The sequence below is a fragment of the Carassius auratus genome, linkage group LG30F (assembly GCF_003368295.1).
Source record: "Carassius auratus strain Wakin linkage group LG30F, ASM336829v1, whole genome shotgun sequence".
Classification (NCBI taxonomy): Eukaryota; Metazoa; Chordata; class Actinopteri; order Cypriniformes; family Cyprinidae; genus Carassius; species Carassius auratus.
Window position 1 is genome coordinate 4,119,718 of NC_039294.1, and position 72,089 is coordinate 4,191,806.

General features: G+C 38.7%; 2 protein-coding genes across 2 annotated transcripts; both read left to right on the top strand.

Moving 5' to 3' along the window:
* The first annotated feature begins 2,951 nt into the window (after positions 1-2,951).
* On the top strand, positions 2,952-5,713 carry LOC113068068 (transmembrane protein 250-like). Its single transcript, XM_026240645.1, has 2 exons — positions 2,952-3,026; positions 4,188-5,713. The coding sequence occupies exon 2, from the start codon at positions 4,376-4,378 to the stop codon at positions 4,793-4,795; it is 420 nt and encodes a 139-aa protein (XP_026096430.1). The 5' UTR covers positions 2,952-3,026; positions 4,188-4,375; the 3' UTR covers positions 4,796-5,713.
* Positions 5,714-15,388: 9,675 nt separating this feature from the next.
* Positions 15,389-57,858, top strand: LOC113068069 (nucleus accumbens-associated protein 2-like). The gene is made up of 6 exons (XM_026240647.1): positions 15,389-15,567; positions 43,060-43,861; positions 46,709-46,885; positions 47,993-48,098; positions 51,705-51,802; positions 53,404-57,858. The coding sequence occupies exons 2-6, from the start codon at positions 43,093-43,095 to the stop codon at positions 53,919-53,921; spliced, it is 1,668 nt and encodes a 555-aa protein (XP_026096432.1). The 5' UTR covers positions 15,389-15,567; positions 43,060-43,092; the 3' UTR covers positions 53,922-57,858.
* The last annotated feature ends 14,231 nt before the right edge of the window (positions 57,859-72,089 follow it).

Here is a 72,089-nt window from a genome sequence, read left to right on the forward strand (position 1 = left end):
CTAAAAATGCCTGTTAAAAAAGATATTATCTTAATAAAGATTATACATGGAATAATGTACAATTTCAGCAGGACTTTTCCATGAGGAGTTTTGAATGGAAGAGTTTGAAACAGCTCAGCTCATAAAATGCAATAGTGTGTCTGTGAGTCAGAACTGAAGAGCAGGAGAAACAGATGAGCTGATTTTGAGATGTTTGATGAGCTGACCTTGGATTTGATGTGAAGCCACACTGTGGTAGGAATAGAGCTCCCTCTAGTGGACATAAGCTATACTCAACACAAGAAGAAAGCGCTGCTGTCTAATACAGTGGTTAGTCATCTGTAACCTTAACAGCCCAATTGTTTGGTGTTTTAAGAACAACAGTCTTCGCGATTATGCAGAAACAAAGTGTGTTAAACTTCATCACTGAAGATAGTGGATGAAATCTGAAAGTATACGCAATAGGTGCCATCAAAGACTAAGAAGGATTGTATCCAAACAACACACAACTACTGCAACAAATTGACAGCAATAATCGCCACAAAACCCCTGAAAAGGCTGCTAAACCTTTAATCGTAGAGTGCTAAATGTGACATTGTGAAATACTAAAATGTAGACATTTTCCTCCTCCATCATCTCTAGAAAAACTGTCAAATGTGCTGATAGACAACATCGAACTGGAGACGGTTTAAAAGGTGCACAAATTTATTTGCACATATTTTCCATGTGATCACATTAACCCCTGTATCTTAATTTAAAACAAATGTATCTAAAACTAAACCTATATAAGACCCAGGAAAACAAAACCAGTCAAAATAACTAAACAACAGAGAAACAACTATTTGAAAATCTGGAATCAAAATCTGGGTGCAAAATCACCTTTAAAGTTGTCCAAATGAAGTTCTTAGTAATGCATATTACTAACCAAAATTAAGTTTTGATATAATTACAGTAGAAAGTTAACAAAATATCTTCATGGAACATGATCTTTACTTAATATCCTAATGATTTTTGGCCTAAAAGAAAAATCTATAATTTTGGCCCACACATTGTTGGCTATTGCTACAAATAAAGCAGTGCTACTTGACTGGTTTTGTGGTCCAGGGTCACATATGTAAAACTATATCAGGTGCTTTAGTGAAGATATATTTAAGCCAACCTAAGTTCACGCCACTCTGGTTCCTTTACATTTGCTCTTGGATCATTGCTCAAATCAGCTGTGTGACAAAGAAAGTTTATGAATCCTATAGGCCTACTTGGTTCTATTTTTTATTTTGCGCTGTTTTTTGTTTCCTTTTTTTTTTTTTTTTTTTTTTTTTTTTTTGAAGTAAAAAGCTAAATGGTGTCTAAATGAACTACACAATTGATAATACTGAAAAAAACACTGATTTAAGGATGATCATTGAACTGTAACTACTAAAATGTGAACTTCGTTTTGGCCTGCGAAAATATGCCATCCCTGCAGCACGCTGTTTGCAACACTTTGACATGTGTCTGAATGCATTCGTTGACCTAATATTCATAATATTGTGCAATCAGAAGCAAAAGCAAAACATGAAAACTTCAACTGACTCTCAATGTGGTCAAGTATGTTGTTAAAGATAGCATCTCATCACAAATTCCCTCCGTATCCACAGAAAGCTCATCATCAAGCCTGACTGCTGCTGAAATTATTACACTGTTGATTAAATTAGTAAAAGCAATCACAATCTCTTAATGCAAGTTAATTGCGAGAATTTATTTAGCCCTACTGATGGCTTTATGCATGTTTGATTAAGTATTATAAGGTTTGTTTTGCAGATTTTGCATAATATGTCTTTAAATCTTGCACAAAGTGATCAGGCGCCCCATTAACGATCATAATAAACTCTTTTTAAAAGCGCCTCCCCTTATGATTTATCTGCGGCGAGATGTGCTGCTCCGCTCACTATCTGGCCATCTGACAAATAGGCAAGATGCAATCGTACAGTCATGCCATAAATCTGCAGATGGGCAGAGCTGTGCTGTGCACTGGAAAAGTTAGGCAGAGGTCAAATCAACTTTATGAGAGAGATCTCTCTCTCACACACACACACACACACACAGGTTTATTTCTCTATCTTAGTAAGGACATTGCATAGACTTCCATTGATATTCTATCAGGTTAATGATGTTTTCTATCAGCTAACCCAACCACCCCTTAAGTTAGCCATATCATGTGAAGAACACTACATCAGCATCTTTTGGCTAATTGTCCTCACTATTGCGTTGTATTTCACAATATAAGTGAGGAGTACGTTTGGTATTCACAAGTAAGCCTAAGGTCAAAAGAAGCAACATACATAGGCACATAAACAGTTAAACAGAACATCTTGAGTCTGAAGGCATTAGAGATGGGAATGATATATGCAGATATTCAACATTATGGCATTCCTGTTACTAGCTGTTTGATGAAAACTGTTGCAAGAGCAGAGCAGAGCAAAATGCATGGAAGCTATTTTAAACCTACAGTTGGGAGACATAGTTTGATTTCTGGCATATATCTAAAATTACCAAATGGCATTGTGAGGATTAAATTGGACCCACTAGTAAAAATAAATGAATAAATAATTATGATTATTATTATAATTCAAGACATAAGTGTTAGTTTTCTGCAGACTTGTTGATGAATCTATTAATATTATTTAGGATACTTATATTTATATTACAATATATTTATTTTTATAGAAAAAGTCACCAAAGTAGACCGAGTATCAAAATTTAATTCACAGAAGCCACTTTTGACTCAAAACGAGGGACCACAGTTAATTTAACCAGCACGAACTATTCTGATAATAATATCCTAAATCCTTGAGAAGAAAAATTAAATAGAAACGCAGAATTTTTGTTGCGACGCTCACTGTCGTCAGAGATAATAAATAAATAAATAGATAGATAAATAAGAGCCTGCGCCTTTAAATTGTCCGGCTGTTGTCATAGTAACCAGCGGACCAGTGTGTTTTGCGACAGACCGTGTTCCGCGCCGCAGCACACATCTTCTCCAGCGGATGAATGCAGCATAAACCCATGTGAGTTTCATTCACTTATTCTGTATATAATCACATTTGATGTATATATTATATGCAATATGTGAATCTCATGACGAGAAGTGAGTGATAATGTGATCTGCCCTTAGTACAGCTTTATACGAGGCCTTGCATTTATAGAATAACCATTACATGAAATATAGGCAGATTTCGGCATGTTTGCGTGAAAACGAAAATTCTCCTTATGTTCTTTAAACACTTAAACCTTCACAAAACCCATTACAATGGATTTTTGACATAGTACCATTAAAAATATTTTGAGTACTGTGTAAATACAGTGTTATGAAATACAGGATATTGTAATCGTAAGGTATAAAATAGTATTGCTAAAATAGTATAGAATACTCGAGAAATACGGTTTATGAGTAGGGTATTCATTCTGTATCATGGTATTACTATGTGATACCATCACTGTACCATGGTACTCCCCTTTTTCAAGGGGAATGCATTCTGTGAGAGTGCTACTGATGTAATCTAAATTAAACATTGTGTTTATAGCACATTTACATCACATTTATTATTATTTTTGAGACTGACCAATTTTATATATATATATATATATATATATATATATATATATATATATATATATATATATATATATATATAAAAGAGAAACTGCCTTTGATTTCCAGGGAATACATTAACTGATAAAATGTACAACCCGAATGCGAAGTAAGTCACTTTTAATAAAAGCTTCTGCCAAATGCATTAAGGTAAATATCAATAGCATTAGTTGAGCTAATGCATCTATTAATTCTAAATTACAATTTATTTACACATTGTCATCAGTCTACATGCTTTAAATAGAATAATTTTAAGCTATGCATGTAAAAAGTATGCATGTATTTTCAAAACACATGGTAGAAGAACTGACTGTGAAAATGTAAGTAAACATAACTGTCTTCTTATATAATCAAAGAACATCAGTGTTTCCAGTGGAGGTAAATAGGTTTAACAAGGTATTTAGAAAGTCTTTTATCAAAGCGTGTGTTATCGTATCTTGTGCATTTTGTTTTTATATACTTATATACAATCATAATTACTCATATTAGCCAAAAATTGTCTGATCAATCTGCCTAAATGATAATGTTGTCATATCACGAAATAATTTTGATTATTATTATTTATTTATTTCTCCAGAGTTTCAGTGTGATGGAGATGCCCAGTGGATGAGCGCCAGTGCACTTAGTCATGGGAACATCACATTTACATCCATCTGCATTTTAGTTAGCTGCCGGTGGTCCTGTTATGCAACATGCAGCCCTGGAGTTACTGGAAGAGTCCTGTGAGTGGGCCTTCCTGAAACCAGGGAGTTTCCAAACCCACCCATGCCTGTCATTCCCATTCCACGGAGGGTCCGCTCCTTCCATGGCCCTCACACTACCTGCATGCACTCCGCCTGTGGCCCGGCGCGCACCGCCCAGCTCGTACGCAGCAAATACAACAACTTTGACCTGTACCTGAAGTCTCGGTGGATGTATAGTTTCATCCGGTTCCTTCTCTATTTTGGCTGCAGTCTTTTAACCTCCCTCCTCTGGGTGGCACTATCTGCACTCTTCTGCCTGCAGTACGTCAGCGTGCGAATTTTCCTTCGCCTTCAATACAAGCTGTCCGTCATCCTACTGCTGCTGGGTCACCGCCGGCTGGACTTTGGCATCCTCAATGATCTGTTTATATACAGCATGCATGTTACCATGTTTCTGATCGGAGGCCTGGGATGGTGTTTCATGGTTTTTGTTGATATGTGAAGTTCGGACTGGTTGAATGATCACTGTGTTGAATGACACTCCGTTTGATTTGCTTTCTGAGCATGCAACATTTACACATCTTGACAAAACTGAGAACATGTGTGCAACACTATTAAAAAGAGCTGAAATCCTTTTCCACAGCTTGCTTCTCAATCCAGTGTAAGAAAAATGTTATGAGCGTGTATGTTTTTTTTTTGTTGTTGTTGTTGTTTTTTTTTATATTAATTAAATGTGTTGTGTGTTGTATTCTAACACTGTGCTAGGGAAATACGATTTACGTTTTGTTTTTAATGTCAGTAAACCAATGTTTCATATATTTTTATATCTGCATGTGCCTCTTATGTTTTCTTTTGAGAAGGTGCTATTTAATCTTGGTTTTTCTTCCTTCCATTCTCATGCAGAAATATCCTTCGCTAATGGCCACTTTCAGCTTACTTGCAGTGTGCAGACCATATTATTAGTATGGTGCCAATCAGAGCATGAGTCTAATGCCCCATGTTGCATTAGTGTGGTGTTATTGGCGCCAGCCTGGCATGAAAGTAAAGTGAGTGAGTACAATCTCCTATTGTTTGAGGATCAAACATCATATGCCTCACACTTGGCCAAGCATGCTCTTTTGTTCTGAAACTGAATGGACACCAGTGACAGTTCAGACAAACCATTGTACAGCCCAACCCAGAAGGATCAAAGCCCTGATGAACTGACACATGTACAGCTGCCGGATGACTGGAGTATCACCTGTGTCAAAGGGAGGGACACATATCTACAACTGCAGACCTGCTCAAATAGTTGTTGTGATGTAGCACAGTTCAGTAACATCTCAGGAACAGCATCAAAACACTATGAATAAAAACTGCAAATCTTACCAGTGTGTACAGTTCTGACTTCAGTGTATAATAAATGTGTTTTTGTCTTTGACCAATATGGGGTTTTTGTGGCCGATACTGATATCCAGAGAACAAAAACATTGATGGATGTACATTCTCATTGAACACTTATTTTACATAATACTGGCTTGAAATCCACAAATAAGTTGTGCTTCTAAATGTCCACAACACACTCTTAGAATTGTATTTGTACCATGTGTGCCAAAGACCCTTTTGTTCGTGGAACTGCTTTCTTATGCTAAAGATTCAGAATTATTCATTACTAGTTAAAAATCATCACTTTAGAATTAGCAATGGATTAGGCTGTTTCTAAGAAGTTACAAGAGTAACAAGGAGCCAACACAACTGAAAAATACTTTTATACATAAGTTAAATAAACAAAAGGTTATTACAGAGTAACCTTTTAGACGCAATATTGCTGGTTACTTTGTCTATTTTTTGCTTTGTCAAACAGTTCCAAAAAAGCCACAGTTGAACCAAGCAACGCACATTACTGGTGTTTTGTTTCTAAATAAATCAGTATTTTTGAACAAATTGGTTGTACAAATGATTCAATTTGACTCAGTACCTTTCATTTGCTGTCTCCTAGTGGTGTAACAAAATATTTTGAATCTTACTTAAAAACCATCTGGAACAGGAAAACAAGACAAGCAGAATGATACAAATAGTAAAAAGTACTTGTGCTGTTGGTGTCTTATATCGAATTCATCAAACATAAATATGAAATAATTAGTCTTTCTGGCCATTATATCAGTGTGCACCAGAGAGGTGTCTTTGGCCCGATCAACGTTGCACTTTCCTCTGAATGATGTTCACATAGTAGACAAGTCTATTTATTTTTTTCCATTTCATATGAGTGAACACCTCATAGATGCCAGGAGCCAACTTGGTGTAATGGTGTAGAATCCTTAGCAATGGGGCTTGATGGTGAAGGAGGGTAGCAGTAATAACACCCACTTTATTCAGTGTATAATCTCAAGTTCATAGTGCATGTGTGTAACAAAGTTCAGTTGTATAAAGAGGAAGGAGACCTTGGTCGGCGTACTGGGGCTTGTGGGAAACTTAATTTAATAATAATAACAAAAATAAACAATCGCGCCAGATGCGCATGTACTTCACAATTTGTTTCGGCGCCGCACTACTGCAGTCTTCGTGTCTTTTCTCTCTCCGCTCTTCAGCTTCTCACTCCCACGATTCCCCGGCTATCTCTGTCCCCGCCACATACCCCCACCGCCCGACTCAGGTCGGGGAGCCATCCGGCCTGCAGCACTCCATGTTTTACTGATGATAAATGAGATGACACCCCATTTAAGTAAACAAAATGGTAGCGATCAGACAGGTAGGATCTAAACCATCTTAGAGCCTGCCCTTGAATACCTGTATAGTTTTGTAATCTATCTATGAGTATGTCATGATCTATGGTGTCGAACGCAGAGCAAGTAAGATCAAGTAAGACTAGAAATGAGATGCAGCCTTGATCTGATGCAAGAAGCAGGTCATTTTTAATTTTAACGAATTTTAACGAATAACGAGGAATAAACCTCCTGTAATATCCCGCCAGCCCCAGGAACTGCCTTACCTCCTTTTTGGTCTTGGGCCTGGGGCAGGTCGCAATTGCTGCCGTCTTATCAATTTGGGCATGCACCTGCCCGTGGCCCAAGTGGAAGCCCAGATACCTTACCTCCACCTGCCCAACTGCGCACTACTTTGGGTTGGCCGTTAGCCCTGCCCGTCTCAGCGCCCTGAGGACAGCCCTCACATGTTCCATATGATAATGTCATCCAGATAGGCCACGGCATATGCAGCAAGGGGTCGCAGCACTCGATCCAACAAGCCGAAAGGAAGCGTCACAAATTGGTGCAATCCAAACGGCATGGTGAAGGTAAGGGGATCTGCCAATATCCCTTTGTTATGTTTAATGTCGAGTAAAAGCGAGCCATACCTAACCGATCGAGCAACTCGTCAATCCGCGGCATTGGATAAGCATCAAATTTTGATCTTGCGTTCACCCTGTGATAGTCTACCCTGTGATAGTCTTACCTGTTCAGGCAATCTATATGGCCTGCTGCGAACCACCACGCCCCGGCTCTGTCTCAATATGGTGCTGAATCAGATCAGTACGACCAGGTAGGGGCGAAAACACATCTGCAAATTCTAACTTTAAACGGCCAATGGCAGAAAACTAAAGACAAAACTTTTGGGGGGAATAAGACTTAAGGCAAGATAACACTGCACTGACAAGAACAATTTCTAGATCTAGAACTAAACAACGGCTATATGAAGGGGCATGATAAAACGTAAGAAGGAGACAGGAAAAGAGAAACATACGGCAAAACTAGACAAGGCTAGGCAAGATTTCAGCAAGGTAAGCACTGGCAAGAACGATTTCTATAACTAGAACTAAACAAGGGCCAAATTAAGGGGCATGGTAAAATGCCCCTTATCATCCAGTATCACACTGTTTGCTTTCACTGGCTCTTCTGCATCGCTGCCAGTCCAGGTAATAGTGTACATAGGGGATCTCTGGCAAAAATCCATGGTGTACTTCACCGCCAGTATAAGATACCTATAACGACATCACAACAGATGATGGCTTTCATGTAATCATTTCACACTTAACTGCTTTCTTGGCAGTAAGGGGCATCAAAAAATATCCACACATTTTTGAGACAGTGGAACACCCAAGTTATATTGTGCATACCTTAACATACATAATATGATATATTGGTATGTTATAACCAGAGTTTGGCTATTTAGAAAATATAGATGGTGGTTCTGTATGTCCTTGTTATTTTAAAACACTTTGCAGTCCAGTCAAATATTTCTGCAATGTTAGGTGAGGCACAAAATAAGCAATTGATGAGTGTCAGACCTGTAGAACTACTGGAAAAGAAGTTTTAAGAATATCCAGTCCATCACAATTACTTGATTTTTCTTGTTGGTTCTGACTACAGTTCTACAGTCTTTTAAGTGGCCTGAGTAGGCGCTATAAATGGCATGTTCTTTGTGATGTGGTCATGAATCCTAGGAATAGCAAAATATAAGACATGCCCTTTGTGATGGAAAATTGAGAGGTTGCATGACTCGGCACAATAGTGGCCTCTGGAATGTAAATTATTCTGTCATCCCTCTACAATTCCTATTTGGTATGTCACAGACCACTTTACACTTCAACTTGCTTATTAAGAAAAATCTAGTACTGTCAATCAGAAATACTTCTGAAATTTTTCTAGAGTTGGTGAGAGAAGATTTAGGATGAAGTCACACTCAACTTTAAGCACTGAAATTATTTTGGACCCCACAATAAATGAGCAACAGAATATGATGTTATACACTACGGCAGAGTTTCTCAAATCTAGCTCTTAAGCATCTCTTATTGGGCATTGAAAAGGTCATCTTAGTGTGATTTTGTGTTGTAGAGCAGTGGTTCTCGACTCCAGTCCTCGGGACCCACTGCTTTGCATATTTTGTACATTTCTGAATCTTACACAATCAGTTCAGTTCACTGATCTCTCTCCTAAGGAGCTGATGATCTGAATCAGGTGCGTTAAATAAGGTAGATGTCATGATCCTGTCTATAAACATCTGTTCACCCACTCTTCACATGGACTTTCACACTACACTGACTGTTACACATCACCCTGGACTAGATATTCCATTGCTTTAATGACAAGCTCACCTGAAACTAATCACACACAGCTGCTATCAATAACACACACTATGTAAATCATTCTCACACCACCATTCTGCGCCGAATATTGTTTATCCTAACTACCTTACCAAGCACTTCCTAGTTTCCTGCCTGTTTTTGGATTTTTCTCTATTGTCTTGCTGTTTGTACTATGTTTGCCCCTGCCTGGACTATTGCTCGTGTACTCGGGTTATCTCTCTTGTCAAGCCCTTTGGATATTGTTCACCGATCGACGACCCATGCATGCTCTGGGAATACTCTTGTGTCTTGCCCTCAACATACCTGTTTGCCTTTGTTTGACCCTGCTTGTGTTTGACTATATTTCTAAATAAAAGCTTGCACATGGATCCGCATCCCTCATGTCTCGTCCGGCTCCTGCATTTCAGAATACTTGGCTACACATGGATCCAGCAGCTTTTCTAGGGGATCCTGTCCAGGTATGGACCCAGTCGATCAGCTACTCAAGTTACAACAGGGGAGTTCATTTATTGAGGATTACATACAGCAGTTCTGTGAGTTGTCTTATCAAGTACCACTGTACGATGAGGTTTTGTTTAAGGACTTGTTCCGTTTTGGACTTAATGAACCCATTAAATCACAGTTACCAGGAGGGGAATTTCAGTTCAGAGGGGAACAGATTTTTTAATGTCAAAATCTGTTAAAGGATTTTTAGGCTGCTTTAATTAGCTGTATTAACCCAATGTACTTGCTACATCATTAGGTGAATGGCATCTACGCTAATTTTAGTCTGTTTCTCTCTTATTCCGAGGTCAGCGTAGCCACCAGATCCAGTACGTATCCAGACCAGATGGTGGATCTGCACCTAGAAAGGACCTCTACAGCCCTGAAAGACAGCGGAGACCAGGACAACTAGAGCCCCAGATACAGATCCCCTGTAAAGACCTTGTCTCAGATGTCCACCGGGACAAGACCACAAAAAACAGATGATTCTTCTGCACAATCTGACTTTGCTGCAGCCTGGAATTGAACTGTCAGCTGCACCTAAATCTGTGATTTCAGTTCTTCAGTCTCCCAGACTGGCATCTAGTATAAATGATCCACCACTGGTGGCGGCATGTGCAGCTGGTATACCAAAACCCACTCACTCTAGACCTCCGGAGGCCTGTTCCTGAACTTTTTCCCCTGTCTGTAGTGCTTCCCACAATGTTGATGGCTTTATGGAGTGTTTGGGCTGCATACACCACCACTGAGACTCGTGAGACAGTGGCACCTACTATGATGTTTCCCAAGGTGGCAGCTGATGCTACAGAACCTCCCAAGTTAATGGCTCAAACTGTCTTGTCCCCAGAGGTGATGGCGCCCACTGCAGTTTCTCCAGAGGTGCAGAACCTTCTGAGGTGGTGAAGCCAGCTTCAGCTTCTTGCATGATGGTGGCACCCATTAATGAACTCTCGCTGTTTTCTTATGATACTGCTGTAGATCCTCCAGAGGTGGTGGCAACCGCTGCAGAACCTCCAGAGGTGTCAGTTGTACCCGTCTGTGAACTCATTACCTGTCTTTTCATGGCCATGGAGGCAGCCTACGAACTTGCTGTCTGTCCCGGCAGTTTCTAAATAAAAGCTTGCACATGGATCCGCACCCCTCACGTCTTGTCTACTCCTACATTACAGTAGACATTCAAAATGTGCGGAGCAGTAGTTCCCAAGAACTGCAGTTGAGAACCACTGTTGTAATGGGTCTTACTGTGATCTGTACCCATGTACCAAACAGCAACTCAGATATTCAGGTTTCATGGAGACCCTAGTTGAGGCTCTAGAAGAGGTTCCAACTGACCTATCGGTAAGCCTATACAGGTTGTGAGGGTGAGCTGGGAAATGTAATGTTTTAACTCCAAACTCTGGAAGAGTTATTCCCTCATCCTGAGAGAGACTGAGGTAATGGAGTTAGAGTGGCCTTGTTTATGGCCTTCAATGTGAAAGCAGCTGGTCTCCATCATGGCGGTATCCCTAGAACCCGTTGGTGGACACTATAGCGGTAAGGGAGGCCACTGAGCCAAAGGAGGAGACATTTTGAGATTGGTTAACTAATTGAGTTATTGGTGGGCTAGAAGCTGTGAACAGTGGGCAGCCATTTATGCTGCAGCAACCAGTTGGTGGTTCAATGCCTTGCTCAAGGGTACCTAAGTTATGGTATTGCCAGCCCGAGATTCGAACCCACAACCCTAGGGTTAGGAGTCAAACTTTCTAACCACTAGGCCACGACTTCCCTATTGCAGTGGTGCCATCTAAAAATGGCCTGAATTTTTAGTTTTTGTAAATTCAAAAACAATAAAAAACCTTAAATTCCCTAACATCAGCTGGTGACGGAAATGCTGAAAGACACAGCACCCCTCGCTGCACAGTGAAGCTGGCCGTGACTAGAGCATGGTGTCCACTGACGCTGACTTTTTCATGTGTTTTGCACCACGTCTCGACAGGGTGCTTATTTAGAAAGTGAGATGATGCAACTTCACTTTTGCTGCATCCGTTTTGAAAGTCTTGTCACATATGTTGATACACTTGCATCTTTATCAATGCACACAAATCGGATTTGAACACTTGATCACTTCTAAATGAAAAGATCTGATCTGAGAGAAAAAAAAAATATTTCTGGTATAAGTTGCGCTGTTGAGGCTCACTGTTTGTCTCTTTGTGAGAGACTTAGCGTAACACACATAAAGAAACTCAGAAGAAACACATGGATGTAAAAAAATCAAAATGTTTAGTTATTCCTAACACGATATAGTTAAGTAACATACAATGACAATTGAGCTATTTTGCTCTAATCTCACAACATTAAAAAACAATCTAAACACCTAAAGAGTCAGCTAGTGCAGGCATTACCTGAAGTATTGTGCACATGCACATTTACAGTGCGCTCTTTCACTGCATGATTCAGTTATTAAAATACATTCAGAAAATGTATATATTTATACAACTTCATATAGTTAATCATTTTCACACGAAGATTTTTTTTTTTCTCCAAAAATGACTTTTTTTTTTTTTTTTTTACAACAGTTCAATAAACTAGAAGTTTATTAAGATACCCATATTGCCTGTGTTAACACTATTTCGATAACATGAATAATGGCAAACAAAGCCACAGCCACTGATCTACTGTATAATAGAGATCAGTAGCCACAGGGCTATTTTTCGTCTCTGAGCAACACGACAGTGTTTCGTTCGTAAATGAATCAAATATTTAAATGATTCGGTTCAATCGACATAACTCACTTATTAACATGACTTGCTGCCGCCTACTGGCACTTTTAATTTTACATTTAAATTATCTTTTTATTATTTAAATAATTTCAAATATCAGTATTAAACGTTTTATGTTTAATATATCAAACCATTATTTATCCATTTGTAAAAAAATAGGCCTTTGTAAAAGGTAAATAAAAAAATGCAGATTTGAGTTTGTAAAAGCTGATAGAACACTGATGAAAATAAAGATGAATATTGATATTTTGTTATAATATCATGTTACAATAAAACATGATTATTGAAGGGGAGTTGTGGCCTGATGGTTAGAGAGTCGGACTCCCAATCGAAAGGTTGTGAGTTCGAGTCCTGGGCCGGGAGGAATTGTGGGTGGGGGGAGTGCATGTACAGTTCTCTCTCCACCTTCAATACCACGACTTAGGTGCCCTTGAGCAAGGCACCGAACCCCCAACTGCTCCCCGGGCGCCGCAGCATAAATGGCTGCCCACTGCTCCGGATGTGTGTTCACAGTGTGTGTGTGTGTGTGTTATCACTGCTCTGTGTGTGTGTGCACTTCGGATGGGTTAAATGCAGAGCACAAATTCTGAGTATGGGTCACCATACTTGGCTGAATGTCACGTCACTTTCAATAAGCACTTTGTTTAAAAAAACAATTTATGTTATATTATATGTGTTTTATTTTATATATAATATAATTTTTTTATTTTAATTCACAATCTCAACAAAATAAAATATGGTGACATGCCAGTCAGCTTATCAACTCAAAACACCTGCAAAGGTTTACTGAGCCTTCAAAATGGTCTCTCAGTTTGGTTCACTAGGCTACACAATCATGGGGAAGACTGCTGATCCCCTTGGAATTATAAGGTTCTGTCTGCATTCCAGGTAGTTTTGAGATATTGAGCTTCAAAGTTTTTGCATTCCATTCCATTGTGTAGATAGAACCTTATTGTTTTTTAAATAAAAATCCCATAATGTATACAACATAAAAAAAATCTATCACATAATGTAAATAAGTAGTCACAGAATAACAATAGGGAAAAACTCAATTTTGACAGAAATGTCAGATAGAACCTTATAATTCCAAATCATTGACAGCCTTCACAAGGAGGATAAGCCACAAACATTCATTGCCAGAGAAGCTGGCTGCTCACAGAGTGCTGTATCCAAGCATGTTAACAGAAAGTTGAGTGGAAGGAAAAAGTGTGGAAGTAAAATATGCACAACCAACTGAGAGAACTGAGCCTTTTGAGGATTGTCAAGCAAAATCAATTCAAAAATGTAAGTGAACTTCACAAGGAATGGATGGAGGCTGGGTTCAAGGCATCAAGAGCCACCACACAGACGTGTGTGAAGGAATTTGGCTACAGTTTTCGTATTCCTCTTGTTAAGCCACTCCTGTACCACAGACAATGTCAGAGGCGTCTTACCTGCGCCAAGGAGAAGAAAAACTGGACTGTTGCCCAGTGGTCCAAAGTCCTCTTTTCAGATGAGAGCAAGTTTTGTATTTCATTTAGAAATCAAGTTCTGAAGAGTCTGAAGGAAGGGTGAAGCTCATAGCCCAAGTAGCTTGAAGTCCAGTGTTAAGTTTCCACAGTCTGTGATGATTTGGAGTGCAATGTCATCTGCTGGTGTTGGTCCATAGTGTTTTTTGAAAACCAAAGTCACTGCACCTGTTTACTAAGACATTTTAGAGTGCTTCATGCTTCCTTCTGCTGACCAGCTTTTTGAAGATCCTGATTTCATTTTACAAGCACCTGCTCGCATTACCAAAAGTTAGTTAAATGACCATAGTGTTGGTGTGCTTGACTGGCCAGCAAACTCACCAGACCTGAACCCCATAGAGAATCTATGGGCTATTGTCATGAGGAAAATGAGAAACAAGAGACCAAAAAATGCAGATGAGCCGAAGTCCACTGTCAAAGAAACTGTCAAATAACACCTCAGCAGTGCCACAAACTGATAACCCAATTTGAGGCAGTAATTAAAGCAAAAAGGAGCCCCTACCAAGTAGAGTACATTTACAGTAAATTAACATGCTTACCAGATTTTTCTTATTTTACATAAAAACTAAAAACTATGATAAAAAAGTAATAATCAAGTCAGAAATGTACTTTTACTATGGTAAAATAATTATTATCTTATAATAAGTAATATCAGTATAATATAAGTAATATGGATATGAGATATTAATTTGTGGGTAAAATATTACAATATGTGAGAAACAGAGATTGTGGAGTAAGTGATGTACAAAACATGAAACTAGCAAAACGAAATGGTCAGGATTGTCGCTAATGAGGTGGATGGTTGGACAAATTCACTGGGACAAAATGTGTCAAAGACAGCATTCAGTACTCAAATATGTGTGAGTTATAACTCATCCAGTGCTATACTATATAACTGATCGCTCAACGTGGAAACCTGGCTTTCTGCATACAGTAGGTGTGTTCTGTCCCATATACATTTATGTTTGTATTTGTTAAGTGGCCATAATAAATTTGAGATAAAGTACCGTCAGACTATTCGCTACAGACCACACAAGTACCTTGAAGGTTATCTGCTTTGGCGATTAATCACCCAGTCTGGTTTCTTTGGAATAATAGCCTACCAGACTGCCTGTACATTTATTATTTAATAGTGGCGTTTACTTTGAGGAATACATGTTAAAACTGCTTGCCATAATTGTTCAATAGATATGAAATGTACGGGACGGTCCGACTGTGTCTTTAAAAACTCCTGAAAGCGTTCGAGAATGATGTCAGACTGAACGCGAAATCACTTCCTGAACTGAGAGAGAGAGAGAAAGAGAGACTCAGACAGAGGCAAATGGGGAGAGCGCTGGCGTTGTAGGGAGAGAGTAGTGGAGGTGAGGAGGGTCTGGCTGAACACGGACCCCGCTTGAAACTTCACATCCGAAGAAACCCGCCGCTATAGAGCGTCGCGCTCTTATATGGAGGAGAGACTCGCCGGGTAAATATCATGTTATAACACGCATCATGTTTGGGTCTTGATGGCAGGACTGCATGGCGCATATGGAGCCATATTTTATTTCCTACTTCATATATTTATATGATTCAGAGTCGCTGAAGGAGATCAGATTTCAGTGTGGAGGGTAATGTCATATAGGCTACTTAGAACTAAAACTTAGGTTTGCTCTAACCTCGTAAAAATTAGCCTCATATGCAAGTCATTTGTTTTTAGCTAATGAAAGTTATTTGAGAAAAAAATAAATAAAAGTGTGGCAGTGAAGGAATGCAGGTGGATTCGGTGGAATGTGTTTTTGCGAGCAGAATGTGAGAACGTGTACGCGCGCGTGTTCGAGTTTATTAGTGTTTTAATGCAGATTGATGATGATGATGATGATGGTTACTGCAGATCATCACAAACACTGTTACAACTCACTTTACTTTTGCAAAACTGCCTAAGGCCTGTCAAGTACTGTTTTTGGACATGCCACCACGGTGCTACCAACGTTGGTGCCATGGTAAATACATTATCTGAAAATGGTTGTAGCGTCGTAGTAAACGTTTTAGGGCTGTGATATTCTTTGAAGAACCTTGGAGTTGCTACTTTAATACAGAAAACAAACAGATAAATTTTTTTTTCCTTTTTCTTTTTTCTCTCTTATCTTATACAGATTGAAGTCACACAGAGGTAAATCACATTTGATTGTATTTGCTTCATTCTCTGACAGCATATGCTGATGATCTCCAGTTGCAACTTTTTATTTGAATAAAAAAAAAAAGTTCATTGTAGCATGATTCCTCAGCAGTTGATTTGTTCATTGTAACCGGATGTCATTTTTAACTCTGAAACCACATGAACAGAGAAACGGCCACACACTCAAAGAGATAAACTAACTTTTTGAGACAGATTGATATGGCAAGCTTGATCTACAGTTGTTCAGACAGGGCTGGGGCCGATCTTTAGTTTCGGCTGAGTGCATGTTTGTTGCTTTAAGATTATTCAGACGATGACTAAATTGGAGAAAGGAAGTTTGGTCAGAGGAGAGAGTGTATAGCCACTTGGAGTGTGTGTGTGTGTGTGACTGTTGCGTGCTGCTGTCTGGTTTCCAAGACATGTGACTGTGCACAATGCCTCCTTTCCTATGCAACTAACATGTGCTCCATGGCATTTCCTGCATAAGATCTCACTGTCCCCATCTAGATGATATCTAACAAATATTTTATGTGTGCACAAGTAAGTCATTTTAACAGAACAGTGTGCACTTAGTGTCATATTCCTTACTGAAAGAAAGACTTTCTGCTATACCAAATGTCTGCTTTTCTGGGTTCCTCATCAGGATGAGCGTGTGAAGAGATTTTGAGGTAGTTTTTGGACTATGGTGCTGTATTTCCTGGCCCGTAGAGCCACAGGGCTTCTTTTCACAACTACTCACTGCTGTAAAATCCACACCAGCTGTTATTGCAAATGTGCTGAATATAAATACATCACCGTTTCGATGCACATATGTGTTTTTCAGTGGCTGAATCTTAAATCTGTGCTCACAGCCTTGCAAATAGTAATTTATCGTTACCAACTCAAAATATCGAAATGTTTGCTAGTTGCAGGCCTACAGTACGTGGCATTGACAGTTTTGGTTTGTAAATGTTTTTTGAATATCATTGGTTTTTCTCTACTCACAAAACAAACTGTGGGCACGCATTCTTGCCTGTTTTTAATATTGTGTTGTCTTTAAACTTCTGTAAGTTTTGTTGATGATGTTTGAGAATGAGGGCATATCACACACCCTGCCCATATTGAAATAAGTGTTATTTTAGTAGAATTTACATAAAGTTTTGATTAATATTTTGAATTTGTGTTTATTATTGTGTTTAATATTTTTAATATCTAAAAATAGAAATAGTGCTTTGGCAACTAGCTATATAAATAATTTGGCTTGAAAAAGCCAACTTTCTGAAATAATATTTAAACCTTCTTCTTCTTCTTCTTCTTCATATACTTCTCCTTCTGAGACCAGATTTTAAAGGGGCATATGACGTTGCTAAAAAAACATTATTTTGTGTATTTGGTGTAATGCAATGTGATTATGCGGTTTAAGGTTTAAAAAAACATTATTTTCGGTTGCACTTTATTTTATAGTATGTGTACTTACATGTACTTATGGTGTACTTAGAGTGTTTTCATCTAAGAAAGTTCTGGAATACAGGGTAACTACATGGGGTAGGGTTAGGTTTAGGGGTAGGTTCAGGGTTAGTACCTAGTTATTACATAGTTATTGTAATTACTATGATAAGTACATACAGTAGTATGTACAGTACATAAGGAACGGGACTTTAAAAATAAAGTGCTACTTTATTTTCCATATAATGTACATTATTGTTTCTCTATGCCCTGCATTTCTTAAACGCGTCGATTTTTACAAAGCTCATTGTTCTAAAAAAGCAAGGTGCGCTCTGATTGGCCAGCTGTCCCATGCGTTGTGATTGGCCGAATGCCTCAAGCGTGTGACGGAAATGTTACACCCCTTACCATACTGTGATGCTGTTTCACATCAGGACAAGACTCAGCAGTTCAGCCAATGTACCAGGGCTGTCATTTTTTTTGTTTTGTTTTTATATCGTCGAATTTAAAATAAAAATCCAAATTTAGGTGTGCGTTCAGGAGGCTGCTTTAAGGCCCGCCCCGGGTATACTTCACATTTTGCATTTTTGATCTATCTCACACACAGCCTCGTCTGCACAGCTTTCAAAAGGCGTACGAGCTCGACAAGCAGTACCACTTCTGTCATCATTCACCTTGTGCATGCGCTGTTAACAGCCGCGCACCCCATCTGCGTGCAGGCAATTTTTGAGATTGCGCGGATGGGGTGCACGGCTGCCCGCGAGCCCTCTTGATGACGAAAATTACATAATGCGGAAGGTGTGTGGACGCGGACAGTCAAATTATACTTTGGCCTTTATCAGTGGCGCACGAGATGAGATGACAATATAAGTGTTAGCTTATCCAGTTATCCAAGCAACTAGATGTTTATTCAAAATATTGTGGGAAAAGGATCTTGTTTACATCAAAACTGAAACCAAGCCATTCACACAGAACGCATATTTTGCACATTTTCTAGAGGGACACCGCTGCACTCGCGTCTCGCACAAGAGAGACGCATGTTTACAAAGCCATGTAAAATTAATGTAAGTTAAACTTTTTTAAAACATTATGTTGGGTTTTTCCCCATCTCACTGCATCTCATGTTTTTAAATGAAAAAAAGTACTCTGTGTAATTGGCTTTCCCACCTTTGCATTAAACTATGCATGCATACATGATGCTGTTTTGTTTATAGTTCTTTAAGCAACTTAATTATAATTGGTTTATAAAAATTATTTTAAATCTTATGCACTTTTTTCACAGTCATGTATTCTTATGCTTTAAATAATCGTGCATTATTAATATTTTGCTCAGTGTACCCTCTTGCAGCCTCAGGAGAGAAGCCAAAAGCTTTTCTTCACCCTAACTGAAATTATGCATTTTAAATTTGAATATAAATCTTTAATCTAAATATTTATTTGCAAAATTCTAATTTATTTTTTCAGCCATTTTGACAGCCCTACAATGTACTATTAGTAGTATCTGAATAACTTGGGATATTGGTTTATTTAACATCAGAGGGAGTGTCAGGTACGTTTATAAACCGAATAACTTAAGTAATTTGTGGATTAGTGCGTACTGGAGACACAAACTGTTTCAAAATGATTCAATTCGATCTGGGCATCATTAGACGAGACGAAACCCATTACAAACGAGGCATTTGGTGCATCCAGTGGGGACATAATTACTGATTGTAATGACTTATAGTCCTACTGTCTTTTTACACGTTACGTTGCGTATTGCTCTGCATAAACATAAAACCATTTCTGCATTTGTGATCGGAGAAACAACAAGCGCTACTCTACATTGCTCAAAACCCGTGTTTGAATCTTTAGTGGCAAATTATTTAAATATAAAAATGTAACATTACTTACAGGCTGTGAGTCAGAAGCGCCAGACTGTCCTTGCAAAGTTGAAACTGCCTCACTCTAGTAACTTTCTAATCATGCCAGCAACATGCTAGTCACTTTGCTAATCGTGCTTGAAACATGCTAGGACATGCTAGTAACTTTCTAATCATGCTAGTCACTTGCTAATCATGCTTGAAACATGCTAGCAACTTGCTAGTCACTTGGTAATCATGCTAGCAACATGCTAGTCACTTGCTAATCATGCTGGAAACATGCTAGCAACATGCTAGTCACTTTCCAATCAGGCTAGCAACATGCTAGTCACTTGCCAATCATGCTACAAACATGCTAGTCACTTGCCAATCATGCTGGAAACATGCTAGTCACTTGCCAATCATGCTGGAAACATGTTAGCAAAATGCTAGTCACTTGCTTGCTAATCATGCTAGCAACTAGTGTTGCACGGTGCACCGATACTTCAAAAGTATCGCGATTCTCGGAAATTAAAAACGTCATGATTCCTAAATGTATTAGTATCGATACTTCAAAGAATGACCGTGCTCCAGATTTGTAAGAGACGTATTTCATGTTGATGTGTGCAACGCACGCTTCCAGTGCCTCCCTATGGACGTCTGTGTTTTAAAAAAGAAGCACTGCAGCGATTTGTTTGATCAGACAGTTCATATAGAATATTCACATTAATCGGGGATTAAACGTGGAGTTATGTTCTGTATGCTAAATATGAGCGTATCTGCACCTATAACTGTGCTTTGTATCAGCTGATTGCTGATCGAGATTTACATGCTTGGCTCACCTGACCCTGTATACTCATTCATTTAGTTCATAAACGAGATGTATCAGTTCATTCCACTTATTCATGAATGAGAAGATCTCTCGATCTCGTTCAGTGAAGGGCGGATTCGTTCACTACATTCAACAAATCACGTGCTCCGTCACATCTTGAGTAACTCTTTGACAGGATGAAACAGTTCACAGAGCTGTTCACGAGCTGCGCATGCACTTCTAATAGCGCCGAGCTCGCACGCTGCTGTAGGAGTAACTTCAGTGAACGAGAAATATGAGTCTAGTAGCAACGTATCTTCCGATGCGCGGGCTGGGTGGGTAAAGAAATGTTATTTTATTTGCAGGCTGGGGCGGGCCAAATAATTTCATAAAAGCGGGACCCGCGGGTTGCTACAAACATGCTAGTCACTTGCCAATCATGCTGGAAACATGCTAGTCACTTGCCAATCATGCTGGAAATATGTTATGAAATGCTAGTCACTTGCTTGTTAATCATGCTAGCAACATGCTATTCACTTGCTAATCATGTTAGCAACATGCAATTTACTTGCTAATCATGCTTGAAACATGCTAGGGACATGCTAGTCACTTGTTAATCATGCTAGGAAAATGCTAGTCATGATACCAACATGCTAGTCACTTGATAATCATGCTAGTGATATGCTAGTCAAGTGCTAATCATACTAGCAAAATGCTTGTCACTTGTCCATCATGATAGCAATATGCTAGTTACTTTCTAATCATGCTGACAAAATATTAGTGACATACTAGTCACTTGATAATCATGCTAGCAAAATCATAGTAGTTTGCTAATCATTCTAGCAACATGTTAGAAACATGTAAAAGACATGCTAGTAACTTGTTAATCATACTAGTCACTTGGTAATCATGCTATCAACATGTTAGTCACTTTTATTTATATTTATTTCGATTTCTGTTAAACCGCCACGAGTGCTCTCATAGACGTCCATTCAAAGATAATTTTTTTCGAACTGCCGGCACTGTAATGCAATCTTAATGAGTTCCGGGAGGGCTAGCCCTAACATGCTTTCATCATCGTGCATAACCTTAACTTGTGCAACAACTGGTGGGAACAGTGACATGCAATAATTTTTAAAACTATTTAGAATTTTAACAACAAGAAAAAAATGAAAAACTACTTTAATATCTTTATCAAATGTGGAGAAAATAAAAAAAAGTGCAGGAAGTCGTATAAACAAGGATTTTCGAGGACGTGGTATGAGTGGAGAAAAAGGCTAGCAGGCTGCGAAGTAACCACATCCTGGCTTCAGTCTTCATTTGCTGCTGAATTATGTTAACACACATATAGAAACATAAGGAGAACAAGAGACTGGTTCCTAATGTCAGTTTATTTTTAATTAATACTATAGTAGTTCAGTTCCCTTTACATCTTTACTAGCCATTAGTTTATCAATTGAATGGGTGACCTATCCTAATTAATCATGCAAACATTTGCCCGCTCTGAGAGAACTGGCAGGAGCCGCCACTGCTAGCAACATGCTAGAAACATGTTAACGACATGCTAGTAACGTGTTAATCATGCTAGTCACTTGCTAATCATGCTACCAACATGCTAGTTACTTACTAATTGGGCCAGCAACATGCTAGTGGCATGCTAATCATGCTGGAAACACGCTACGAAATGCTAGTAACTTGTTAATCATGCTAGCAACATACCTGTCACTTGCTAATCATGCTAACAATATGGTAGTTTACTATTTCTTATCTATTTGTCTATGCTTTCAAAACTTTAAAACTAAAACCCCTCAAACTTTAAGCTTTTAAAACTACTTAAAACTTTCTGACTAAACTTTTTCAAGCCAACTTAAAGTTTGTCTACAAACTAAACTGTAGAATCTTGTTTATTTTTAGTTTTTAGTTTTAGTTAACTATAATAGCCCTGGTTGTCATTTGTCTAATTTGACAAGCTTCTACTAACACAAAATTAATTTACTCCAAGAGTTGGATTAGTCACTCAATAACAAAACGTAGGGAAGTGTTTTCTTCTTACTATTTATTTTGCCATCCTCTTTATTTATGGCTGAAAGTTGAGTTGCATTTTAAGATTTGCATTTTGCATTGTTTTTTCCTGGTTTGTCATTCATTGTTGGGTCACGACCCACCAGGCACAGCAGTAATGTATTTTCTAAATGGTGTTATACACAAGTAATAAACTGTTTTGTGGTTATAAAAGTTGCTGCCAATGCCAGTAAACCAACTCATCAGTGAGTTTGACTGTGTTCTGAAACTATCCCGTCATCTGTGTGTCGTGTGTTCTCACACAATATACAAGGCCATGTTTCTTGAGCTCAATGCATGCATTTAGGCACGCTGTCTTTGGTTTGGCCAGCTGCCATGTCCCTGATGACGTGCAGCAGCTGTATTTTTGCACTGTGTCCTGAGTTGCCTTCCCGAGGCCTCACTCTACCAAACATTCCACATGGGGCTGAAGGGCCAGCCGGGGTTTGTTGGGTTTGTCTGACGTACTCTCTGGGCTGAACCCTGATGGGCCCCTTTACTGAGAGACTTATCTGAATACAATGAGTTTGCTCTCTTCATCAATAATTCGATCTCGGGCCTGGAGTATCTTGAGATGTGCTGTGACAAAATCTGTCATTCTTCACAGACCTTTTGTTTATTGACAGGGTTAAAATCTCAAAAGTAGTTTCCACTGATGCACTGCAGACTGATAAAGGCATTCTGGTAATACCGTGTGCCATTTGTGCTAGAAAACATCAAGACTTTTTGTATTCATTTATCGTTAGCTTACAGCTTTACATGAAAACAATGCTCCACAATAAATGCTTTTCATTGGCCAATTCTTTAAAATGTTGGAGGATTTCGATATAAGCTGAGGGGAGACTGGTTTTCCTTTGCTGTAAAAAGTAAAAAAATAAATAAAATACTGGGTTCTAATGAAATTAGCATATAAAAATTATTTTAACATAGTTGCCACAACAATTTTTATCATTTTCATTTTCAACTTGATTTACTAAAAATAACAAATTAAAAAAACTATACATACATATTAAAAATAAACTGTAAAAAAAAAATCTAAAACTCTAACTAAAATTACAATTATAGCAGAAAATAACAAATTCAAAATATTGACAAAAACTACAACAGGCTAAACTTAATTATATCTTGTTTGTTTGTTTGTTCATTCATTCATTCATTTAAATATTCCCTGGTATAACAAAAAAAAAATTTCTACCATGTAATTTTCGAAATGTTTCATGGTTTAAGCTTGATGCAAAAATTAACCTCAGCTCTCAAATATCATTGCACCACACTGCATTATTTCACAGTCAGTATTCTTGTGCTGTGTGCCAAGAACAATATTTTTTTCTGTATAAAAAATTTAATAAAAAGAGTGTTGAACTGTTGAACTGAGTCCAGTGTGAGTGAAAACCTGATTAAAAACCCCAAAAAAGCCAATTCTTTTTCAAAACATGTTTTGTTCCAGCCCTGTTGCAGTGTGTTGGGGTTGAATGTTACAGGGTTGAAGATTGGTGCTAGAACCGTTTATACAGGATGTTTCACAGCAAGTTTACAGGGTTAGGGTTCATCACTCGTGTAGTCCATGTTGTTTACAGTGACTTAAATCCCACTTGGCATGTATGAATAGTTACTATGCACCTGTCGCTGTTTCTGTGATGCCAATGAGATGCTGGTGAATATGCTGGACTTCAGGTCTCCTATCAAATCAAATCAAATGCAGTTTCTTCATATAGTCTGTGTATGAACCTGTTCAGTCAGATATTGGAATGAAATGTGGGTAGAATGACCTTTTTTGTCATTGTGTTGTGTAAACAGTGCATATCAGTGTCTTCATGGAAAACTGTTCATGCTTAATTGTATTTCTGTGTACTTTCGTAAGAAGGAAAATATGGGATAAAAGAGATACAGTGGTGCTGCAGTGATAAGAACAATAAGTGCACTTTTATGGACATATTAAAGCAACAACATGCAATGAATGCTGCACACAAACTGAATGATTTACTGTCAAACTTGGGCTGGAGGTTTGATAGTTTGTTAAATTAAAAAGCTTTTTCTGTCTCTCCCTCCCCCTCTCTGTCTTTGTGATTTCTGGTAAGTGACATGGCTGGCCTTTGGCATAACGCCTGGCATGATCACATGGTATGGATGTCACGCCAGTATGTGTGTGTGTGTGTGTGTGTGTGTTTGTGTGTGAGAGAGAGAGAGAGAGAGTCTCTGTGAATAATTCCACATGAATGACTGTGTGTATATTGTACAATTCCAGCGGGGCAGAGCTCACTGGGACTGTAAACACTTCAAAGCTCTGATGATTTTCAAATTTAGCCATCCAGTGTCCTCTTTTTCAGGAATATTTAAGCTGCTTTTATCAGTTCTAATAGCTGCCAGGGTCTTGCTCAAAGTTATCTTGCCAAGTATGCGTTTCTGTACACATGTAAAAACTTGCACACATTATGCAGGTAAAGCTGCCAGTCGCCTCAACAAGCATGCAAATTATTGTTATTGTTAATTTGTTTACATATGATTTATTGCATCATAGTTGATGTGAATGAGTCTCACAATGCAATATAAAAGTGACCTTTTAGCAAATTAAAGGAAAACGCCACCATCTTTCCATATTCCAGTATGTTCTTTCCGTATTCCAGTATGTTCTTCCCGCAACTTAGACGAGTTGATACGTACCTCTCCCGTCTCAGTGCATGCACTCAATCGCTGTAGTGCGCTGAGCCACTATGCTGGCGTTTAGCTTATCACCATTCATTCCTTAGGATCCAAACAGTCATGAATTTAGAAACTACCAAACCATATTTAAAGACATATCCTGAAAACACCCTCTCCCCATCTCCCTCTAACATCCGTCAATACAAAACAACCAGTTTTCAGAAGTGATGATATTACTGCGCCGAGGTCGAAGTGCTGTGAAGTGCTCTTCCGCCATACATTATAGTTATCATTTTTTTTATCCGCTCTTATCCGCCACATTTTATTTTGTGCCACCATCCTTTACTTGTGTAACTACTCATGTAATCGTCTTTAAATAGGGAAAACATGGAAGTTTTTGGTGGTGAATGGTACTAAGCTAAACGCTAGCATAATGGCGCCGTGCGCTACTGCAATTGAGTTACACGCTCTGAGACGGGAGAGTTACGTATCAACTAGTTTAAGGTGAGGGAAGAACATAGTGGAATATGGAAAAACGGTGGCGTTTTCCTTTAACTAGGGCTGTCAGAGTTTATTTGATGCAACTAATTAAAGGAAAAATAGTGCGTAACAAAAAAGGCATTTAACGCATCTGTACGCCATCATACATTGTTCAACATGATGCATGATGAAGCCTATTAGAATGCACATATTTACCTAAAATTCAATATATAAGAGTGTGATTTTTGAGGGGTTTTTTTGTCCTCACATTTGTATTATGTAATATAGTTTAGCAATATCATGCCAGCATGAGTGCTGTTTTTCCCAAATCTGCATGAGTGCAAATGTGATATTGATTTTATACAACAATTCAGTAAACAAAAATTTACTATTGTGTTTCGCAAATGAAAAAAGTTCAAATAAAGGAACGGCAAACACTACAGTGATTCGTTACTGAATTAATTTATGGTTCTAATGCTTCAATGACTCATTCATAAAGACAGCAGCTGTGTCTCATTTTGGAGGCTGTGTCCTTCGGTGGTCACATTTGAAGGCTGCATATATCTTCAGTGCAATCTCATTTAAGAAAAGTAACCATTAAATTAGAAATTAGAGTATTTTATACATCACAAGGAATAACAGTCCATTTTATTATGGTTGCTTTTCTTAAATAAGACATCCTTTATGAGGTATTCATCCTACAGAAGATGTAGCCTCCAAAAAGGAGACACAAGCAGTGAATACTTGACTAATTTGTCAGTGAATCCGCCATTTTAATGAACTCGTTACATGAATGATTCAATGACTCACTCATTAAGACTAGCCACCACATACTGGCTCCTTTTAGTTTCATATTTATTGTGTGTGTGTGTGTGTTTATATATATATATATATATATATATATATACATTTTTTTTCTAAAGGACATATTTCAATATTTAAATTTTCTGATTGCAGTGTAACTGCATTCATGCCACCCCTGTCAACGTTTTGAGTAAATACATTTATATGCAGCTTCTGAAAACAGAGTTATGGCCACATTGTAGACTTAAAAGATTATGTTTAATACATTTTTTGTTGAATCTAAATATTTCTTTCTGAAGCTACATTCATTTTGTAATGTCTATTCAATGCTTTTCTCATTTAACACAATGAATTTTAAAAATATTTTAGGATTCATTTCTAAGCCCAAACTGGTGTGCAATTAATTTGATTAATTAATCTTCCCATCATGTAATTCATTAAATATCAACATATTTGATCAAACACTAATATTAAGTTTTAACATTTGAATGATTCCTTAGCTCTTGTGTGTTTTTAAGGAGAGTCTGCTGCTATTTTTGTGATAAGGCACATCATTTGCACCATGAAACAGGTGGAAAAATCCCACAGATACACACAGAAGGACAAACTCTATCTCTCTTTTTATGCCAGGCAGCAGGAAAGTAGTTTTTACACAGACAAACGCCACGGCTAATTTCTTACAATCAATAGTCCTAGATCCTGGACTATTGCTTCTCTTTTTACATTTTCTATAGTATTATAAAATATTTTTTTCTCTCTTTGACGCCACATTCCTGTTCTCTAATGCACACCTGTGGCAAATGAGCTCTCATGTGCTGTGATCCAGATCTTTGGTTGAGCTCCAGCAGAATGTCTGGAAAAATCTCAGGGAACAGCCTATTTTATCTTCATCCATACTGCTCCCATGATCCAGCACAAACCCATGGTGTTTTTCCTTAACTTGGCTCTTGTGAACTGATAAGGATCAATAAGAAGGGTTTCATGATGGGAATTTCTTAGAACATGCACACATATCAGTTCACTGTTACAATCTGTGAGTGCTGGATTTGCTTAATTATTACATATGGTCGTCTGTAGTGTGGATGTGCTTACTACAGATGGCCTAATGCCAACACAAAATATTTACAGACATTTTAATAAACTGTAAACATAGTAAGTCTATTTTAGTTCCCCTCACTCCGCAACAAATCATTTCAATTAACAGTATTTAGTAAAGAACAAAATTTTTAAATAGGCCTTTCAGAAGTTATAGCAATGTAAACGACAAGCCAAAACAAATTAATTTAGAATAAAACGAAACTGAAAACTAGGGATGCAACGATACCATTTTTTCAGAACCGATCCGATCTGATACCGAAAATTCTGAGCATCTGCCGATACCGATCCAATCCGATACCAGCGCAATTTTTGTTTAATTCAATATAGAATTTCTTTACTGCTCTGTGTTGACCTGATCATCATTATTTTGTGTTAATCACAATCTACTACATATACACAACTTCATTTGAATGGAAAATAACAAATGAAAAAATATATAATCATAAATGATTACAAAAATATTATTATAAACTAATTTGTTATAATTCAGCAGCAAAAGATACTCTAGATTCTAGAAAAATTACAGGAGCACAATAATTTTATCAAATCTATTGAAATATTTTATTTACAAATAAAAGTGAATAAGTCTCAGATCTGGTAAAATGTTACATATTGCTCTTTGTATTGTTGTCAAATAAATTATTGAAAAAACAAGTATATACATTTATGTAGAAATCTAAAAGAGGTTTCTTTTAAATCTATAGCACAGTAATTAAGGCAGCAACATATCATAGGACAGAACAAGAAAGACTATTAATAATCTTTGATTTCGCAGAAAATATTATAATACTGAAGACCTATACATACAGTCGGCATCTAGTCATAGTTGGGGGCATGGTCTGGCATGGCAAAGGTGGAGTCGGCGTGGGGGAAAACACAACAAACATTGTATGTATTTAAAAGACAAAAATGCACATATTGAGCGCTCATCCCAAGAGACACGTAGAACAATTGTAGTCTCTTTTAACTTTAATATTCATATACACTAGTCCATATCGATTTTTGATTCATTGTACAGCCCTACTTTAGATTTATTCATTCAAAAATAGGCAAATTCTGTGACGTTCTGCTTTATACAGCATGTTCCATTTGTGACTGGATTCCGAGATTCGATCCGTGCCGCTTCGCAAACACAGACGGGGTGAATTTATGAATGAAAGTGTGAAAGTTCTGACACAAAACGAAGTTGTTACGTATCCTCACACTTTTATAAGTGGGTATACGGAAATACTTGGCCTTTTCTAGTATCATGTAGACTAAACCTCTTAGCAGATCCGTTTTCATGCGAGTTTAGGTTCGACACTAGGCTACCGTTACATAGTTTTGCTTCAGGTAGAATACAGAAAGAACAGGAAATGACAGCAGCTCTTCGGCATGATTGTCCCGTGTATTTCAGTTGGTGCCAAGGCAATGTTTTCCCCCACGGTAAATTAATTACTCTGTGATATTGGTTTATTTCGACTCAGAGGGAGTATTGGCCACGTTAAAAAAGTTAATAAATTGTGGATTAATTCTTACTGGAGACGCGAACCGGTTTAAACGATTCAGTCCTATTTGGTGAACTGGTTTAACCGGTTCACTAGGAAGAACCGGTTAAATCGAACGATTCGTTCGCGAACCAGACATAACTAGTACAAAGGGAAGATATATTGATACCTAGTCTATTAAATATGTGCGTTAGTTTAATGAGCCTTTTCTTTGAATAGTTATAAACCTCAGTTACTCTGCGCTCTTGAAGAAAGTTTTTGACTGTAACTGAACGCGACACGCAGTTTGAGCACTGAATGGAGGATGACAGACATCCGCAGCGACAGAAGAGTTTATATGAACTTGAATTTAATGACTTCAATAATAATCTGTACCTCACATTGAACTATGGAACAGCTTCAGAACACTTGAAATATGTTCCTGAAAATGTTTTGGCGCTTTATAATGTGTTTGTGCCATTCGTGCGGCTCAACAATAACACAGAATAGTATCGCACAGAATAGTAATATAGTAACACGCACAGTATCGGATTTGGATCGGTCTCGTCTGTCCGATACCCTATCCGCAGAAAATGCCAGGACCGGAGCCGATACCGAACCTGAGTATCGGATCGATGAATCCCTACTGAAAACTGAAAAATAATCTTGCTTTATTACGTTTTTTTCTCAGTTCACAGAAGTGCTGCAGGTGGGTGATGTGATATGAAGACCATGTGAATCCTCATGTTCTGTTGTTTGCTGCTTTTTGTGCATGAAAAATGAATCCCCGGGAAACAAATGTAAGTAATTTTTAAGGGAAACGATTGGTCTATGCAAGAAACTGGACATTATTTACAACATTATTACCTGTAATCCATAATCCAATCCATAGTCTCAAGGAGAAATCCAGTTCTTTATTATGAACTGGTTCTTTTGGACGGTTTGTTTCAATGAACTGGTTCAGTTCACTACTAGTTTGTTGGTAATATGCGCATATCATTGGCTCTTCAGTTTTCCGCCCCGAGTTAAACTGTTCAATCATAATAGGATCGGATACACCGTCATTTTGGTTCATTTTAAATCGGATTGACTGTCTGACCATCTAAAAGTGGATTTTGATTGAGTAACTTGGTCCAGTCCAATATGATGAACTAGTTCAAAAGAATGATTAGTTTGTGGATGAGATATCACTTTGAACCGTTGTTGAACTAGTAGTACTGTTGTAAATAATGTAAGGTTTCTTGCACTGATCATTTCACTTCATAAGACTTCAATATATCACCATGGGTGTGAATACACCAATGACTACGGTTTCAGCTAAAAATCTTCTTTACTGTTCTACTGAAGAAAAAAAAGTAATCTACTTCCTGGATGGTCTGAGGGTGAGTAAATTAACTGCAAAACCTAATTTTTGGTGAACTATCCCTTTAATGGAATTGTTAGTTGATAGAGATATTAAAGCCCCTTGTTTGAAACCGTCCCATAAAATCCCCAGCACAGCTGTGAACACTAATAAGCATGCAACTCAAATGGACCTTCAGATAGTTTCACCAAAACTACTACTTAGTTTTTTGCTTGTTTGTTGCTTGTCAGTCAGTTTGTGTTTATATATATATATATATATATATAATATATATGTATACACACACACACACACACACACACACAACGAGCAAATTCCCTAATCACTGAAGCAGTTATTTACTTCAGTTCAGTACAAGTTCTTCACTCTCAAATTACAGATTACTTATAAATACTGAATCAGTTTGTTGTTTTTTATGATGAGAGAATTTGAAAGACTGCTGAGCAAAATTCTAGTGTTTTCACCGGGGACTGATTTAAATGCTCTTGATTGCCCATTGCATTTACAAGCTCCACAGTTAGAATGTTCAGTGCTGCAAAAACAACACCATTGATGATGGCGCATGAGCAGATCTTAATGTAATGCAGCAGTCAACACTTTTAAATTTCACATTTCATATTAATCACCACCGTCATCACTAATCACAGTAATAGATTTAATGTCATTAAGCAGTTATCTTGAGTTTAGGGGCATTTTGCTAATTTTTTGCCATTTGTTTTTGCACCAAGCTCCTGTTAATGTATTATTCTGTTCTACAGTACAGCTCAGACAGTATTAACTAATGAAGCTGCTCTTTGCACGATGCTTCATGCATCACAGCAGACACTGTGAGACGGACTTACAGTGTCGGTTGCTCACTGACTCATATAGAGAATTTTACCCCAGAATTCACATAACGCTTTCACTAAACTCATTGGCATCTGCTCTCAATTGTGCATGCATCTCTGCAGTGCATATGATCAGTTTGTAGAATACAGTGTTGGTGGGTCATCTTGAATCACTATTGTCTTCTGTTTTACGTGGTTGCCACTCAGACGCAGTAAAGAAGAGTGTTCAGGATTATGATGAGGTCAAATCATCACTGCAGTGGTGCACCATCACCAACTAACATTTATTACTGGAATGCTTCAGTCCAGACTCATCTCAATTCTACTGTTTATTGTTGTACAGTCATACATGACTAACATGAAGTAGCCTGCCTTATTTCTTTGGTATTAACAGTTTTATCGTGCAGTTCCACTGAGTAAATGGGTGTTTTGTTTAACAATTAATCCTGTCATGTGATTTGAATTGCTGTACCAAAATTTCTCAGGATTGACCTTTGCTTATACTGTATGTATTTGAAAGTGCCATGAACAGATGTTGTTTATGGAAACTTTTGATGCAATGAACATATTCATCTGAGATCATCGCTAAGTTTAGAGTAGGAAACAAACATAAAGCTCAGTCACATTATGGCAGGCTCACTCTTTGTTCATCATCTGGACTGTTGTTGAACTGAAATATAAAACCACACATTTCCAGCACATGCATTCACAGTATTGATGGGTCTTTATCTTGAATGACAGCAGCATATATGAAGGCATTGTGAATAATGCATATTGCACTGAACTGTTGCTAGTTTCTGCTTGATATCACTTGTTGGCTCGCTTTAGACAAACAGTCATCTTGGAAATAACCTAGTATTTACACAGTTGAGTTTGAGGAAGAACTAGGCACTGGCTTTTGACAGATCTTTGAGAGTTAGTTTTGTGTTTTTAGACATTTAAAATCATTGAGCTAAACAGCTTTGTTTTCTGAGGTAGTCAGTGCTTTTTTGTACAGCTCTATTTTTATAAAATCGCTATCGATTTCAGATTTACCCTAAACTACACACAGACTCATCCACCACAGTTTTATGATATTATGCCTGCTTCTCATTTATTCTTCAGTCTTTGTTTTGAATGGCTCTCTGGGCTGAACTGGGCTGCTTCTGCTTTCTGCCTGGATAAAAGTCGAATAAACACAAAAAATGCTAGAAACCAAAAACTGCTGAGGGATGTATAAAAATAGTTCCGTGCAGTACATGCATTTTTACTAAATTACTAAATGAAGTTGCCATATTGTCATGGATTATATCAGATTATCGAGGTCGAAAGAATTCATGGTAACAATATGATCTAGCAAAAAAACAAAGTTAAAATAAACAAATTAACAATGCAATCAGTAAAATTAATCTTTAACTTTATTTTGTTTTCTCTTTTTTCGCTTATGACTTGCACTCAAAATATGACTGTAGGAGATGAGGGATAATAAAATAATGTAATCTGCTGTTGTGGACACTAGTTATAGTTATCTTTATTGTTCTTTGGTTTAATTCACTATATAGCCTATAGATTGAGGTCTGATGTTAGAACAGCATAGCATCTAGACAGGAGAACTAAAGTGAAACTATAGCTCTGAAAGCACACACTCATCCCTGGACTCACTTTGATAATGCAAAGTGCATTTGATAATGAAATGAAAGTACAAGATGTGCGGTGCCGAAATGCCATACGGTACATGAAATGAAAATAAGAAACTGTTAATAGCATGTTGTGAATTTTTTGTTTCCAGCACGTTGTTACAGGAAAACTGCATTCACCACTGCAATTACACATTCTCACTAAAACGATCAAGTTCACTTAAGTTCACTCAAGTTGCATTTGCATAATTTTGTGTAAATATATTATGTATAAAATATATTTTATTTGTGTTAAACTGTTACAATTACTCTGGTGTTTTATGAAGCCAAACAAATTGGAATATAATAATAACAACAATTTTATATTATTGTTATTCCTATTTAGACCTATTGTATCGTCATGTGACCACGATGCTATCACGATACCACAACACTGATAATACATCCATATTAAGTGCACAACATTAACGACTATAATTGCATTATTTGAAACAATCATTTGCCTGTAATAAAACATTGATGCATTGTTAATAATCCATCAGTTACTTTTTATTTTCATATTTTGTCATGTTAGTCTCCACCTGTATGAGAATAAGATATTGAGAGTAAGCTGCAAAGTGGACCAGATTTCATGGCTATAGTCAAACATCTGGTAATGCGAGACATTTTAAGAGCTTACATCAACTGATCTAGAGTATAAATTTAATTCAAGGTCTAACAGCTAGCAGTTGTCCTCACAATTAGAAAAGAGACACTAAAATGTATACGTTTATACTTACATTTACACTGCCAATGTAGCACAAGAAACACTTCTGAAGTGGCATTTAGGTGTCTTGACACAGACTGTTTAGTGCTGCTCAGAGATGGCAAAAATGATTTTACACAACATTTGCAACTATATACAGTACTAGGAAGTGTGGCGGGTCAGAGCAGGTATAATTTAGCCTGGCTTTTAGTGCTGCAATGCATCTTTACACAGAATTTGAAGAAGGCACGGAACTGTCTGTGTAAAGATACCTTTAGTCTATGATAAAGTAAAAGAATAAAATGACTGCAGATTGTGACAGATACTGTGTGCTTTGGAAAGTCTAAACTAGTGGTCCTGTTTTGACCAAACTGGCAACATTGCTTTGAGGAATCACTTGCATGAAGTTAAGGTTTGTTTTTACATGTGAGCAATAGCAATAGGGTTGCCTGACTTGGTGAAAAAGACTAACTTCAACCAGCTGGAAAGACAGACTGCTGGTGGAGCAGGTGAAGATTATTCGGAGGAAATATGTGGTTTGTGTGCTGAGTCATATTCAGGGGAAAGAGTTGTAGAGCTGCGGCTCTTTGTCTTGTGGATGGATTTGGTATCTTGAAACCGAGCCGGAAATCATCCCACACACACAAACACCCTTATCACTCACTTTTAACACACTCACACATGCATACACACATTTTAGTGTGTCATTTCATCTCACATTTCAAGGGCTTCTGAAAAATAAAAAAAATGGAGCTAGTCTCCAAAGTCTTTCCATTTCTTTGACCTCTGCTACTGTTCCATTGTTCATTAGTAGGTGGCTCTTCTTTATTTTATTTCCGGGATATAGTGGTTTTACGTGTTGCTAGTAATATAACAAATATCTGTCATTGTTTATAACTTTTATTCTAGATTATCTCCCAAATATGAAAGACAAAATTATTTTTTTTGCGTGTGTGTGTATTGAGAGTAGTGTTCATAGTAGACCATATTTGTTTTTTTGTTTTGTTTTTACATTGACGAATGCAGTTAGACCAATGATTAGCTGTGATGAGTGGGTCAGTTATCTTGGCATCGTACAATACCAAAGTACAGTTATTATTAGGCAACTATTTCGAAACTTTTATTATAGCTAACCCTAGGAAACAAAGAGATCTGGACCTCAACGTGCCGACTATTAGGTACTTTCACATTTAAACCTGTATCGGTATCGACACCTGAATTTCGGTGCTGGTACCTTTTTTCGGTACTTTACTCTGTGTAATTACAAAAACATTTATTTCAGTAATAAAAGATGTCCAAAAGTCAAATTTTCAACAATTTGATCAATAAGGCCTAGGGTTGGGTGATGTCTACAAGCTTGGCATCGGAGATGAAACATCGCGATGGACGATGACATTGGCAGGGGGAAGGGCAGGCGCAGGTGGGTTGGGGGTTATGGGTTCCGTTGGTGAATTCCTGAATTATAAGGGAAAACAACAGTTCCTAACACTGTGTCTACACCTGATTATAGCGGCGCAGAGCGAAAAACTACTATTGAACCACTAATCTATAATATATAGATGCAGACAATAGAACTCATTATAATCAGTGATGCTGTCTAAAATGGATGCGGCGTAGTGTGACACCACAGATCCCCCGAAAGTAAACTGCTGCCGCATTCTATTTATGACGTGCTGACACAAATTTAAAATAATTTTCAATGGTCATTTGTTGTGTCCAGTCTAGACAGTCTTTATCTGATGCGGCGCGACACGACAACTGTCACATCCAGTGTAGAGAGATGTCTAAGCAGAGTTTTTTTGGCAAACAAACTGTTTGCTGTTTACTGTTTAACATTGAAATGAATACATGGCAGAACAATTGTGTGATTGTTCCTTTAAAAAAAATTTTAATAGGCTAATAATTGTCATGTAATTGTTTTATTGAAATTTTAATAGAAAATTTAATATGTAAAGATGTACATTATACTGTACAAAAGTAATACAGGAATAAGATATTACTGTTAAAACATGAAGTTTCTGTGTGTGTATAAAATATGATGATTCTAATTTTCTCAAATGAAAGGTAAAATTCTCGTGAAGTGACTCTCACAGCAGCTCTGAGGAGTTTACGTTTTTGTGTCCATGCCATCATATAGTGTAACGCAGAGGCTGAAAATAACCGCGAACATCCCACATGCTTCAGTATTTGTGTTTCTGCCATTCATACATAGCTACAGAGGCAAGCAGAACATGAAGGATTCATAATTAAACCTTTTTTGCATTTTAATATCCACAGACAGCAATTCATTCTGTACCCTTAAAAATACTGAGTTCAACCACTGCTCACTAGTAAAAGTTGTGAAATATGGTCATTAAATCTGCTGCCCATTTTAGGTTAATCTGGCCATGATCTGTACATTTTGATATGACACATTCAGTACAGTTGTTTTGACAGCCAGTGAACTAATGCTTCGTGAATATCTTTCAGAGCGTCTATGTTGTGACCAGACCCTCGTATCAATGCACTACTCACAGATATAGTCTACTTTTTTGTGCTGTTTTGTCATTGTTGGAGCTGTAGTTGTGTGTGGAGGTCTGGCGGGGGCTGCTGGAGTCACTGTTTGTTTGTTGATCTTCTCTGCCAGTTTGAGTCCATTAGTGTGTTGACTGACTCTCCCGCAACATTCGCTGAGATCCTGCTATGGCTGAACGAGCCTTTACTTACACACAAACCACCAGTGCTGTTTCTCAAACAGAAGAAACATTCTCATGTTTCTGTTTCACATAGGGTCACACAATACAAAATATAAAAAATCATTTTTTTTAAGGTACAAATTGCTATTTAAAATGTGATTTAAAAGCTGTGCTTGTTTGTATATATATATTGTATATATGTTAATTCATAGTTTTGATGCCTTCAGTGTGAATCTACAATTTTCATAGTCATGAAAATAAAGAAAACTCTTTGATTGAGAAGGTGTGTACAAACTTTTGGTCTGTATTATATATATATATATATATAATGTGTGTGTGTGTGTGTGTGTGTGTGTGTTTAAATAATGTATTATAATTTTAGACTAGAAACAATTTTAGATTTAATCAAGATTAAAAATGTAGTCTAATCTACTCTAAAATAAAATACAAGTAATATAATATTTAACTGTGAAAATACAAAATAATAAAAAATGTGAGATATTTATAGAGTTGTGATTATATTTATAGATATTTATGAGTTATAATAAACTGTAAAACTGTAATATTTCATTGTAAAAGAAAGAATTTAAGTGATTTAACTGAGATTTTAGACAACTTTATTAATAATAACAATAATAATCATTTTAAATCTGTAAAATTACAGTCAAGTTACAGTCTTAACGACTTAAAGGTGCTGTAGGGAACTTTTGTAAAAAATTCAGTTCTGTTTATTAACCGCTAGAGCGTCAAAAGTTCCCTAATGCAGCTTTAATTTTCACATGTAAAACCATCAAGCTTTTCTTCTGGGGTAAGACCACAGAGATTTCCTAATGCTTCTCTTTTCTTGTTAAGCGCTTTTCATTCCAAATTTGTAAAGATGGTTGGTGCATGTTGGGTTCCAAATTTACATTAAATCAACTCAAACTTAGAGCAGATGCAATGGGTGGGTTCATGTGGATTAATTACTGTGAATCAAGACACTGAAAACACTGGATCACGAGCCGCTCACGTGTGAATGAACAGTGCTACGCATCATTCTGTTCAGTCTTTTAAATGAATTAAAAACAGCCTTTGTGATTTGATAATCACACTAAGCCATTTTGTGATTTCAGTTTTATTTTGATGAATCGTGCTCTATTTACACATTTGTATCTCCTCTGACCTTAAACTGCTTGTGGATCATTCAGTGAAACATAACTAAGAACTAAAACTCTGAGCAATAGCGTCTCATAATTTTGTATTAGGAAACAGTATTGCGGCTCAAATTAAGTAAAATTTTACAGGGTGACACATATGGGATCATATGTCATATGCCGGTGCCATTAGAGGACATGCCATCATGATATTTCTGTGTCCCTCACCCCATCCCACCCCAGCACTGGTCTCTCTATATTAAGAAATGCTGGACTCTAAACACGACCGCAGATCTCCAATCGCTGTGAGATTATGTTCCTAGCATCACCAAGGTCATGGGTTCGATTCCCAGGTTATACATGAACTGAGAAAAGTTCACTGCCAGATGTAATCAAATGTGCATTACGTCTGCTAGTGTTTGAAGGACTGCCGAGATTGTGTTTTGGGTTCTGTATGTTCCTCAGACGCACAGCTCCGATTGGCAGGCCTGTTGCCAGGGAGCGCTGCGTCTCAACGTGGACTGAATGTTTTGTGTCTGTGCACTTAGACATGCTCGACTTTAGAACGACTGCAGTGCTTGAATATTCATAAAGCAAATCGTTCATATGAAGAGGGTCAGCGAGTGCAAACAGATATACGTGTGTTTCTGCTGGATTGACTCGTGCTCTGCAGGTCTTTAACGCTTTACCAAGGACAGAATGTCCCAGACTGCTCTTTTATCCTGACAGAACTTCTTTTTTCTCTGAGTCTGAGGAGTTTTATGTCTGCAGCAGTGCATCGTGGCCCAGTTCTGACACGCAGACAGGTGTGTGCTGATAAATCAATGGTTCGGCTGAGGATCACTGCAGGTTTATGGAGTTCACGTCTGTACATTCCTTATCAAAGAAGTGCAAAGTCTATATTTAGTGTGTGCGCGCGTACGCGTGAGGGCCTGACTCGACACTATTCCTGCACGTACATGCGTGTGTGGCACTGCATTGCAGCGCTGTGCATTAGCTGGCGGCATGATGTGAACGCCCATCCTCACATGCTGCAGTGTGACAGCAGTGCTTCATGGATCACGTGGGCATGTGACATAACTTCTGATGTAGAGCTTCATCACAATCACAGGATACAGGGAAATCAAGGAATTAGAGCTATGTTTTTAGTGTAGCTCAATTCCACACACAGAGACAAGCTATTTGGAAATTAGTGGTAGAGCAATAATTGGGACTTTGAATTATTTTTTCAGTGTTTTAATGAATGTATTGTAAAATAAGTGTTCATTTAAATTCAAAACCCTACCGGTGCACCAATGGTCGAAAGTTTTGAATAATGCTTTCTCTGTTCAGGTTTTACAGTCACCTTGGCTGCATTAGCTTTAACAAAATACAGCAAAAACTGTAATATTGTGAAATCTTATTACAACTGAAAACAGCTATAAAATACAATTTATAACAGTTTTCATAAAATGATTCCGCAACAAAAACAGTTTTCAACACTGATTTTAATAAGAACTGTTATTAATAATTGAGCATTAGTAATCATTTATAATAACTGAGCAGAAAATCTGCATATTATAATCATTTCTAAATGATGCTGAAAATTCAGCTTTGCATAAATAAATTCAATTTTACAATATATTTATATAGAAAAGCTATTTTAAATTGTAATAATTAGAATATATATATATATATATATATATATATATATATAATCATAAAAATGCAGTCTTAGTGAGGAGAGACTTCCAAAATTGTGACCTCAGTTCAAGATTTTACTTAAATTGTAATGCAGATAATAGAATTTTAATAGAAGCATTTGAAAGATGTTTGAATCGCCCAATAGTGACAGTGAACCAGTCAAGTACTAATAGAAAATCCTAGCACTCAGTGTTTTTTATGTCACTTTAGATAAACTGCATCTGCTAAGTGGTTTTTTAGGATTTTTCCATTTGCTTTTGTAGTCAAGCTAACATCTGTGGAAACCAATGCAAATGTTTAAATCAAGACTTCTGTTTTCTATATCATCCTCTAGCGAGAAGCTGTTTCGATTTGCAATCTCTTGTATGAAATCTTTGACTGCATCTGGTCATGTAGCATCAATCCAACACTGGACGGACGGTGAGCGATCTCACGAAAGCATGTGCAACTCATATTTCACTGCAAAATCGAAAGGATGAGATTTTCATCAAATTTTTCATAAATTATAATAAAAGCTTTTTATAGATTGCAATGAAATTGCCATGTAAACAGTGTTGCAAATGCAAAAAAACCTTCTGAAACTTTTTTTAAAAATCTGAAACTGGGTGAAAAAATGTATATTGCCTCAAACTTGGAGCAGAAATATGAAACACATTCAGACTGCAGACACTCAGCTTACCGGTGTTTGATGTCCTTGTGTTTTTATGTTTGTTTGTGTTCATGTGACTGTCAGGCTGGATTGAGAACTTCACCTGCGGCTCAGACCGAGAGATTTTTCTTCTTTGACTAAAGCAGACAGCAGTTTTTTTAGTGTCAGTGCCAAAGAGAAATACCTGCAGATCAAAACCACTACCAGCTTTAACCGTGAAAATATCTTCCGATAAGTGAAGATATAAATTCCATTAATTTAATAAAATTTATAAAAATAATAATAACTCAAATAAATCATATATTATCATAATTGTGTGTTTATTAGTCATGTTGAATCAATGAAAGCATTTTAATCTTCTGTTTATCCAGCTATCACATTTCCTGGGTTTTTACTTCGCGGCGTATTTGGACTTTCAGAGCGAGATCGCCCTCTGGCCTTCGAATGGAGATTTACTGCTGATCATAGAACCATGTTTCACTGAAAGATACACATGACAATCGTAGCTTTTGCCTAATTGTGATTTCGATTCCATTTCGATTTATCATGCAGCCCTATTATAAGGTAACTTTTATCATAAATTACATTAAATTATTGTCCCGCAAAAATTTCATAGCGCGTCACTGCATGACATGCTGTGAGGAGAATTAAAGTTTAGGCTATTAGCTTAGCCTACTTCTCACTTTTAAAAAATGGGTCAATTTATTTATATAATGAATTATAGGCCTATAATTAAAATTATTAACTCTGCAATCATCAATTAAAATTAAGAGCAGCTTCATTTTGTGCACTGATTTTTAACCCGAAATACGTTTCTTTTCATGTTTTTCACTTTACGGGCCACAAGATAAATATTAAGGGAATGATTTAAAACAGTTATGTACCGTTGTCTCTGAGAATACTAAGAAATTTACTAGGGGTGCACGAAATATATCGGATTAATATATATATATGATTAATGCGCATCTCGTCAGTAAAGCCAGTTATCTAATCAGCGGTAAATTCCATCAGGTGCGTGAGTTCACATAGAGCAGCTGTTACTGACAAGCTGCACAAATCCACGTTCATTATCAGCGTGGATTTGCGCAGCTTGTCTGTTAACAACGGCTCCATGTAGTAACAGCTGCTCTATGTGAAAAGCACCTGATGGAATTTACAGCTGATTAGATAACTGGCTTCACTGGCGAGATGTGCATTAATCATCAGCCGATATATATCGTGCACCCCTATTTTTTACTTTCACTTTCTCTATAGTGAATTTACTGACGTTCACCGGCAACTCAGTTTGCGCATTGCTTGCATGTTGCTTGACCCACCCCATATAATATAAATTGTTTTTAGGCCACATTTTTTTTTTATGTTTATTTTTCAGTGTTACTGAAAGTGACACCAAAAAAAACAGAAACATCATTAGGAAATCCTTGGTTAGTGTGGGGCTGTGCCGGGTTCGGCTAAGCTAGTTTCTGACTAGTTTCCCACCCTAATGCCACCACTGCCCTAAACTAAAGTTTTACTGAGTACTACTGCTTTAGAAATTAGCTGAAATAAAGTGAAGTAAAGAAATTAAGTTGTTTTATAATTTCAGTTAACATTTCATTGGAAGTAACACAAAAGTTTTTATGGTTTTAGTTGTTATTTAATAGTGATTATAGTTGATGGAACACTGTTCTATCAGTATGATGCAGAGGCTAGTTATTTCATCAGTTAGCTGATTCAAATTCATGTGGTGATGCTCTTATAGTGACAATGCAAGCTCATAAATCACTCAACAAACAGCATGAAAATAATCCGTGAGTACACCGTCATTTGCCTACAGTGAAATCAGTGCAGTGTGTGTGTGTAATGGTGTCGTGCTGGAGTTGGTTTTCTTTGCTGCTTCTGTCCTCAAATGACTCTGCTGTGTCTCTCGCCCCTCCCTCACCAATCTCTTTCTCTCTCTGTGTAACTGTAGCTGGTCTCTGTTCTGTGCACGACGTTATAGATGCAGCATTGATTGCTTTTTTAATCACAAATACACTGATGCAGTTGCACTTGCTGTGTCCCGACGAGAGACGGACTCTAATGAAAGCTTTGTCTCCTGAAACTCTGTGAGCAACCGAAGGACAGACACAGAGAGAGACAGACAGACAGATGCTGCGTTTCACTTTTTGTTCCTGGAAATGAGCTGCGGTGTTTCCTAAGAGTGGAAGTTCTGTGTGTGTGTCACGCTGGTTCATCATTGGGGCTTTGAGTGAGTGAGTGTGTGTGTGTAAGTGTAAAGGTTTATATGGTTTATGAGGACACAAATGTGTATAATGACATGGGTACTCCCACTTAAAAATGTTTTATTAGGTTTACACTTACTATGTCCAATATATGTGATGTTGATGATTAATGAGTGTGTGTGTCTGATCAATGGTCTGAGCTCAGATGTTTATCAGCTGTTGTTGAGTGTGATTCAGAGCTTCTTTGCTGCTGTTTCATTGATTAGGGTTTTCATCGACTGATGCCGGTATCTCATGATCAAGGCAAGGCCAATATATCACCCCATATTTGCCATTTTGTAATTGCAAGTGTTGATTGTTAAGTTTTTCTGTTTGGCCGATCAGAGTTGGAAGCAGGACTTTTATTTTGACATTGATGTGAATGTTAGTGCACAGGAGCAAACTTTTCTGAAATCTTCTGTCTGATAATAAAAAGAAAAAGCTTTAATATATTCAGCATATACAGTGGTGGTCAAAGTTATTAGAACAGTGGTATTTTCACCAGCTAAAAAATGGCGTTTAAAGCAGCTTTTGCCCTAGATGCACTTGCACAGTTTTTCAGATTTGTAGGTAGGTTTCTTGAAGCATCTTGGAGACGTTGCTACAGTTCTTCTGGATTGAGTCTGTCTCAGTTTGTTTAGTCTCTTCATGTCATTCCAGACATGAATGATGAGATGATATTACAATTAATTGCAATCTGATATTTCCTACAGACGCACTGCAGAAGATAACAGACTTAAGACCCTTTTTAAAATACTACTGTTCTAATCATTTTGGCCACCACTGCACATAGTACACACACACACACACACACACACAAATCACACACGTATATATACACACACTATGGTCATAAAAGCTTCATATTAGATCTGTTCATTCAGGGGTGCGAGTTATTCCAGTTCCAGTTTTTTAATGTTGATTTTAGTAATGTTGTTTTTTAAAATTCATTTTTTATAATTTATTTATTTTAATATAGCTTTTATGAACCTTTAAACTAGTTTATTTTAATACTTCATGTTAAACTAAATTAAATGAAAATGACAATCAGACGTTCAGTTGGAATTCATTTAATTTCAAGTCATGAATATGCCTGGTTTTGTTTTTGGTTTTTTGGTGGTTTAATTGATCAATATCAGGCAATATCAGATGTGTTCATGGGTGCATGTCTCCTTCTGTCTGCATGCAGCAATATTTCTGAATGTGGCTGTTTCTCTCTTGTTGTGTCTCGTCTCTGTGCAGATGACCCTCTCACTGGCTCTGTCGACAGTGTGAATGCGGGCCGCCATGTCCCAGATGCTCCACATGGAGATCCCTAACTTTGGCAGCATGGTGCTGGGCTCCCTGAATGAGCAGCGGCTGCAGGGCCAGTATTGCGATGTCTCCATCCTGGTGAAGGGCCAGACGTTCAAGGCCCACCGCGCTGTGCTGGCCGCCAGCAGCCTGTACTTCCGCGACCTGTTCAGCGGCAGCAGCAAAGCACAGTTCGAGCTGCCGTCCTCCGTCACGCCGGCTTGTTTCCAGCAGATCCTCAGCTTCTGCTACACGGGGAAGCTGACCATGGCCGCCAGCGAGCAGCTGGTCGTGATGTACACTGCCGGATACCTGCAGATCCAGCACATCGTGGAGCGCGGCATGGACCTGATGTTCAAAGCCAACTCGCCGCACTGCGACTCAGCCACGGCCGCCATGGATGAGCCCAACTCGGGCCCGCAGAGTCCCTGCACCCACCCGCTGGTGCCAACCGGCTGGTCACCCTCGCTACCATCGCAGGCCCGCAGGATCAAGCTGGAGGAGCCGCTGGCCAAACGAGCTAGCGACGGGGCACGTTCGGCACGGGCCGCGCCCCTGTTCTCGGCTGGGGCGTTTCCACCCGGGGCTCAAGCATATCTGGGAGAGCGTTCCAGTCCGGGAGCATCTAGCCTCCCGACCACTGACAGCCCCACGTCTTACCAGAATGAAGACGAGGAGTTTGAGGAAGAGCCGTTCGATGCAGACGAGACTTACAGTCATCTGTGCGGCCGCTCGGCCAACCCTTACGGAAGTACGATAGCTGCTTCTTCTGTCCGACTCTCATCTGCTGTTGATTGTGTGTCATTTCTGATGATTTGAATGACAGGCAAATGTTAGATGAGGTTACTTTGGTTTAGAGATGGAAGGCTCAGCCTGTGGCAGATGGTTTAAAAAGTGATAACGTGGCAGGTAAAAACTGGCTGACAGGAGGGGAAGTTTAATGTTTCGTAAATTCTGCCTTTTGATAAGCTGCATCGTTCTCATTCAGAGTTCGAAGAGTTTTAATTACAGTACTATATGTGACCTTGATACTGTGTACACAGTCTGATAATGGTTTAGGGGAATACTTTGATGTCTGCTTTTGAGATTAAATTTATTTAACAATACCTGATTTTACTTTAGTAGGGATTTTTTTTTATGTACTCTTCAAAGGTTTGGGGTCAATAATATAAATATACTAGAAATGAATGCTTTTATTCAGCAAGGATGCGTTAAATTGATCAAAAGAGACTGTAGAGACATTTATAATGTTACAAAAGATTTCTATTTCAAATTGATGCTGTACTTTTGAAATTTCTATTCATCAAAGAATACTGAAAAATGTTATGCATCACGGTTTGCAAAAAATATTCGGTACCACAACTGTTTCCAGAAATGTTGTTTTGAGCAGAAAATCAGCATATTAGAATGATTTCTGGAGAATCATGTGACACTGAAGACTGGCGTAATGATGCTGAAAATGTAAGTTTGGTCATGGCAATAAATGTTATTTATATTCACATAGAAAACAGTTTAAAATTATAATATAATTTAAATTATAATATTTCACAGTTTTTACTGTATTTTTGATCAACTAAATACTGCCTTGGTGAGCAGAAGAAACTTCTTTCACAAACATTGATCCTACCAACCCCAAACTTTTGAATGGTAGTAATAATAATTACTAATTAATTAATAATAATAATAATAATAATAATGGCCCTAATTAGCAAATGTTACTCCAAAGACAGTTTTCATATACTTTGTATAGATAAAAACAAACATTTTCATCTCAAAATTCTGACTGTCTCGCAATTCAAAGTTTGTATCTCACAATTCTTCTTTTATCAGAATTGCATGATAAAAACTCACAATTCTGAGGAAAAAGTAAAAGCTGGGAAATATAAAGTCCCAATTAAAAACAGAATTGTGAGGAAAAAGTCAGAATTCAGTTTTTTCTTTCTCAAAATTACTCCGTTCTTACTTTTTTCTCTCTGAATTTTGAGTTAACGCCTCACAACTCAACTGTGATTTGAGGGAAAATCTGAATTGCTTCCAGGACTTCATGCCAAGATCTGTCATTTTCAATAAAAAGGTTTTCCCATAGCTATGTTAAAATATTAAGCTCCGAGGCCAATATAAACGTGTTTGGAAAAAAGAGTCAAGAAAAAAATGTGAAATTATGAAACACCACAGCATTAATTCAGGACTTTGTTCTACTAAGTGCAGGGTATTTATGAGGAAAAATAACATTTAAATATCAGTAAAAGCTTAATTTAGGTATAATTCTTTGTGTAATACAAAAACAGGCTGCATCTGTCTAATGATATTCCAATGGAAAAACACCAGTTTTGTGTTGTAACAGCTGTTGTGCTAATGTAAGATGGTTTTGCTGTTTATTTCTTCAGTAGTAAGTCATGTAGACACACTTGAGCTTTCACGAGAAAGTGCCTGAGGTTAATGAGTCAGAGTTTGAAGAAAGTGCAGCTGAAAGGTCAAAATCAGAGTGAAATGCTGATGAATATGAGCATTCCTCCATGTTGAGTAACACGCTGATCTTTTGTCTGCTGTGTGTTATCAGAGTTCCTGTCTTGATTTTTCCCGTATGTTTGGTAACTCTACAGATCTATCCTGACTGAGGAAATGGCCGTGTCTCTCTGCAGTGACACTCACTGTAGCTCTTGCTCCAGCGCTCAGGTGTCACAGATCGTGAAATGCATTCAGCCTGTAATCAGTCACCGCTCTAGAGGGTCACATTGTGGGTTATTTGAGAGCTCACACATCTCTTTTGTGTGTGTGTGCGTGACTGAAGGACAAATGGAAAGCAGAACTTTTCTATTAGTCGTGCCAGTGCAGAGGTTTATTGAGTTGAGGCAATTTGATGCGTCAAATAAGTGAAGGGCAGTCACTTCCCCTGAATAGAGTCACTGTAAACTGTTAACTTACATTTTAAGTAGCAAATTGGCTGTACAAGCCATTCAACTCATTTTTGGAAATGTTGTATATTTAAAATTCCAAAAACTTAAGGCAAGACACTAGGGAAAAAAAGGCCCTGATTTCTATAGATTAAAAAGGAAGTGCATTAATAAAGCCAAGTGATTGATGCACAAATTCTTCAGTAAAACACTTCAAAATACAGATAGGAATAAAACTCTTCAGTTTTGGTGTATGTAAGGGCTGCTGAAGTGGAGAAACAAACCTTTGAATTGATATGGCTATGAATTGGAAATTAAATCTATAGACACATGTAGATAAAGTGCAATATAATAAACCCTTAAATGTGGATTTCAGATGTTTCCTTGAAAGTTACAATAGTCTGAAACAACACTTTATGAAAAGCCAAATAGCCCAAAATCTCAAAATTGACTGATGCATTAAAAAGTTTTTGCCTGTAGTGACTTGCCTTAAAAATGAAGTTGAAATTGGTTAAATGATTTTGATGAGTTAAAGTGAATAGATTATATTGAGAGTGTGCATAATTGTTTACTATGTGCAGAACTTATAAGCATCTGTTTAGATGGACTAAAACAGTTATGAGTTATGATTTCATGGCATGATTTGTCATGATCTGAGGCCGTATCAGAGGTTCTAAATGTTGTCGGGATTCTGTCTCTTCCAGTGGCAGAGAAGCCGGAGATGGCGGTCATGCCGGTGTCGTTGGAGAACCGCTCGTGTGTGCTGATCCGCCGAGATCTGGTGGCTCTGCCCGCTAGTCTCATCAGTCAGATCGGCTACCGATGCCATCCCAAACTCTACACCGAAGGAGACCCCGGAGAGAAACTGGAACTGGTGGCAGGTTGGTGAAATCACTCAATCAAGCCTATATGAAAGTTAACAAAAATGAGACTTTGTCATGAAGAAATTGAAGGAACACATCCGCTCATTGTACAGCATTTTTTCCAATGTAGAAGATCATAATACATTATTTTGCCTCTTTTTACTAGTAAAGCCCTTGCAATGTAAGCCTAACAGGCAGAGATGTTAAAAATGTTTATTCAAAAATGTTCATCATGTATTTCAAAGTAAATTTCGCAAATAATTACAAAGAAACAGCAAGTAACACAATAAATTAAACATGAATTTTGAACACTGAAGTAGTGTTTTCTTGTAAAATTAAAAATGCTTGAATAAAGTTTTATTGACAACTTCAAAATAGTTTTTTTCAATGTATCAACCTGAAGTAGAAAATCATCCACCTTGAAAACTATAATCTGACTGCTTAAAGAAAGATTGAAACACTTTACCACTCCAGCAGAATGAATGAAATATATGTACTGTATCTACAAAAAGTCACATTTTCTTGAGGTTATACCATTTTACAACCAAAATGAACCTTGCCATTTCATAAAAACTTCAGATTATCTCTCATTTTTCTGAGACTTGCAGACTGTAAATCTAGTGGACAGAAAACATTTATTTTATTGCCATTTTTCTCTTATGTACACCATATGTTTCAGTTTTATTCCTTTCTATACTCTGAAGGTTTTTTTACTGAGGGGTTTGTTAATAAATCATTTGCGCTGATCTATACAACATTTTACTCCTAAAACATGGTAGAAATGCATTTGTTTTCTGTCTGTTGACAGTATTTTTTTTATTTATGGAGTGATAAAAAGAGAAATCCATAATCCCATGTAACTCTAATATATGACAACAAAATCAAACAAGAACTATTAATATGGCTTTATATAATGTTCAGATTTGTGTGCTGGAGATGTGTGCTAATTAATGCATATTTAATTAGATAGTTCCTCATTTGCAAATTTAAACAAAACATTTCAGAAAACCTGTAAAAAAAAAAAACAATCTGTGATTGATCTAGAAGTTTTACCTTGTTCACATCTGTCTTGTCACAGTTCATGCACTGGAGCTGATTACTGTCACATTTCTCTGTGTTGTTCAGGCACAAGTGTGTTCATGACTAGAGGTCAGCTGATGAACTGTCATCTGTGTGCTGGTGTCAAACACAAGGTGCTGCTGCGCAGGCTCCTCGCCACCTTCTTTGACAGGTGTGTGACATCACATCAAATCAATGCTGTTTGTGGGGGTGTAACGCTACATGTATTTGTACATCTCATTCGCTTTGACATGCATGTGCACTGAATCCAGCATTTAACCTCTGCACAAGGAAGGAATGATACAGTCTATATCGCTATACTCTGATGTTGTGAACACATCTGAAAAATAATGAAGGACTCACAGCTGCTGTTAGGAAACCACAGGATCCAAGTTGTTATCAACAGCTTACAGGATGAAGCGGATTGTTCTCCTGCCAGATGCATGTGCTCTGACAGTAAATGAGTCTTTGTTAAACCAAAGCCGCTTTAAGACAAGCCTCCAAGGTTAGCAAAAAAGTGTAAAGGAGACCAGAGGCTGGTGTTTGAATGGATGTCTATGGAGGCTTCACTATGCTCAATAAACTGCTTTTATTGCAGAAAAATAACTCATCATTTAATGAATTGACAGCCTAATGTTTGGACTTGTGGGCTATTTTTAGTTTACTCTGAGATAAATAAAATTATCTTTTATAATAGATGTCGCAAACAATTTTATGACAAGTAGGATTCAGTTTACAGCATTTCTCATTCATTTTTATGGTCTCTGTAAACAGTGACTGACTGTTGCACAACTCAGAAATTCAATCATGTTAAAACTGTAATGTGATTGGTACTCAAGCCACACATGATCTAAGTTGACTGTTACATTTTCTTCAAAGAAAGACCATGGTATCACTCCATACTAAGACCGTCTCTGTTTAAAATTCACAGATTTTCATGGAGGAGAAGTAGCTCATGCATGAGCATCAAACAGATGGAGCACAATAGAATGGAAGCTGACTAAAATATAAATTGTGCAAAAAAAATTATATCCAAAACTAGAGGAACTTCAAATGTATTCCCTTATTTACAACAGCACCATAAGCTGCAGTATGATGAGTGTGTTGACTTTTTATTTAAAGACAGAGACAGTTTGTTCAGTAAATCAGTTTAATAAGAATGAAAAAGAAGCACTTTTATGTTGTATTTTTGCTGCTCCAAAAATGAGTTATGTACCAAAATATTGTGTAGCGTTACACTATGGAGTGAATTATGTGCCAATATTCATCAAACAAATTCAATGTTTTGCAAATAAACACAATCTGCTTTGCAAAGAAAAACTCGACTTTCAGACAAACGCAAAGTGATTTGCAAATACAAAACTCAGTTTGAGAGAAAATGCAGATGTATGGACAAAGTGTGTTACAACTGTGAGACTCATTTGCCTTTTTTATGAGGATTTTCTCACAAATGCAATTGAGCAACGTCCTTTTCCAAAAACAGCAGTTGGCACTGTCTGAAAATGTACGCTAGTCTCCCGAGTCCGAAGCATCTTCCCTCACCCTGACAACCTTTTCAGGGTGTACAGCAGACCAACATTATTGGGGAGCAGGTGAGTTTCTGTCTTATCTATAATTAACCATTTAGATGTTTTCACAAAGTGACCCTTCTACAATGTTTCATTCTGTTATACATGTTGAGCCTACAGTGGAGAGAAATGTTGTAGGCTACCTCTGCAGTAAAAGTTTAAACAAGTATAAAACTACACATAGACAACCTACTGAAAGTAAAAATAGGCTACTATAATCAAAGTAGTTTATGTTATCTTACATTAAAATACCTTACGAAAATTAACCTTTGTTTTGCTAAATAAATACCATGGTATTTGTAGTAAAGCTGCTGTTCTACAGATGGTAACCTGCAAAAATAAGGAATATCATAGTTTATTATCCTAATTTTTATGTTTATACATAGTTTATATGTATGCCTTGTATAACATTTAAAACTAAAAGTGACCTGTAAGGAAAGATTTCATATTTCAACCAATATTTTACTCTGAATACTGGCAGATTTAAACTAAACATATGTAGCTTTTTATATATAGCCAATCAACATTTCAGCTAATGAAGTTAAGAATAAAAGACTTCTGTCAGAAATTATATTAGTGGCTCCTCAAAATGCAAACATTTGTCATTTGTGTCACTCTGATAAGAGTCCTAGTTGTCCAAAATTGTGTCTTCACGCGTGTAGCGCGCCATCATCCAATGCACAGAAAAATAATAAAGTATACTTGACGTTTTGATGGCGTTTTTCAGGGGCATCTACATGTTTACCTGCTGACCTCACATCATTAACATATAAACAGAGCGCTCAATGTGAGGCAGGATCACGTTAGCGATTATGAGGTGAGACAGGAGAAACTGTACCTCTCCTTACTTTCATACGGATGAAATAATTAGAGAATATTTGTTTTCAGTTTTAACTGGTTTATTTAAAAGTAGTAAACTGTATGTATCACGTATGTGAGACACATATTCACTGAGATTCAGGGTGTTTTATTCATGTTCCTGTGAAGAAAGTTCCCAGAGACAGACGGCAGAGAGCGCACCCTGGTTGTTTTCTTTATTTTACAAAAGTATAGTTTTGTTGACTATACACAAATAAAAGTAGACACTTTGCAGTTTCAGACGAGTTAATAGTAATATCTGTGTTTTTAGTTCTTTTCGTGGCCATCAAGAAAACGTGACAAAACTCGCCGGCGCAGTCTTTGACCACAAAGATTGTTTTCGAATCATTACATTGTTAAAATCATTCTGAAATACTGGTAAACCATGGTTTATTAAAATGCTGAATTTAATATTATATTAGAAGAGAAATATTCATAATTTAGCTTAGCTAAAATAATACATAATTATTTTGGACAAATGATTGCACAGTGTTACAACATTTAAAAGGTTTTAGATATTATACTAAATAATGTGATTTGTTTTCAATTTTTATTAATAATTAAATTAACCTCTTGGGTGATATTAATATATCTGATACTAACTTGCAAAACTTTGGTCCACAATATTCTTGCCATCCATAACACATTCGCATTTTAGTATTATAATATATTGTGACACTATATATTCTTGTGATACCCCTGCATTGTTTTGAATATGTAGATTATATATTCTATATCACCCGATCCAACAGAGCATAAGAGATACAGAGAATGGATCAGTTTTATAGGGAAAGACACTACTGATGACACTACTGATTTTTAAACTAATCAATAATTTAACAACTTTACATCACTTATTGAGAATTTCACTGACATTGCAGTAGGTTCGCTTTGTGAAAACGGTTAAATGGTTAATTACAGATCTAGAAACTCTCCTGTTCCCCACTCATGTTGGTCTGCTGTATTCCCTCAAAATGAAAACAGTTGTTTCAGGAGACTAGCGTAAAATTGACCGACAGTGACATCTCATCTGAAAAGGAAGCATTTGTGAGAAAATCAAGCCAAGTTTCTTCAAGTTTCTTAACAAACAATACATTTATCCATACAGTACCTCTGCATTTTCTCTCAAATAGAGTTTTGTATTTACAAAATCACTTTGCGTTTGTTTGAAATTTGAATTTTTCTTTGCCAAGCATACTGTGTTTATTTGCGAAATGCTGGATTTGTTTGATGACTATTGACATAAAATTCTCTCCATATTACACCCCTCCAGTAATTGAGATATTGAGTGTTTTGGTCTCATGTCTTTGCTTTCCACTGCACCCTCTGCTGGCTGCTTGTTAAACCTGCAGGAACACATTAGCAAACAGCTGTGGGACGGGGATCCGATCCTCAACCAGCGACCCCAGCAGAAAACCACTGGACAGTCGAGTCCTGAATGCTGTCAAACGTACGTTGCGCTCTATATAATCATTACTGATGTTCACGTTTACTTTCATTACTCCACCCTGCATCACATCTGCTGAATTAAATCCAATACTTATTACAAAAACAGTGTCTGTTTTAGTGAAGCATGTCACACTCTTCACTAAATATAATGCATTTCATAGAATTTTTGCTTTTGAGAACCAAGTAAGGTGAACACGTCTTATATTATCTGTTAATCAGCAGAAAACACCACAAAGACATGATTCCTGTCTTCCTCTGAGCTAGATAACAACGATTAGTTTGATTCTTAACCCATTTTCACATGTATGATATTATTTGATACCTATTCCCAATTTCAAGGTCAGAATTATGGAAACTGACAGAAGAAAAGGCAAACATGAGCCAGATGTTTCCTGCTTTTACTGCATCCAAACAGACACACAAAATCTCAGATTTTGTGAAAAGCTTATTTATTTAGAAATTTGTGTTTCTTTGGCATTCAGTGGAGTAGTTTACCGTATTTACAACTGTGCTGTTTGTAAGTTAAATGAATACTTATTTCTGTCATGTCAAAACTTCTGACATGTGTCATTTAAAGTCATTAAAGCTGTTACATACTCTACCAGTCAAAGGTTTTTGAACAGTATAATTTTGAATTTTTTTATAGAAATCTATTCTGCTCACCAAGCCTGTATTTATTTGATCCAAAGTACAGCAAAAACAGTACAAATTTGAAATAATTAGAAAAATAACTGTTTTCTTTTCAAATATATTTCAAAATTATTATTATTTCTGATTTCAAAGCTTCGTTATTTTAACTTCATCCATTCACATGATCTTTCAGAAATCATTCTTAATATTCTGATTTGCTGCTCAAAAAACTACTGTTGTTATTATTATTTTGTGGAAAACAGCGGAGTATAATTTTTTTTCTGTTTTTTTCTGTCTTTATCAAAGTTTTTTTTATCAATTTAAAGCATCTTTGTTAAATAAAATATCCCCCCAAAAAATACAAATTATATTGACTCCAACCTTTTGAATGATATAGTGTATATTGTTACAAAAGATATTTATGTTACACAGATGCTGATCGTTGGACCTTTCTATTCATCAAAGAATCCTAAAAAAAATACTCAACTGTTTTAAATCTTAATAATAATAATAAATGTTTCTTGAACAACAAATCAGCATATTAAAATGATTTCTGAAAGATTATGTGACACTTTTTAAAGTATATTCATACAAAAAGCAGTTATTTTAAATAGTAAAAACATTTCACAATATTACTGCTTTTGCTGTGTTTTGGATCAAATAAATGCAGGCTCGTTGAGCAGAAGATAATTATTTAAAAACCATAAAAAATCTTAATGTCAAACTTTTCACTGGTAGTGTATATATTTTGAAAAAAAATATTCTTTATTATTTTGTGAAAAGACTGTACTTGATTGAAATATTTATTGATAATTTTGAACTTAGCATTATCAGATTAGGTACTTCTCAGGATGCAGGGCTGTGTAATCATGCAGTAGGTGAACTCATCATTAACTGTTAATTGCTCACCAATCATGCAGCTTTAAGTTCCTTCTCATTCAAGCTCTTAATAATGCACTCTTTTTTTTCTAGTTTACTGTCAGAACTTCGCACCCAACTTCAAGGAAAGCGAGATGAACGTCATCGCCGCTGACATGTGCACCAATGCGCGGCGCGTGCGGAAGCGCTGGCTTCCTAAGATCCAGTCCATACTGCCGGATGGGATGGAGGTTTATCAGGGCTCGTCGGTGGCAGCAGGCGTCAGTCTGGGCATTGGTGGCCTCCCGGTGGGCATTCAGCTGCCCTTTGAGACAGACTTTAAGCACCTGCTACCCTCGGGCCTGAGCCTCTACGCCGAGCGCAAGGAAGCTGCGAGAACTCATTTACCACTGGATAGCGATGGCCCCGATCTCCCACGGGACGGAGGCGAGGAGGAGACACAGGCCGAGGGGGATGAGGAGGAAGAGGCCCAGACTGACAGCACAGATGGGACGTTGGGGGCGGGGCCTGTCAAACCCAGAGCTGAGGGCGGGGCCACTGTGGCCACTCCTCCTGAGAGGCAGCAGGAGGAGGAGGAGTTTGTGGACGGCCAGAGAATAAATGGGCAGTGAGACTGGAGAAAATAGCCTTCAGTTCATATCCACCATGTGCATAAACACTGAAGGGAGGAATCAAACACACACAGGCATCACTCGTGAAGAACACACAGCTGGATTTGGCAGGATGTTCATCATGTGCTCCAGAGAGCAGAAGTCATGGGTCATGGGAGGAAATCATGCCAGTTGCACGGTGGCTGACCTTCATTATGACACATTATATTACATTTAGAATTATATTGCGTTCGTTCTTGAGGTCACCTTGCCATAAATGCAGCAGTAAATCTCACTAAAACTTGACCAGATCACATTACGCCCCAAAATCAAAAGGAAAACAAAAGAATTAAGCTTTCACAAGAACCATTAACATGCATATCAGTTGCTATGTTTACATGAGTCCAAAAAAATTGTTTATTATAAAAATAATTGATCACTAAATGGAATTTATTGATGTAGTGTAGACCTGAAATAATACAATCAACAAGATAAACTGAAGTATGAAATACTTGAAAGAGACTATTTTCTTAATTAGATTCAGTAATAGCATGCCTAGCATGCACATTTTACATATGTTTTACATTTTAAGGACTGGTCAGTGGATGAGACTGAATATTTGCTAAACATTTGCAAAAAAAAAAAAAAAAGTTCTTCAGACACAAATAGCAGATAATTTTTTACACACGTCTAGGATTCATGTAAGCGGAACAGAATCTGAAACCAGATTGGATTTGTTATGAGTTATGAAAATTAGTTCATGTAAACATAGCTGTGCCATTATTTGTGTGATGGGTAAGCCCCATTATAATATGTATATTAATCTAAAATAATAATATAAAAATATGAATAAATGCACAAATAAAAAAAATAATGTGGAATTAATGTGTAACTATTATGTATGTATTTAGTTTTGTTTTAAGTAATGTATTACATTGATTAATGCAGTGATTTTGTTTTTTTGTTTTTTGATAACGAGAATTTGAAATCAATTATTTAAATTTGCAACCATAATAGTCTCAAATGTATTTTTGTGTATTCTGGGCATGTTTTTTGTGAGATTCATTTACTATCTACAGAATTGGCTGCATTTTATAGAGCATTTGAAATTATGCATTTCATAGTGACATTTGATGTTCAGTTTTTAGTGCAGTAGATCTGATTTAGAATACTTCCGTCATTTTCACACATTTAACTGGTACGTGTGATTGTCCCTTCAGAAGAGCGATGCCTGTGTGTGTTTGACCTGATCTGAATGCTGACATCAAACTCACATGACCAGCCGACACAGATGACATCAGACATTTCGCCGATCTTTCGATACAAATGCACGCTGACGCTGCTAGAACGAGCGCTCACTTCCACTGCTTGCATGCCAGATCACATACAACTAATAATCAGCATCCCCAAAAAACAAACAAAACTCTATGGTTTATTTAAGGACTGTTTGTCAGACAAAGAAGTGATGACTTTTCCTGAATGAACTAGTCAACCGGTTGGTTTTTACGGTGTGTTGCTGTCTGGAATTGAAGCGGTGAGGTTTTTCTGTACTGTAAACTGTTTGATGAATCTAGCTGGCTTCATTACATTTGCACTTGATGAGTTTAAGGAAGTGATGGAGAGCAGCTGCTGAAGACTGTTTGAGAGCGATGTACGTGTCTCTGAGTGATTCTGTTCACGCCTCACGTAGGTTTTGCTTTATGTGCGAAGCGTTTTGTGTTCCTTATATGTTTCTGACATATGCACTTGTCTGGAAAACAGTAACAAACCAAACCCTCCCCATGCTTCAGCATCTTAAAGACGACACGAATTGGATGTGTTTACTCAAAAGCCCAACATTTTTCCACACTATGGGTGATGAACAACACCCACCTACACCCTGAAATCATCTTGAAATGATCTCTGGCCATATGAAGTGTGTTGTCTTCATGGGGAATCTCATTTCGTTGATTTTGGGGAGAAATTTGAATGTTCTTTTGGAGATTAATGACAAACGTGTCTTATTATCTCTGAAGCTTTAAGAGCGGTGTGTTTTTGCATAATGCTTTTAATACTGTAGTTATCAGAATCTCCAGGTATGTTGATTTTATTTTTTCAGAAATTCGTCTTCAGTTGTGATGCTAAGATCTACTGATATGATGCACAACGGTTTATTTTGCACTGTCGGTTGTTGTGTGTTAAAGTGCCTCATCAGTGCCGTTGATTGACAGCTGTCATGATTCTGATCAACACTAGATGGCAAAGACTAAACTAAGGACATATTTGTGCTTTTCTTAGAGAATCTTAAAGATTTGGTGTTTCTTTTTTTTTTTGTGGAGAGTTCAAATTTCTTATCTTCACCCGCTTCTGTTTTATTATTAGTAGCCTGAGCATTTTATTCAAGCTTGAGTCAGTTGAAAGATGGCCGCCTCATATCTCAGTGAGGAGGAATGATGACCTTGATTTTGCTGAGGTTGAAGAACTTGTGCCTTATTGTGACTACTGATACCATCATAATTATTAAATTCAGAATGTTTTTAGTGCAACGGTAATAATGATTTGTGAAATTATGCAAAAAATGTTTGCAATCGCTGGCTGTTCATCACAGCTGTTGGTTTCTCATGTTAAAAACAGCTCAACACACCTGAAGATTCTGAACAGAACTGACAGATGGCTCATACGGTATGATTAATGCTGTTCGATTTCATATTTATGTAGTCTGTGACTATTTAGCGCGATAGCTATAGGTTTCTAAAGGTAGAAATAGTCGGCTGGCTGCCACTAAAATGTGCTGGAACTAACATATGATTACTAAGGCCAGTCTTACACTAGTACTTTTATATACCTAATGATTTACCCAGAAGCCCTGTATATCTGTATCCCAATCTCCCAAGTATCTTGTCCCCAGCTTTATTTTTTGAAGCGAAGTGGCTCTGAATTCATGCACTAGATAACGTGGATCCTTTACCACCTTGTAGAGCGCAAACATGTTTGTTGCAGCTGTTCGAATGTATGTAATGTGCTTATTTATAGATTTCTGTTGGTACAGTAGCGTAGGAGCTTCTTCAGTAAGACTGAGCGTTTTCCCGAATATCAGCACTAATGCTCAGCTCTGAGGTTTCGCTCGTGCGTGTGAGAATGAGACGAGTGTTTGTGAAGAAACATCTGTGCATGATGACATGCAAACTCTGTCAGACAGAACATATTAATTACTTTAGTAACATATTTAAAGACTGCAGTGGTCCAGAATTTCATCATTTGGCTCTTGCCACATTACAGAATAACCTATCACAGTAATGGCCAATGAATGTAACAAAAATGGCTGTTTCCAGGTGTTCATCCTATCAGAAGAGAATGCATATGCTTAAGAAAATGCAACGCTAATGTCTCGGGCCTTCATCTTCTTTATGCAAATGATAATTTCTTGTTTTATTCTTTTGATTTGGGAGTTAAAACACCCCGAGGATTCAGCAGTGTTTTAGCATAATTGCATATTTCTCTGTCGAGGTGCTGTGCAGCCGAATGGCTTTGTTTAATTATTCAAATTAATATGCACATTAATGATCTGCCTATAACTGCATGCTGTTTCTCCACAGATCGATCCGATGAGCAGTTCTTGTGGGACTCGAGTCCCGTCTGCACTACTTATGCGTGTTTCTCCTTGTAGTAAATAACGGCAGCACTTTAAAGTTTGTGTAAAGGTTGGTGGAATTCAGTGGGAGCCGGTAAACCTCGACCTCCGAGCACCGACAATCAGAGGGAGAAAGTGTTTGAGGATCTTTGACTCAAAGATTGAAGTACTAACGATAGCTGAGCTTTGCCTATAGCGTAGCATCGCCACGGCGCGCTTTCATGCAAGATCCTTACAAAAGTTTATAATGAACCATTAAACTGCTTTTTTATTCAAATAAGAAACAATTATGTCTACTGCAACATGTCACTGTTATTGTCACAAATAAAATCTCTTTCATTCCGTTCCCTTGTCTTCGGTGTGCAAATGTGATGATCATTTCTTGTTTGCTGCTGAAAATCCTTCAGCTAATGTTGGTGTTCAAGAAATGATGAATCTCTCATTATCCTATTTTTGTCAACTTGTTTTTGTTCTTTTAGCACAGGTTTTTGTGTTTCTTTTTGGAGCTGATTTATCAGAAGTCTCATTGACCTGAGCTCAAGCACCTCAGTTCTTGAGTGAAAAAAGCATTATTTGTGGAGGTTTAAGCTAAATTCAATGAGGCCTACGATGCAAGCTGCTCCAAAGTTGAAACAAAGATTGAATCCATTTGGTTATAATGGGCTATATATGTTCTAGATTTTTTTAGGCTTTCTGACCCCAAGACTCAACTAACCTCTGCATTCATTCATCAACTCTCCTCACTATTGTGAATTAGGATGATAAAGATATTTTCTTACCACCACTATCTATTTTGTGAAGCTCAACAACATTGTTCTGCACATCAGAACTATATTCTTTGGTTTCACTCATGGATGATTAAGAGAATTTGGCTTCTGTGTTCCCCATATTTATAATCATGTGAAATAGGAAGTCATGGCTGGATAATTTCAAGCTCCTAGACACCCTGGTGTGCTAAAACATGTAAATATGAATGGGAAAATACTTCAGAGATATTTTACTCATAAGAATTTCTACACTGTAAAAAATCAAAAGTTGGGCCAACTTAAAATTTTAAGGCAACAAACTTCAGCAGATTTTTGAGTTTGCTCAACTTAAAGGTCTATTAGTTGTATAAACTTTTGTGCATGTCCAATCAACATAATATACTAAGTTAAGTGAACTTTTAGTTAAACTTTCAATTTTGTGTTTAATTGACTTAAAATTTTAAGTTGGCCCAATTGAGTAAGTCAGCTAAACACAAAATTGAAAGTTTAACTAAAAGTTCACTTAACTTAATATATTATGTTGATTAAACATGCACAAAAGTTTGTACAACTAATAGACCTTTAAGTTGAGCAAACTCAAAAATCTGCTGAAGTTTGTTGCCTTAAAATTTTAAGTTTGCCCAACTTATGATTGAGGCTACCAGCTTCAACAGATTTTTGAGTTTACTCAACTTAAAGGTCAATTAGTTGTTTACAAAACCTGATATTTGAAGTTGCTTTAAAAAAAAAAAAAAGTTGAAAAAACTTTTTTGAGCTCTCAACTTTTTTTTTTTTTTTTTGGTTTTTACATTGCAGCTTCAGAACTTTAGGTTTTACTCAAGCAGTTTAAAGTTCAGCACAAAACTGCCAATCCAATATGAGTGAATTAATTTGTTAAATGCTACTCAGTACAACATTGGTCTTCAAAAAAATCTTTAAATGGACAGAATCACAATTTTTTTATTTCATCAATATGATTTTTTTTTTTTTTTGTAGAACAGCAAGTTTAAATCACAAACCAAATCAAGTCATTTCATTCGCAATAAAATGAATTACAATAGAAAGTTTTTTTCAAGTTAAGAGCTTCTTTGTCACATTTGTGTTGCAAAATTAAAAACTTCTACTCAGTTTTTATTTGATGCTTTCCCAATTAAATTAACTATCACAAAATTCAAGTCAAAAATAATGTGCAAAAATAACAACGGGTCCAGTCAAACATGTATTGGCTTCCATATCTGTCCTTCATATCTATCACAAGCAATATAAATTAACTGCAAAGGTGATAAAAGTGTGTGCATAACAACAGTTTGTGGCTCGCTGTCTTTTGGTTCTGCATTTTGAATAATGATATTTGCTTTAAAGTCTTTAATGGAAAATTTGCAATGATTTTGACCACTGGATGATGAAATCAGATGTGTTTCAAAAACCACACTGGCTAAAAGGGCACCTTAAAATTTCATGATTTTTTAAAAATGGCTCCTTATATGTTTGGAGTAATAGGGCATTTTACTAATTTCCTTAAAGTCACACAATTCACCATTCAATGTTAAGTGACTCTCACGTGAAGATAAGCACTTGTGTGATCTTAAAAGGTGAGACGTCAACCAGTGGTTTTAAAGGAGCAGATGCAATTTGTGTAGAGGCAGGGTAGTTGGCAGTATCTTCCCTGGTAGTGGCACAATTGGTCATGTTTCAAAAGGACCTCCTGGGCAGGGTGTTCAAATCTGCATATCTTGCACTGCATCAACCTAATAAAAAAAAAAAACACACAAAATAACGTTAGAACTAATTATTTTGGCAACAACATACGATTTTATTTTATTTTTACCACCAGGGATACATTAATCAATTGCTGGAGAACAATATAAAATAACAACTTAAAGGGATAGTTCACCCAAAAATCATAATTATGTTATTAATAACTCACCCTCATGTCGTTCCAAACCAGTAAGACCTCTATTTATCTTCAGAACACAGTTTAAGATATTTTAGATTTAGATTCCATGTGACATCAGAGGGTCAGTTAGAATTTTTTAAAGCATCAAGAATACATTTTGGTCCAAAGATAGCAAAAACTACGACTTTATTCAGCATTGTCTTCTCTTCCGTGTCTGTTGTGAGAGAATTCAAAACAAAGCAGTTTGTCATATCCGGTTTGCGAACGAATCATTCGATGTAACCAGATCTTTTTGAACCAGTTCACCAAATCGAACTGAGTTATTTGAAACGGTTTGCGTCTCCAATACGCATTAATCCACAAATGACTTAAGCTGTTAACTTTTTTATGTGGCTAACACTCCCTCAGAGTTAAAACAAACATAAATCCCAGAGTAATTCATGTTTCCCTATCATAGGTCACTTCGATGCTGCGGTGACGTCACCACGTATGGGAACACCTCCGGTGTGACGAATGTCTGAAGCCCAATACCATCCCGCCAATCCTATTGGCCAAATGGCGCATAGCACCACCCTACGCATGCGCACGCATGATATACCTGGGTGCAGCGCGCCATTTCGCTCAGATTTCATTCCTTCAGGAATAGCGAATCATCTGTGCCCTATCATCTCGCGTTCTCCAGCGATTTTCTTCGAGCAGTGTTAACTCCTCTTTCGCGGACGCGATGAGTCAACGAAAGGTAAGAGCCGTATATGGGTTTATCACAGGGAGGCACTCATGAGAGATTCGTTTGCAGCCTCTCTCATGTTCTCTCTGTGATAGCCTACGGCTATGGTAAAATAAGAAAAGTATCCGCGCTCTGGAGTCTATTTCTTCAGTCGCCTCGCGTCTAACCCCCACCGTTCGCTTCTGCGGTCGCCGAGGCCCCGCACGAGGTGTTGGTTAGGGGCGATATGTGCGGCTTGACTATGAGTACAGTGATGCACTGGAGTTTTCCACTTGCTCGCTCTCCCCTACTCGAGCGCGTTAATCAGAGCAGTTTTGCTTTTATACTATGTTGTCTAACCGCAGCTTCTACTCAGAGTAGGCTCTGACCGGCATAAGCGGTTCTCTCCCTCCGAGCGGACAGGAGAAACGCGCTTCCCCTTCCTCAGTGTGCTATTATGTGGCTATCCGCGCGGTGGATAAATTACCCTTCTCACGGACCTCCACCAAGAGGTTTCGAGGTCCTGGAAGCAGCCTTATCAGCGCATATCACGAACGGCGCGGGTTTTTGCCACGATTAAGTGACATGGCGGACTGCTATTATATAGCGATGCCGTTTGACTACCTCTCTAGCCGAACGGATCGCGCCAAACTCCGCCGCGACCTAGTCTCGTCTAGACGTATCGAGTCGTGTCTATTTCGGCAAATTTTATTCTCTTATTACGGTTCTTTACGAGAAGCCTCTCGTTCTTTCCCCACACTCTAACATTGACCGTCTCGCAGCACAAGCACTTCGAGCGTCACTGAACTGAGCTGTTATTTGAGCGCCCCTCAGACACTGCACAATTCAGTCTTCAGAGTTTGAGGAACGGCACAAAAGACTGGCGAATTTGGCCAGTTTATGACGGCTCACACAGCTGCCGCGTTCTCGCTAGCGGCGTGGCCCTATGTTTATCTTGTTGGATTAAATCCTGCCGTGGACACGCTTCAGGATTATACACAACGAAACGCAGCGAGTTTGACGCATGCGCTTTACTTCATGTTTGCCAGGGTCTGTGCCCTCCACTAGAGAGTGCTGTTGGACTGCTAATGCACATCCAACCCTTTCACTGCAGTCCCCACGCTCTAACATTGACTGTCTCGCAGCAAAGGCACCTCGAGCATCATTGGATTGAGCTATCATTTGAGCGCCCCCTCAGACACTCTGCACAATCCAGCCTTCAGAGTTTGAGGGACGGCACAAAAGGCTGGCAGAGATGGCCAGTTTATGACTGCTCATACAGCCGCCACGTTCTCGCAATGGCGACGTGGCCCGATTTTTATCTTGGTGAATTAAATCCTGCCGTGGATACGCTTCAGGATTATACACAACGAAACGCAGCAAGTTTACGCATGCGCTTTACTTCATGTTCGCCAGGGACTGTGCCCTCCACTATAGAGTGCTGTTGGACCGCTAATGCGCATCCAACACTCTCACTGCAGTCCCTACGCTCTAACATTGACTGTCTCGCAGCAAACAGCGCTTCGAGCAGCATTGGATCGGGCTGTGACGCCAGGCGTAAATAATAAAAAATAATCCCTCAGACACTGCGCAATCCAGCTTTCAGATCTTGAGGGGCGATTCAAGGGTCTTACACAGACGACCCGTTTATGACGGCTCACACAGCCGCCGTTTTAGTTAGCGGCAGAGCCTGATGTTCAATTCGTTGGTCTAATTCCTGCCGTGGACACGTTCAGGATTATACACAACGGGACGCAATAGCTCTTATGCATACACTTCCCCTGTGCACGAATGCCGCAGGCTTTTCCGTGCACGGACATTATGTGTATGACAGCGTTGCAGAAGCGGAAATTTGAGACTGCTAGTATCGTTTTGGGTCGCGTGGAACGCTTGCCCGGCATTTCTCAATGGGTGTTAGGCACAATTGTCACGGATACACCAATTCGTTTATAGAGGCCCGCCTCTTTCCGCTGAATTCTTTCCACAGTGGTAGACTGATGGTAATAGCAGTGTTGTGACAGGAGATGTCAACTCTGCTGAGCAAAGGGGCTATAGAAGTCGTAGACCCCGTACTTCTCAATGCATGGATGTAGCTCTGGCCCCGTTGCGGCTCCAGGGCGTCCGTCTGTTAACCACTTGGACGATTGGCAGCGGCATTCCCCGTAATTTGTCTGGGGTTACTTCACATGCGCCCTTTTCAGTGGAAAAGTGGGCGGAAAGACGAAATATTTCACCCCGTTGTCTTCCGCATCCGACGATTTCGGTGACACGGAGTTGTGTGATGTCATTAAAGCTATGGATGCCAACCGAGTTCTCCTACCGGGGTTCGGCTGGGGATTTGAGCTTTCCCAGAGACCGTCACGACGGATGCGTCTTTGACCGGTTGGGGAGCTGTTTGTCAAGGGCTACCAGCCCATGGAGTGTGGACAGCTGCACAACGCAGTTGGTATATAAACCGGTTGGAATTACTGGCAGTTTTCTGGCTCTCCAGTAATTCGCGAATCTGCTGATCGGCCGTCTTGTGCTGCTCAGATCAGACAACACAGCGTTTGTCTCATACCTGAATCATTAGGAAGGATTACGCTCTCGCCCCCTGTGCAGGCTGGCGAGACATGTTCTTCTCTGGTCTCAGAGAAATTTCTGTCGATCCGAGTTGTTCATGTCCCCGGACGTTTGAACTTCGGAGCAGATATGCTATCCAGACAGGCTCTGGAACAGGGAGAATGGAGATTACACCTCACACAGCTGCCGCGTTCTCGCTAGCGGCGTGGCCTAATGTTATCTTGTTGGATTAAATCCTGCCGTGAACACGCTTCAGGATTATACACAACGAAACGCGGCGAGTTTGACGCTTGCACTTTCCTTCTATGTTTGCCAGGGTCTGTGCCCTCCACTAGAGAGTGCTGTTGGACTGCTAATGCACATCCAACCCTTTCACTGCAGTCCCCACGCTCTAACATTGACTGTCTCGCAGCAAAGCCACCTCGAGCATCATTGGATTGAGCTATCATTTGAGCGCCCCCTCAGACACTCTGCACAATCCAGCCTTCAGAGTTTGAGGGACGGCACAAAAGGCTGGCAGAGATGGCCAGTTTATGACTGCTCATACAGCCGCCACGTTCTCGCAATGGCGACGTGGCCCGATTTTTATCTTGGTGAATTAAATCCTGCCGTGGATACGCTTCAGGATTATACACAACGAAACGCAGCAAGTTTACGCATGCGCTTTACTTCATGTTCGCCAGGGACTGTGCCCTCCACTATAGAGTGCTGTTGGACCGCTAATGCGCATCCAACACTCTCACTGCAGTCCCTACGCTCTAACATTGACTGTCTCGCAGCAAACAGCGCTTCGAGCAGCATTGGATCGGGCTGTGACGCCAGGCGTAAATAATAAAAAATAATCCCTCAGACACTGCGCAATCCAGCTTTCAGATCTTGAGGGGCGATTCAAGGGTCTTACACAGACGACCCGTTTATGACGGCTCACACAGCCGCCGTTTTAGTTAGCGGCAGAGCCTGATGTTCAATTCGTTGGTCTAATTCCTGCCGTGGACACGTTCAGGATTATACACAACGGGACGCAATAGCTCTTATGCATACACTTCCCCTGTGCACGAATGCCGCAGGCTTTTCCGTGCACGGACATTATGTGTATGACAGCGTTGCAGAAGCGGAAATTTGAGACTGCTAGTATCGTTTTGGGTCGCGTGGAACGCTTGCCCGGCATTTCTCAATGGGTGTTAGGCACAATTGTCACGGATACACCAATTCGTTTTTAGAGGCCCGCCTCTTTCCGCTGAATTCTTTCCACGGTGGTAGACTGATGGTAATAGCAGTGTTGTGACAGGAGATGTCAACTCTGCTGAGCAAAGGGGCTATAGAAGTCGTAGACCCCGTACTTCTCAATGCATGGATGTAGCTCTGGCCCCGTTGCGGCTCCAGGGCGTCCGTCTGTTAACCACTTGGACGATTGGCAGCGGCATTCCCCGTAATTTGTCTGGGGTTACTTCACATGCGCCCTTTTCAGTGGAAAAGTGGGCGGAAAGACGAAATATTTCACCCCGTTGTCTTCCGCATCCGACGATTTCGGTGACACGGAGTTGTGTGATGTCATTAAAGCTATGGATGCCAACCGAGTTCTCCTACCGGGGTTCGGCTGGGGATTTGAGCTTTCCCAGAGACCGTCACGACGGATGCGTCTTTGACCGGTTGGGGAGCTGTTTGTCAAGGGCTACCAGCCCATGGAGTGTGGACAGCTGCACAACGCAGTTGGTATATAAACCGGTTGGAATTACTGGCAGTTTTCTGGCTCTCCAGTAATTCGCGAATCTGCTGATCGGCCGTCTTGTGCTGCTCAGATCAGACAACACAGCGTTTGTCTCATACCTGAATCATTAGGAAGGATTACGCTCTCGCCCCCTGTGCAGGCTGGCGAGACATGTTCTTCTCTGGTCTCAGAGAAATTTCTGTCGATCCGAGTTGTTCATGTCCCCGGACGTTTGAACTTCGGAGCAGATATGCTATCCAGACAGGCTCTGGAACAGGGAGAATGGAGATTACACCTCCAGACGGTGAATCTTTTATGGCGGATATTCGGCAAGCGAAAGTGGATTTATTCGCGTCAAACATGACTACGCATTGCCCGCTATGGTTCTCCCTATGCCCCCCATCGCCCCTGGGCGTGGATGCATTAGCTCACAGCTGGCCCAGGACCAGTCTGTATGCTTTTCCTCCGATTCGTTTGATCCCAGCGGTATTATGCAGAATACGGCGGGACAGAGTGGAACAGCTGCTGCTGGTGGCTCCGCGATGGCACACGCAGCCGTGGTTTGCGGATCTGATCAGTCTGCTAGCGGGCTCTCCTTGGAGATTCCCCTCAGACAGGATTTATTATCACAAGCACAGGGGCTGATTTGGCACCCGAGGCCGGATCTGTGGAAACTGTGGGCGTGGCCACTGAGCGGAGTGCATTAGTATGTCCCGGTCTTTCTGTTGAAACCACTGAGACTATATTGAATTCTAGAGCAGCTTCTACGAGACGCTTATATGCTTTCAAGTGGAGATTGATTACAGCCTGGTGTGGCAATCGTAATGTGGATCCAGTTTACTGCCCAGTGGCTCCAGTGCTGGAGTTCCTCCAGGATTGTTTTTCGGATGGCGTAACACCAGCCACTTTTAAGGTTTACGTGGCAGCCATTTCAGCTTACCACGAATACATAGGCGGTGCCTCTATGAGGCGTCATCCACTAGTTTCTCGTTTCGTACAGCGTGCGCGACGGCTGAGGCCTTTCCGCCCTGTGCGAGTTCCTTCATGGGGTTTATCCATTGTGTTGCTAGGTTTATCAGGGCATCCGTTTGAGCCCTTGGAGACCGTATCGGATAAATTCTTGTCACTGAAGACACTTCTTCTCATGGCTTTATCCTCCCTCAAGAGAGTTGGGGATTTACAGGCTCTTTCTGTTTCACCCTCATGCATGGAATTTGCACCGGGCCCTGTGAAGGTGCTGCTGCGGCCCAGGCCTAACTATGTTCCTAAGGTCGCATCTAACCTCTTTCGCTTTCAGCAAGTGTTCCTGGAAGCTTTTTCACCTGCTGAGGCTGGATCAGAAGATCTAAGTCTTTGCCCTGTGAGAGCTTTAAAGACTTATGTGGATCGTACAGCCCCTTGGCGTGAATCTGACCAGCTGTTTGTCTGTCTTGGACATAAAAGTAAGGGCCATGCGGTTACAAAGCAGCGCATGTCCCATTGGCTGGTGGAGGCAATTTCTTTGGCCTATGAGGCGCGCGGACTCGCTTCGCCCTTGGGAATTAAGGCTCATTCCACTTGAGCTGTGGCTTCTTCTCAAGCTTTTCTCAGTGGATCTTCTATGGATGATATCTGTGCTGCGGCAGGATGGTCCTCACCGAGCACTTTTATCAAGTCCTACAGTCTGGATGTGAGGATGGCTCCTGGCTCCCGGGTTCTTTCCGCTTGAGCAGATGCTTCCTCGGATCTCAGTTATCAGGTACGTCAGGCGTTTTGGTATATCGTTCCCATACGTGGTGACGTCACCGCAGCATCGAAGTGACCTATGATAGGGAACATCTCGGTTACGTATGTAACCTTGGTTCCCTGAATAGGGAACGAGATGCTGCGGTTCTGGCCGTTCCGTACCTTGATAACTTCTTCATCTTCAGTCATGAAATCTGAGCGAAATGGCGCGCTGCACCCAGGTATATCATGCGTGCGCATGCGTAGGGTGGTGCTATGCGCCATTTGGCCAATAGGATTGGCGGGATGGTATTGGGCTTCAGACATTCGTCACACCGGAGGTGTTCCCATACGTGGTGACGTCACCGCAGCATCTCGTTCCCTATTCAGGGAACCAAGGTTACATACGTAACCGAGATGACTCAAACAGTACACTGACTGAACTGCTGTGAAGAGAGAACTGAAGATGAACACCGAGCCGAGCCAGATAATGAACAAAAGACTGACTCGTTCACGAGTCAAGAACAGTTTCTGTCAGACGCGTCCGATTCGAGAACTGAGGAGCTGATGATACTGCGCATGTGTGATTCAGCGTGAAGCAGACCGACACACAGAGCGCCTGAACCGAACTGATTCTTTTGGTGATTGATTCTGAACTGATTCTGTGCTAATGTTATGAGCACAGGTAAACCGAAGGCTTGCAATCGTCGCCAATGATGTCATTACATTGAGCGCAAAAGAACCGGTGAACCGTTTTCTTCAACCGGTTTACTGAATCAAACTGTCCGAAATAACTACTGGTGATCCGAAAACTGACAAGTCAATGTTTTGTTCGTTATCTGGCTCGGCTCGGTGTTCATCTTCAGTTCTCTCTTTACAGCAGTTCAGTCAGTGTACTGTTTGAGTAAATGAATTACTCCGGGATATTGGTTTGTTTGAACTCAGAGGGAGTGTCAGCCACATTAAAAAAAGATATTGGAGACGCGAACCGTTTTAAACAATTCAGTTCGATTTGGTGAACTGGTTCAAAAAGATCCGGTTACATTGAATGATTCATTCGTGAACCGGATATGACAAACTGTTTTGTTTTTAACTCTCTCTCACAACAGACATGGAAGAGAAGACAATGCTGAATAAAGTCATAGTTTTTGCTATTTTTGGACCAAAATGTATTTTCGATGCTTCAAAAAATTCTAACTGACCCTCTGATGTCACATGGACTACTTTTATGATGTTTTTCTTACCTTTCTGGACATGGACAGTAGACCGTACACACAGCTTCAATGGAGAGACTGAGAGCTCTCAGACTAAATCTAAAATATCTTAAATGGAGGTCTCACGGGTTTGGAACGACATGAGAGTGAGTTATTAATGACATAATTATGATTTTTGGGTGAACTATCCCTTTAAAATACTATCTAAAAGCAAGCAAGTTGGTTAAACGAATATCAAAAAAAAAAAGAAAAACCTATGAATTTAAGCTGTAAAATAGCTCTTAAGTTATTTGTATTTTTAAAACATACAGATTCATAGCCCGCCAAGCAAACATAAGCACATAAATTTAAAAGAAGTTAAAAGAAGAAAATACATCTTTGAGACGAAAACACACAAGCTTATCTTATACGGTTACATTTGTTTAAAAAAAATATTAATACACTTATAACTTAACCTTATTCAAAACTCAAAGGCACCCACACAACTGTACAAAATGAACATATTATAAACAAATAAAGAAAACTCTATATCCTTAACAATAATTAAATCCCTTTACTTAATATGATATAAAACAGTGCTTACCTAAGTCATGATACTGTCTGGAAAAAAAAGCCACCGAATGACTAAAAGACTTCTCGAAGACGAAGCAGGAAAACTGAACTGACCAGTTTGGAGCCACCTAAGCAGCTGTACAGAAGCACATATTGTGAACAAATACCATTCAAACCTTACTGTTAATTATTCTTATAGCCTGCATAGAACATTAACGTTACCTGCCAGAGCAATTGCACTGTCGAGGAAAAAAAAAGTCAAGTCAAGTCAAGTCACAAGCTATGTCAAGTCAAGTCCAAGTCAAGTCACCTTAATATTATTATTTTACCTGCAGAATCTGATCTTAATAAAGTTAAAAGACAAGATATAAGTAACTGTCAGTAAATAATAAATAATTAAAATAATTTGGATTTGCATTGTAAATACTCATGTTCAGTAAAATACATCATGGAATCAAACAAAATTGTAACTTCCTAAAATTATAAATTTTTCACTTCTGCCAACAGTGTTTGAAATGTTTTACATTTTCAACATTGAGTCCATAAAACTAAACATCCAACAGACTCCTCTCTGAACACCTCTCTCTCTCGCTTTCTCTCTCAAACACAGTTTACATACAACATTAAACTTTGTTACATTTCTCCCCTCTCTCTCTCTCTCTCTCTCACACACACACACACACACACACACACACACTCTCTCTCTCTCTCTCTCTCTCATAGAATATAAATATGACGTATTTTCAGTTGTTTCATACTTTTTTGTTATGTACAGTACAGACCAAAAGTTTGGACACACCTTCTCATTCAAAGAGTTTTCTTTATTTTCATGATTATGAAAATTGTAGATTCACACTGAAGGCATCAAAACTATGAATTAACACGTGTGGAATTATATATGGAATTATATACATAACAAAAAAGTGTGAAACAACTGAAAATATGTAATATTCTTGGTTCTTCAAAGTAGCCACTTTTTGTTTTGATTACTGCTTTGCACACTCTTGGCATTCTCTTGATGAGCTTCAAGAGGTAGTCACCTGAAATGGTCTTCCAACAGTCTTGAAGTTCTCCCGAGAGATGCTTAGCACTTGTTGGCCCTTTTGCCTTCTGTCTGCGGTCCAGCTCACCCCTAAACCATCTGGATTGGGTTCAGGTCCGGTGACTGTGGAGGCCAGGTCATCTGGCGCAGCACCCCATCACTCTCCTTCTTGGTCAAATAGCCCTTGATGCCTTCAGTGTGAATCTACAATTTTCATAGTCATGAAAATAAAGAAAACTCTTTGAATGAGAAGGTGTGTCCAAACTTTTGGTCTGTACCATATATATATATATATATATATATATATATATATATATATATATATGTGTGTGCACTTCTCATGATTAGGTAATCGCGGCAGCTACATTTGTTTTTCTGATTAATTGTTTTGCTCTGTGAGAAAGACAAGGTAACAAAATATTCGGGGCTTATGCCCCCTTAGCCCAGCCCTAGCGCCGCCCCTGGAATGCGTTTTTTTGACGGCCTGCTAGCAGATAATTAGGGGCCGTTCACATCACGTCATTTGCGCGCGCAAGTTCGTTATTTCCAATGTCGCGCGGTATGCTCGCTCATAATGGAAGCAACGCGCACGCGGTGCGACGCGCTCGTTTTTTCCAGGCGCGTCCGCACCGCATCGAGTTAAAAACATCTAAACTTTTCAGAATGCCAAGCGCACCGCAGGTCATGTGACAATAACTAACCAATCAGCTTCATCCTTTCCCGTATCAACGTTGAAAGCTCAGCTAAGATGAAGGAACAGCTGTTCATAGCTGTATATGGATTGCCATTTTGAAATGAATTTAGTAGCAGAGCTACTGCGAACGATTTTTAGTGCTGCAAATCCATTTATCCTTTGCTGAAATTTCTGCGTCTTCATTGAGAGAGAGCGTGTCATGGAAGCTTAGCAACGACAGACGCCCCAGGAGCACTTCGAGTCCAAGTCACAAGTCCCCATGTCTGCTAACTTGCCGCCACCTACACCGTTGTAAAGATGTGCATATTGTGAACAAATTTCATTTAAATCATGGCTTAAATTGATACACAAAGAACCACCGCTTACCGGAGCGATAACAATGACGGACCAACGTTAACAGGGCGCCGCCTGAAGCAACTCTAAAGACACAGAATACGCGAAGCAGCCACCACGCTTCTGGCACGCAGCAGAGACGCCACGCAGCCAGTGTGTCACCGGCCTAAAACGGCGTACAAAAGCACATATTTTGAACAAACACATTTCAACTCTTATGGTAAATATTATATAAAGAACAGCACCTACCGGAGAGATTAATTTAAACTGTCAGGCAGAAAAAATAGGCGACGTCTGACCTGAGGCAACAATAAGACCAGGCGGGAAAATTTAACTGACTAACTTGCCGCCACCTATGTTGTACAAAAGGGCATATTGTGAATAAACTTCATTTAAATCATATCGTGAATTGATACACATAGCTACACTTACCAGAGCGATCACAATTAGCGAATAAACAGAGGCCGCTTAAGGTGACTCGAAAATGAAACGGGAGAAAATAAAATGGCGTTGTTTAAAAAAGCATTCGAACTGCGCATGCTCATCAGCCTTTGTTGGCAATACTAATAACCAACTTAAAGTTGTTAGTTGTTCTAACTTGAAATATTAATTTGGTGTAACAAATTGATCTAAATTCCTATTCAACTTACATTTCTGTGTTATCTCAACTTTTTTAATGTTAAATTGTTGAATTAACTTTAAAAACTGAGTTTGCAAACATCTCGGTTACGTATGTAACCTTGGTTCCCTGAATAGGGAACGAGATGCTGCGGTGACGTCACCACGTATGGGAACACCTCCGGTGTGACGAATGTCTGAAGCCCAATACCATCCCGCCAATCCTATTGGCCAAATGGCGCATAGCACCACCCTACGCATGCGCACGCATGATATACCTGGGTGCAGCGCGCCATTTCGCTCAGATTTCATGACTGAAGATGAAGAAGTTATCAAGGTACGGAACGGCCAGAACCGCAGCATCTCGTTCCCTATTCAGGGAACCAAGGTTACATACGTAACCGAGATGTTCCCTATCATAGGTCACTTCGATGCTGCGGTGACGTCACCACGTATGGGAACGATATACCAAAACGCCTGACGTACCTGATAACTGAGATCCGAGGAAGCATCTGCTCAAGCGGAAAGAACCCGGGAGCCAGGAGCCATCCCCACATCCAGACTGTAGGACTTGATAAAAGTGCTCGGTGAGGACCATCCTGCCGCAGCACAGATATCATCCATAGAAGATCCACTGAGAAAAGCTTGAGAAGTAGCCACAGCTCAAGTGGAATGAGCCTTAATTCCTAAGGGCGAAGCGAGTCCGCGCGCCTCATAGGCCAAAGAAATTGCCTCCACCAGCCAATGGGACATGCGCTGCTTTGTAACCGCATGGCCCTTACTTTTATGTCCAAGACAGACAA

Excerpts from the sequence above, each read along its gene's own strand:
- LOC113068068 (XM_026240645.1), top strand. The coding sequence starts at position 4,376 with ATGCCTGTCATTCCCATTCCACGGAGGGTCCGCTCCTTCCATGGCCCT.
- LOC113068069 (XM_026240647.1), top strand. The coding sequence starts at position 43,093 with ATGCGGGCCGCCATGTCCCAGATGCTCCACATGGAGATCCCTAACTTT. Across the intron at positions 43,862-46,708 it reads CTCGGCCAACCCTTACGGAA|TGGCAGAGAAGCCGGAGATG; the intron begins GTACGATAGCTG and ends TGTCTCTTCCAG. Across the intron at positions 51,803-53,403 it reads AGTCCTGAATGCTGTCAAAC|TTTACTGTCAGAACTTCGCA; the intron begins GTACGTTGCGCT and ends TTTTTTTTCTAG.